This window comes from Phacochoerus africanus, chromosome 2 (genome assembly GCF_016906955.1).
Source record: "Phacochoerus africanus isolate WHEZ1 chromosome 2, ROS_Pafr_v1, whole genome shotgun sequence".
NCBI lineage: Eukaryota > Metazoa > Chordata > Mammalia > Artiodactyla > Suidae > Phacochoerus > Phacochoerus africanus.
In genome coordinates, this window is record NC_062545.1 from 245,098,898 (window position 1) to 245,163,954 (window position 65,057).

The window sequence follows — 65,057 nt, forward strand, 5'->3', positions numbered from 1 at the left end:
TCACATTTTCAGACACTATCAAGTTTTTCCTGAAAATGAAAGCAAACATTCCCCTCTCTGTGCTTAGTGCTATCACTAAGCCCTCAGTCCTGGTGCAGTTCTGGTAGACAAAGAAGTTCTACTTACAGTTTGGGAAAGGAGAGTCCTCCTAGATCTCAGAAGCTGTGGATAAGGCAGCAGCTGCCAAATAGGATGAAGCTTGGGCAACACGCAGTTTTTATAGGCTACTCATCAGAGCTAAAAAAAAAAAAAAAAAAAAAAAAAAAAACCTTTACCTTCCCCTTCTCACCTTAGTCTGGTAGGGAGGTGTTTAACTAATAACTCTGATTGGCTCATAAACCGCCAATCCTTCCAATCGTGCTCACACATTGTTTGTACTCACAGAATGTTAAAGCTGTAAGGGACGTGTGTAGACCTTGTAGTTCTTAATCCAGACTCTTCATGGCACAAGAGAGGACACAGAGACCAAGAGGACTGGGGGATTCCCTTCAGTCAGGCAGTGAATGAATGACCAGGCTCTGGAGTCCACCAAGGAAGACTGGGAAGCGTGTCAGCTTAGCTCCAGCACCTACTACATATATGACCTTGGTCAGGGATTTGTTACTTCTTTAAGCCTTAATTTCCTCCTCTATAAAGTGGGGTCTGAACGTCAACAGAGCACCAAATGATTCTGTAAAGTGGGGTCTGAACGTCAACAGAGCACCAAATGATTCTGAAAAGTGGGGTCTGAACATCAACAGAGCACCAAATGATTCTGTAAAGTGCCTACATACAGCAGGCATTCAAAGGTCCTGCCCAGTCCCCCGAAACCATGTTGGGTTCCCTGATATTTTTAATGCCAGAACACGCTGTCTTTTAATCTAGTCTCATTCTCTCTCAATCTGTACCTTTTTGTCTTTAAAGGTGATGAAAACTAGAAAAAACCTCAAAGTGATTGATGTAAGCAATCAGCTCCCATAGTTACAGCACTGTCTGGGTACAAGTTCATTCTACAGGTTTTGTTTTGTTTTTTGTTTTTTGTTTTTTTTCCTCTCTGAGAATTAAACAAAAATCTAATTCAAGGGAAGGCAAAAAAAAAAATTGTGTATGTTTCCCAAGGCAAATAACGAAAGAGGCAAATACAATTTATAGGAAAATCTAAAAATAATGGAATATCTATGATTACAGGAAAGCATACATTCTCAGGAACATATTCCTTTGGAATAACATAAAATATGAGCAAAAAACCTAAAAAATCAAAGTGCTCTATGGTACAGAGTGTAACACTATAATGAATGAAATATCAATAAAAATGAAGGAAAACACAGTGGTCAACTGAGTTGTCTAAGAATTTAGGCTCAGGAGTTCCTGTCGTGGCGCAGTGGTTAACGAATCCGACTAGGAACCATGAGGTTGTGGGTTCGGTCCCTGCCCTTGCTCAGTGGTTAAGGATCCGGCGTTGCCGTGAGCTGTGGTGTAGGTTGCAGACGCGGCTCGGATCCCACGTTGCTGTGGCTCTGGCGTAGGCCGGTGGCTCCAGCTCCGATTGGACCCCTAGCCTGGGAACCTCCATATGCCGCGGGAGTGGCCCAAGAAATAGCAACAACAACAACAACAACAAAAAAGACAAAAGACAAAAGACAAAAAAAAAAAAGAATTTAGGCTCAGACGGCTTCTAAAAGTGAAGAATGTTGGAAATTGAATGTGATATTGAAGGAGACTGAAATATTTAAAACACAAAATTGAGGCTCAGTTGTCTAGGGAAGTTTGGCCACGCCTGTCCTAAGGATAACTGAGGGCCAGACCAAGTTCCCATCAGCTTTCTTGACTCCGTCTCCCTCCCAAGGCACACTTTCTGGTTTTGCATCTGGTGCTCATTCAAGCACCTGGCACGCGAATCATAAGATCAAGATGATGTGATCTGAGGACATGTGAGGTTTCATCCAATCTGATTTTAGTCAAAGGATAAAGGAAGAAGAAGAGGTGGATGGTGATAGAAGAATGGGGTTATTGACAATTGTTCAGAGTCAGGGCTGGGGTGGTCAGAACCATGACTGAAACATTCCACCTGTTGAAAATGCATGGTTGAGATAATTTTACTTAGGCTCCTGGTACTGATTTTTACTATAAGAATAACAATAATCATAGCTCTTTTTTGAAGTTCTTTGGTGCATCTGGTTCTTTGTATAAATGATTTCCAATCTCAGCACCTCTCCAAGGAAAGGTTTATTAGCCCATTTTCTGGATAAGGGAACTCTGGTTCAGAGAGGTTAAGTATCTTGCCTAGATTCACAGGAAAGGTACAGGAAGAGCCTGTCTCACTCCAAGTCAGGGCTCAAAAGCAGAGCTGCTTACGTTTTTGGTGACCTCAAACTGCAGAGATTTGCTCTTTCCCTCTCCAGCTCTCAGCAGTTTATAACCTTGGACATTAAACCTGCATTAACCAGGGAAGAATGACTTGTGTTGGCAGACCTAGATGGCCCTGATCTTGCCAAGCATCGTTTCACGTGAACAGCAGATTGGCCAGGCATGTCAGAGGAGCTTGAGTATGCCTGCTCCCTGAATGATGCCACCTGCTGCTGCTCCCGTGGCATCAGCATTTGGCCACCTCCAAGGTCTGATGTGCACCTGAAACTCAAAGTTCAGAAAAGCAAGGGTAGGGCTTATTGGACCTTAGAAAAACAGCAACTCCTGAGCAACACAGACTGCTTGCAGTTTTTTAAAAGTTTCTTACCTCAGTAAAATGTTCAAAATTGAGATCATGACACGCAGACCTGGAGGCTGTGAAACATTGTGGAATTCCCCAACCTCTTTAGGTCTCAGTTTCACCATCATTAAAATGGACAGTAATGCCTCCATCAGAAACTGATTATGAAGATAAATGAAATAGCATATGACAAAGGATTTACTACAGAGTAAGTTTTCATTAAATAGCTGGACCTGAATGTATAATTCTGATTTAGAGGCCTCCAGTTGTAGACTCTTCTCATAGGCAATAATAAGATGGTATCATTCATGACCATTACTGTCAAAACCTCCAATAAACCTCATTTATTCTCCACTCCCTGCCCCACTCTAGATACTTCCAGTCTGAATATGATATTTACATGAGTTAAAAGTATGCATGTATAGTATGAGAACTGATTCCACAAACTTGTACCTGCAAATAAATCTCATGTATCATAAAGTTATACTCGCTGTAGGATTAATAATCCATAGAGAAAGAACTTTCATAAAAAGGGGCCACATCTACACAATGCAAGTAAGAACTATGGATGGGTAAACATGACTTTAAAAACATCTTTTAAATTTGTGGGACAGATATTTCCCTATTGTACCGAAACAGGCTTTCATGGCTGGGATGGCACCATTTGTCATTATGACACCAATTGTCATTATTTTGGTCACAGAGACAGGGCCAGAGTTATCTCAGCATAGTTCACAACATTGTTGTTGAGATTCATGTGTAGGGTACTTTGGTAGCTACAGGGAGATTTTGTAGAGGATATGCTTTTACAGACAATACCAGATAAACTGGCCTCTTCTCAAGAAACTTATAATCTAAGAGGTGGGAGGAGAGAGTTGACATCAGAACCAAATCAAAATATGAAAATGGATACAAAAGTGCCAAGAGAGAATTGTGGTGGTGGCTTTTATTGCAGTGTTCATGAAGATTCTATGAAACACATGAGTGAAAAGGCTATATATTCTGGATGTTTATATGTCCAGGTCAAATTCCATACCAATTGGTTCAGCCCATCGGACTGGAGAATCTATGCCCTATGTGTGTCGAGGCAGCGACACTGCACCGCTGTCTCCCCAGCACCATGCCTAAAGCACTGTAGGCATAGAATCCATTTTTGTGAATAAATGAATCAATAAATGTATGAATGCTTTTCCATCAATATCACAAGAGCCTGGAGTAACTGCCCTATAATTCTTATTCCTGAGAACTTTGAAATTATTAAGAGATAGAATATGACCACTACTTTCTTCTACAATTACACAAAGTTCTGAAAACTCTTCTGTATTTGTTCATTTGGAATTTCACAGGAATTCAGGCTGCAGCTGCCCTGAAATACTACACATGAACCACAGTCCCCCTTCCCCTTTCAATAAATTGTGGTAAAATACACATTACATAAAATGTATAATTTTAAATATTTTTAAGTGTACCATTCTGTAATGTTTATTACAGTCATGTTGTTGAGCCACCAACCTCCAGAATTCCTTTTATCTTGCAAAGTGAATCCTTTATGTCTGTTAGACAACAACTCTCCACTTGACCCTCCACCAGCCCCTAGCAACTGTATTTCTACTTTGTGTCTCTGAATTTGACTACTCTAAGTGTCTCATATAAGTGCTATCATACAGTACTTGTATTTTTGTAACTGGCTTAGCATAATGCCCTCAAGTTTCATCCATATTCTTTTTAAAGGCTGCATAATATTTCAATGTGTGGATATACACATCAGATATATTATATACATACACACACATATATATATACACATATACACACATTGTATACATTTTGTGTATCCATTCATCGGTCTATGGACACCTGGGTTGCTTCCACCTTTTGGCTACTGTGAATAATGCCGCTATAAACAAGGGTGAATACACAGCTCTTCAAGACTGTGCTTTTCCTTCCTTTATGGCCCTTTATTAATGTAACAGCCTTATTGAAATTGAATTCACATACCACACAATTCACTGATTTAAAGCATGCAATCCAATGATATTTGGTATATTCACAGAGCCAGAGTATTAAATGTCAGTTTGTGACAGACATATGATAGGTTTTTTAAAAAGTTCAGAATTGGAGGGTGTAAATCATTTTTAGAATGAAGCTGGGGGCAAGAGCCACTTGGGTGCTGCAGGTGTGGGAATGGAAGAGTCAGGGCTCACCTTCCACCTCCTTGTGGTGATGTTTTTTCTATATCACTAAGTCTGAATTCTGGGTATTCTAGGAAGAGTCCCTCGTATGTTCATGTATCCAGGGCAAGTAAATTTAAGGATACCCAAATTCTAGGGTTTAGAATGCCACCCCCTTAACGCTAGAGAGTAAAATTGAAGCTTTAAATGTGATAATGAACTTGAGGTTTTTCTTGTTTGAGGAAATGTGTGTGTGCAGGTAGGATGCTGCAGAGGCAGAGTGAACTGGGAAGAATGGGCTGGAGAATTTCAGAATTGCTGAGTGGTCAGTACTTATCTGACAGGAAAGAGTACAATGTAGTCAGCAGTGACCACCACCCCCATTTTCCCCTAGTCCCTCATGGGGGGTTGTTTACTGTTTTGTCAGTGTTTTCTCTTGGCCTTTTGCTCAATCATCTCAAAGTCCAATTTTTCTCTCACTATCTAATCAGGTTTGTTGGTTACTTATGTCATTTATGACCTCAAGCATAATATTTCTCTTTCTCTCTTCCTTATCTCTTTGGCAACCCCATTTAGCCTTTAGGTGTGAAGGTTTTTGTGCCAATAGACAGAGCCCTAGACGAGGAGATATGAGGTCTGCCTGGTGGTCTAGTTGTGCCCCTGGCTAGCCATGGGAGTGAAGGAAATCAATTTCTCCCACATTCTACCTTTACACATTCCCTGATGTGTGAAGTGGACCTAGTGATACCACTCCAGTCTTAATCTACCATGTTGTTGCAATGTTTGAATGATATGATCTAAACGAGTGCTTGGAAAACTCTAAAGCCCTATAGAATTATGAAATATAATAAAATATTGTTACTTCATGGAAGCAGACATTATACTGCTCCTGCAGCATATACACGCACATGCATGCACCCACAAACACACACACATGTATAAGAATCAGAAAACAAGGTTCTGGCCTTAGCCTCTGAAGAGTTGGATGGCATGGCCCAAGGGAGGGCACTGCCATCTACTGAGCACTTCTTACAGGGCCTTTTCTGGGCTTTTCGGGTAGAACAATTCATTTAATCCCGACTACATCCATTACAGAGCAGTCATTGTTTTGGATAGATGGGAGTTGATCCTGTCGTTAGCTAAAGAGGTATTATACCACTAGTAAGCAATAGCGCAGGGACTTAAATACGGGTCTGTGACTCTAAAGCCTTCCTGGGACCTTGAATTTATCATCTGCATGGTGAAGGAGCAGTCCCTTCTAGCTGTGATATTCTGCAACCTTTTCCCTTGAAATTCGTGTTTTTGACATACACAGTTGTCCTAAAACAAAATAAATGGTTTTAAATACTAATTTAAGAAATGTAAATTAGACTACAAAAAATTTTTCTTTGGTGGTGTATTGGTGAAATGGATTACTTATTGACTAGAGATTCTCAACATACTGGAGTGTATGAAAGAAACTGGTTGGTTCTAAAACCCTGTTTCTAGAATGGGAGAAAATAGTTTCAAATGATGCAACTGACAAGGGCTTACTCTCTAGAATATATAAACAACTTATACAATCCAACAGCAAAAAAGCCAATCACTCAATGGAAAAATGGGCAAAAGACCTGAATAGACATTTCTCCAAAGAAGATATACAGATGGCCAACAAACACATGAAAAAATGCTCAACATCGCTGGTTATAAGAGAAATGCAAATCAAAACTACCATGAGATATCACCTCACACCAGTCAGAATGGCCATCATTAATAAATCCACAAACAAGTGCTGGTAGGGGTGTGGAGAAAAGGGAACCCTCCTACACTGCTGGTGGGAATGTAAACTGGTACAGCCACTATGGAGAACAGTTTGGAGATACCTTAGAAATCTATACATAGATCTTCCATATGACCCCGCAATCCCACTCTTGGGCATCTCTCCGGACAAAACTCTGCTTAAAAGAGACACGTGCACCCGCATGTTCATGGCAGCACTATTCACAATAGCCAAGACATGGAAACAACCCAAATGTCCATCGACAGATGATTGGATTCGGAAGAGGTGGTATATATACACAATGGAATACTACTCAGCCATAAAAAAGAATGACATAATGCCATTTGCAGCAACATGGATGGAGCTAGAGACTCTCATACTGAGTGAAATGAGCCAGAAAGACAAAGACAAATACCATATGATATCACTTATAACTGGAATCTAATATCCAGCACAAATGAACATCTCCTCAGAAAAGAAAATCATGGACTTGGAGAAAAGACTTGTGGCTGCCTGATGGGAGGGGGAGGGAGTGGGAGGGATCTGGAGCTTGGGCTTATCAGACACAACTTAGAATAGATTTTCAAGGAGATCCTGCTGAATAGCATTGAGAACTTTGTCTAGATACTCATGTTGCAACAGAAGAAAGGCTGGGGGGAAAATGTAATTGTAATGTATACATGTAAGGATAACCTGACCCCCTTGCTGTACAGTGAGAAAATAAAAATAAAAATAAAAATAAAATAAAACCCTGTTTCTTATTCCTGTGCTCTTTGGGTTTGTTTCAGCCCACTTCAGCACACTTTAGGAATGAAGAGTACCAGGCTAACCAGATCCAGAATTCACTTTCCTGGAAAGCTAGACAAAGGGCTCGGACACTGAGGGGCAGGCAGCCAATGACTATGCAGATGGCAGACCAGTCAACTGCTTAGTGACCACCTCAGTGTCACCTGTCCTCTCACAAAACGAGGAACGGGGTCACTCAGCCTCCCAGGTAATAATCCAATCACCTACAAACTCAACCTTCTGCCTTTCCTGAAGGTCCAGCCATAAATAGAGGATAGGACTGAATAATGAACATTAAGAGTTAAGTATGATGCCTGGCAAAAATTAAGTTCAGAATAAATAGAAAGTATTGCTATCAGCATCATCCCTTTTTTCTCCCAAATTCACTTCTTTCTCTGTCACCAAAGAGAAGTCATTTTCAATTTTTTGCTTCCACAGCACCCCACCACATCGTCTTCTGTGTCCTTCATCCTGAATCCTTCCACCTCACACCTACTCTCAAAAGCTTTCTCCATTTAATATTCAGGAAAAAATGGAGCTGGATGCCAAGCCATTCTCAAAAGTTTCTTACCTACACCCAAGAAAAGGTACCCTCCTCCTTAGAGGGTGGTGGAGAGCTGCAGATGAAGCATTACTTTTCTCACCCATTATGTAAACCAAAGAAGAATATGACTTAACCACTCAAAGATACAGTGAGAGGTTGAAGTAGGTTTGAGGACATTGAAGAAAATGTCAATATTATTTGTGGAAAGCATAGAGGGGAATAAAGGAGATGAGATGAATATAGAGAGAAGGCCGTGCACCCAGGCTTCCAGAGCTAGAAGTAGACTAAATAAATGGCTGGAAGCTGACTTCATTAGCACGCCTGTGCCACACCATTCAAGATGCACAACTAGCCTGCCCCACGGCCACTGCACGCCTGTCTTCTGTGACACAGCTGACTTCTAGGCATGCCAGGCCCTGCTGGGCTGCCAGATGGAGGTGTAAATAATAGGCTGGAACAAGTTATCTCTGTGGCAGGGATCCCAGAGAGGTCTCCACCCAATCACTGGCACCTGGCAGAGGAGGATGCATGCCGAATGATCGTGACCAGGCAGCAGATGCCCTCACTCCCCTGGAGGTGGGGAAAAGAGGACCATTCACTCTCTTTTAATCTGCTGCCTGTCCCAGGCCTACATTCTTTAGCAGCTAATTTTATTTTATTTTTTTTGGCTCGCCTTTGGCTGCTTGCCAAGGGAGACTATAGATATTTGATCCCAGGAAGGAATGTAAAATTTTCAATTAAAAAATTGGGAGAAAAAAGGCAGTAACTTATTAAAAATAATTATGTTCTAGAATGTCATGGTCAGAGAAAAACCTTTTGCTAGAACTCTTGCTCACATATGTGCAGGTAAACTTGCCAGTCCTTTTTCCAGTGTCCTTCCCCCCACCCCCCAAACCCCAAAGGCACTGATCTAGGACCTTTCCCCTTATACCTTCTCCCACGTTCATTTCAGACTTAGGAGGTTAGCTGCCTGTAGTGGTTCTGCAAATGTGAAAGTCCCTTTTGGGTCTTGTCGGAAAAAGAAGGCAAGATCACAAATAGGTGTACATATAACTCAGATCTCAGCTCTGCTCTCCTTGCCTTTTTAGATCTGGTATGACTGGCTCAAACTTCCATTCTATAACCTCCAGATAGCCCGATGCCTCCCCTTTGGGGTGGGGATGGGGGGGGTAGACTCTAATTAAGGTCACTCTGACTCCTATCTTCTCTTTCTACTGAATCAGTTCAGTCAAGCACACGTGTTATCCCTCCAGCCCCAGGGCACTAGCCCTGTCCAAACCTTGGTGACCTAGATGGGACACTCCACTCCCTCACTAGACTTCCGCAAAAAAGCAAAAACAGACAAACAAGTCACTTGTGCAGTCTTTTGGTAGTGTTAAAAAAAACCTGAGGATTACTAAAAATTTAAGAATTTGAGTAATACCAAGTTTTTAGATGCGTTCTGTAAAAGGGAGCTGGGAAAAAATTTTACAGAGAAAAGGTGGAAGCCAATTAAGGAAATTGTTGACTGGCTACCACAGAAAGCCTAGTTGGCTGTTTGTGGTTGGTTGTCCTTAGCTTTCCATTTCCTAACCTTGAAGCACTTACAGGCTTAGAGTTTGGTTGCTCACACAGGTGTCAAGGAATTAGAGCCAGCTGTGTCTCATGTCCTCCCTGTTTAATTAAGTTAACAGCAGACACAACTAAAGGATTTCAGAGATGAAGAGGAATTACAGGGCAGCCATAGAACAATTTAAAATTGAGCATTAGTCATCCCTATTCCTAAGAGTCATCTGAAACACGCATGAGATGTTGGGTGCTGCAGGTTCTAATCCTCTCCTCTCCCATTTCTCCTCTCACAGATTGCCCTTTCAAGCCTGCATCTTTTTTTTTTTTTTTTAACTTTACCAGTTGAGGCAGTACCCCCCAACTCACCTTGAAACCTCTGTGCCTCCAAACAAATCAGCTTCCTTATCTTATTGACAGGGTCCTGTACTGAGCTAGTGATAGCTCAGAAACCCTGAGGCTTCCTCTGCCTTGTTCCACTTGCCTATAAAGGCACTTTTGGTGCTACGTCACAATTTTGGTTTCTCATTTAAGTATATTCTGAGGTTGTGTGGTGTGAGCCACAAGAGTGGTAAGCACCCTCCTTCCGAGGTTGTGTGATGCGGGCCATGAGAGTGGTAAGCCTCCTCGTCTCTCTCTGGGACTGTCGGGGACGAACGGAAAAGCGGATGAACTTACCTGAGTTGGTCTTCAGAGTTTCCTGCTCAACAGGGAACTTCCGGTGCCTGTTTTAGGTATGGAGCCGAGGACCAAGGTGGGTGCCAAGCTGTGATGATGAGCAGCCCTCCCGTGGACCTGTCCCCCCACCCCACCTCGCCCCGCCCTTCTGCTCTGCGACTGTGGGAGTGAAACAGAACCAGAAAACATCAAAGAAGAATTAACAAAAGACAAATATTCCTTCATACTCAGATGATGTAATTTCATTTTCTTGAGCTAGGCATGACCAGGACAGATGCTGGCCCTGTTAGCTGGTCATGCTAAGAAGAAAGGCAAGGGAAGATAAGGACAATTCTGAACCTTACCTTATATATATATTTTTAATAACCCTTCCACCTCCTTTAAACTGGGATGTAAAAAATCAACCCACACCGGAATGACCTCCCTTCCTCCATGTTTGCTTGTTAAATCCAGAGATAGTATTGTTTTAAATTAGGTATGTATCAAGGAGATTTTTATCTTGGCCAAGGAGTGGGTCTAGCCAAGTTTTAAAACTATATAGCCATTAACATACAGACTGCATGTTTTTAGCATTTCAGGCATCCTTTTAAAATGAATAAAACATTTTCTTAATTGGCTTGCACACCTGTGGTCCTCTGCTGAGTAAAGGCTAATCTTCTAAACAGGCCCATCTCTAAAACTTTCACCAGGACCAATGCCAGAGGCTAGGAGGGGCTGAGTTTTACATTCAAAAAAGACCTCAAGCTCCCCTTAGATGTTATCACCAAATGAGTTAGACACACCATGATTCTTTGTGTGTGTTCAAAACACTGATTTGCTAAATGTATGCATTCAGGATATATCAGAGAGTTGGTAACTCTGGTTTTGCCATTTCTTTACTTTCAGTATATTTTCTGGAAGTAGCCTGGATCTCTTTTGGCCTCTGAGAGGCTATGTCTCACACCTACCTTGATGGTTAATATTCAGGGAGAACTTGGGCTCAGGTCCCATAATTATTTATCAAAATATCACCTGAATGAAACATAAGGAAAAGATTCTTTGAGGAATACACAGTCCATCCAGTTTGCCGATATCAGAGGAACAGAGAACCAGCACTGTATATACCCAGTCCTACACCTTTGCTGCTGCAACTGTTCTGGGTAAATAGCGTTAGTGTAATTTTTGTGTAATGCCATCTGACTTGCCTGGGGGTCGTCATCAAACTTAGTTCTGTGTAACTCACTCTGTAGCCATTGCACATCACAGACTGTGCTCCTTATGAAGGGCTCAGATAGAAATTCTTGTCTGATCTAGGAAATCAGAAGATTTAGTTCTTCTCCTGAGTAGTCAGTTTAATTTCATCTTATAATTTTTTCGAAATTGCTTAACTAGCCAGGTTTCCATTTCTCATTGCCTCCTAGTTCATTCAGAGACATTTTTGATCTGCCCATACCAAGGAGTGGACCATTGTGGTTATTTAGTTAATCGTAATTAATTTGGCTGCTTCTTCTCAGGTTTATCTTTGGGCTTTTGTTTTTGGTGTTTTAATGTATATTTGTTTTTTATTTTGGTTTTTAGTATTTTAGTCTTTAATCCAGATGTATTTTATTTTTCTGAATGATATGAGGCAGGAATTTAAATGTATTTTTCCCAAAACAGTAAATTGTGAGTGTGCACAATCTTAAATTGCAAATAACAAACTCTACTTGCCTTAGCTTCGGTTACTATAACACAAATAGCATAGATTAAGTGGCTTAAATAACAACAAGCATTTATTTTTCTCACAGTTCTGGAGGCTGGGAAGTCCAAGATCAAAGTAGATCCAGGTGGATCCAAGGTCAGATGAGGACCCACTTCCTGGTTTTCAGATGAATATCTTCTCATTGCATTGTCACATGGCAGGCAGCATAAAAGAAGCAAACTCTCTCCTGTCTCTTCCTGTAAGGGCACTAATCCTATTCATGAAAGCCTTACTCTTATGACCTAATCACCTTCCAGAGTCCCCCCCATCCTAAGACCATCACATTGAGGGTTAGGATTTCAACATAGGGATTTTGGGTAACACACAGACCTCTGAGAAAAACAGAGCACTTGGCTTTGCAGGCTATAGAACCAAGAACAAGACAGGCATGGGCAGCATATCCAGAATAAATACCTGACCACACCTCAGGATAGTTCCAGCAAGGGAGGGAGGGAGGACATAAAAAACTGACTTAATGGGACACCTGCAACTCTGACATAGTGCTCCAAAGGAACAAACACTTTCAACATCACACTTGCCAGACAGACCTCTCCGAATATGCATCCTATGTGGCTCCCTTCCACATTAGATGACAATGGTGGGGAGGAGGTATAGAATTTAAGTCATATGCCTGATTCATGAATTCTCTTGGGAAAGCAGGACTTACTACATAGTGAGACAAAGTTAAAATGTTAGAAGGGTATTCAGAAGTTGTTGGATATAATGCAGAGTTCCACTACATTAATTAGTTATCTCAATAATGATTGAGCAATTCAGCATTCTTTTGAAATGCTGCCCATAAAATATTGAATAATACATAAACTGTAGATGCATGCACACCATGAACACACACACACACAAATGTATTGCTTTCTGTTTTTGCATCAATGCATTTTTGTTTATCCTTGTACCATTCAACACCATTTTAATTATTGTAGCTTTATGATACATTTGAACATCTAAGAGAATAGATCCCTATCATCTTCAAATATTTCTGGGCTCTTCTTACCTTTTAATTTTCCAAACAAATTCTATTTTTTTACATTTTTTTATTGCTCAATGAATTTTATTACATTTTTAGTTGTATAATGATCATCACAACACAGTTATAGCCTTTCCATCCAAACCTCCTGCCCATCCCCCCACCCCCCAAGCTCTCTCCTTTGGAAACTGTAAGTTTTTCAAAGTCTGTGAGTCAGTATCTGTTCTGCAAAGAAGTTCATTGTGTCCTTTTATTTTAGATTCCACATGTAAGTGATAGCATATGATGTCAGTGTCTCGCTGTTTGACTAACTTCACTTAGCATGATAATTTCTAGGTCCATCCATGTTGCTGCAAATGCTGTTATTTCTTTCCTTGAAAACAAATTTTAAATTGGCTTCATGAAATAATCAATTTGGCATTCTGATGGAAACTACACTAAACTTACAAACAAATAAGGAAATAACTGATGTGTTATTAAAATTCATCATAAAAAAGCCACTCTAGTCATACCTTAATTTTTGAAATTCACTGAATTTCTGTAGTTCTTTTGATAATTGATTCTATGCAGTTCTTAACTTTGTCCTAAGAACTTTTATTGTTGTTTGTATAAGTGGGAGATTTTTTTCATTATATTTTTAACTTACTAATGCTATTAGAAAATCTATATATTTTATTATAGAAAAGTTTTCTTTAATAACTCATCTCCTTTTTGACATCCACTACTAATTTTAATTGTTTTCTGTTGATTTTCTTCTGTTGAAAAAATTCTACTCTAAGAGAAATGATATAGTTTACCAGTAATGAGACGTTGTTATAGTTCTTTTCAATAGCTTCTTATATGTTGGTTATTACACAAAAAGGCTAAAATTTTGCTACATGTTTTATTAAGTGCAATACTGCTTTTTAGTTTGAAATATGAGAAATTCATTCTTTTAGAAAATTATCTTAATTCACATTTAAAAATAAAAATAAAGTACATTGAAGCAGATGATTTGACCGGCCAGAAGCTGCCTCGCCAGGCGCCTGCAGGAGATGCTGGCGGGGCGGGTTGGCAGAGGCGCCTCTGCCGGCAGAGCGTAGGATACACTGTTCAGGACAGAGAGGTCGAGTGGGGAGTCTTTGTCCAGGCCGGGTGTGGGATGAGTCAGGGACCCTGTCTGGGTCAGGTCGCGATCTTTTGGGGAGAGAGGCTGCCGCTCTACCTACTGGGGCGCCTCGGCAGTCAGGAGGAGACAAGCGCGCAGAGCCCAGGCATTCTATAGCGAGCTGTGCCTTCTCTTCATGGTCCCCAAGCCAGGCCAAGTGGCCACTAGGCGGCGCATGAGGACGCGCTGGCGTTGGCGCAGGCAGAGACCCAGAACGTGGAGTTAGATTTTAGAGGTGGGTGGGCTGTGGTGTAGGTTTGCAGCAGCGGCTACGATCTGGCGATCTGGCGTTGCTGTGGCTGTGGTGTAGGGGGGCAGCTGTAGCTCCAATTCGACCCCTAGCCTGGAAACCTCCATATGCCGCAGGTGCGGTCCTAAAAAGACAAAACAAAACAAACAAAAAAGAGATGGAGTCCTTCATTGCTTTACTCAAAGTTCATTTCAGTTGTAAGTTATAATGAAAGGAAAGAAAGAAAGAAAGAAAGAAAGAAAGAAAGAAAGAAAGAAAGAAAGAAAGAAAGAAAGAAAGAAAGAAAGAAAGAAAGAAAGAAAGAAAGAAAGAAAGAAAGAAAGGGAAAATTCTAGAGGAAGCAGGTGCCACCACTTTCAGGACCTCAGCAATTGGAGCCATCTGATAATTTTGCCTTAGAATCAAATGTATATGACCTTACCCAGAGCAGGTACTGTTTTTCTGAGCAAATCCCAGACGGATGTACAAGAAAAGAGGAAATATAAACCATGTGTTTCAGGCAGCTTATCAAACAGTAGAGTTAACCATAATTCTAGATGTCAGCACAGTCAGTGGAAATAACCTTAGATGTATAATAAAATGTGTGACCATAGCAATATATTACAGGTCAAGAACAGAGCTGAGACAGAGCCCTGAAGATAGATATAATATAGAGATATGTATCATCTTCTCATACTTCCAAAAACAAACTGAAACTGAAGATATTGCAAGCTCTTCAGAGTAATATGAGAATAAGGGTATGTGGATGAGATCAATTATTTAATGACATTAAAAAAAGAAATGGAAAAGTTCTTTGTACAAGATATAACTTTGAGGTGCTTCTGCACCCCCCCCCCCATCTGATAGAAGGAAATTAAAAATCCTTTACTGGAAGAAGATTATTTTAGTCCTCCAATTTTTTCTATATGTGAGCTTTCAAATAGAGCATCTAGCACACCTTAAAAAATAAGAAGACAAGTGAACCAAAAAACGTAACTGAGGAGTTCCCGTTGTGGCGCAGTGGTTAACGAATCCAACTAAGAACCATGAGGTTGCGGGTTCGATCCCTGGCCTTGCTCAGTGGGTTAAGGATCCGGCGTTGCCATGAGCTGTGGTGTAGGATGCAGACGCGGCTTGGATTCCGTGTTGCTGTGGCTCTGGCGTAGGTCAGTGGCTACAGCTCTGATTCAACCCCTAGCCTAGGAACCTCCATATGCTGCGGGAGCGGCCCAAGAAATGGCAAAAAGACAAAACAAACAAACAAACAAAAAATCACTGAAATCAAGAACTAGATAGGTAATTTTAATAGCAGATTAGGCATAGATGAAGAGAGAATGAGGATTAGGAAACTGGAATTAATGGTCAGGAGAAATACCCAGCATAATGCAGAGAGAGAAAAAGAATAAAAATACAGAAAAGCATGTTAGAGACATAGGGGAATCAGTGTGAAGTTCTACCCTACATATAAGCAAATTAGCATAAGAAGAGAAAAAATGAGGCAGAAGAAATATTTGAAAAGAGCTTGGGGAGTTCCTGTCATGGCACAGCAGAAACGAATCACACTAGGAACCCTGAGGTTGTGGGTTCGATCCCTGACCTCACTCAGTGGGTTACAGATCTGGCGTTGCCATGAGCTGTGACGTAGGTCATAGATGAGGCTCGGATCTGGTGTTGCTATGGCTCTGGCGTAGGCCGGCAGCAACAGCTCTAATTAGACCCCTAGCCTGGGAATTTCCATATGCCATGGTGCGGCCCTAGAAAGGACAAAAGACAAAAAAAAAAAAAAAAAAAAGAGCTTGGCTGAAAGCATTGACTCACAGGTTTAAAAAACCCAGTTAATGTCAAGCAGGACAAATAGTTTTCAAAACATACATATGAATACTTTATAAAACTGTGTAACAACAACAAAGAAAAAAATCTTTAAGGCAACCACAGAAAACACAATCAAACCTATAACTGACCTCTCACGGCAACAGCAGAAACCAGAACAAAGTGAAATGTTACCAATGTGGTGAAAGAAAATAACTGCTAATACTCAGTGAAAATATGCTTCAAACTTGAAGAAAAGATATATTCCATCCAAATGAAGGTAAGAAAGGTATAAATGATAAACTATGGTACCTCTAAAGAATGTAATATCACATACTCAATAAAAGTAAGCAAACTCAGGGAGAGACCAAGATGGCAACTGATCTTCCCTCCTTCCATGATATATTATTTATCTTATGATGGTTAAAATGTCCATTCTGAAAAACAAATCTGTTCTGTGTCTGTAAACAAAATCCAGTTTCTGATCCTGCAGGACCATAGTCCAAACATATGCTGTGAGAAATTTACTCTGTGAGGTCTAAGCTCTTATTCCCTGATCCTTGTGATAAACTGAAGACATACCTAACTGGTTGAAAGAGTGCATCTAAATCATATGTAGAGTTTTGCATTCTGCTTTTACCATGTACCATCTTCAGTATTTTCCTATACCCCTGAATAGACTTTGAGAACATAATTTTATGGGCCTGTAATTTTCTAGAACATAGATATGCCTTTATTTATTTAACCAATTGCTGTTCTAGAAAAGTGGGTTGTTTCTAATTTCTTAGGTGTAACTATAAGGAGATACATTGCATACTCTCATACTTAAAATATTTCCTTAGGATAATTTCCTAGAACTAGAACTATTAGGTCAAATTGAATGAATATTGTAGCCAACTGAAAGTTGTTCCCTAATACCCATTTTCCTCTTCTCTAAAGTAATAGAGTTTTAAATGGGTATATAGCTGCTTGGCCAAAGATATCGCTCAGCCAGACTCACAGCTAGATATGGCTGATGGCATCTGAGTTTAGTGATGAGGGCCCATAAAAGAACTGTTCTTCAATTCCCTGGCCTTGCTCCAGCTCTTCACTGGCTGAAATATGACAAAAGCTGCAGCACGTTGAACCCACAAGTGGAAGCCACATGTTGAAGATAGCATCAGGACTGGCTGCAATTTGTGGGGCCAATGCAAAATGAAAGTGTGAGGCTTCTTATTCAAAATGGAAGGGAAAGTTGCCATTAAAGGTAGTAAATTGTAATGTTTTCTCTTCTTTCCATGCTCTTTTGTTTGATTCTCATGATATGTTTCATAGTTATTTTGTGTTGTTCTAAGTGAACTTAAAAATTTAGATCATTTACAGGAATTTTACCCTTCATTATATTGTTCAATGCCACTTTATACATGCATTTATCTCATGTGCAACATCACCAAATTAATTTTTCTGCTTGTAGTTCATATATGCATATATATTCCATTCTTATTGAAGGAGTATAAATACTGCACAAAACTAAGATGTTTTTGTTTCACTTCTTGATAACACACGTATTCTATCAACATTCTCTACCTTCATTTACTGATGAGTAAGAAAATATTGAAAGGATAAAAGATGATAGGTTTCCCTTTCTACATCCTCATTTTCAAAGTAAATGGCTTGTTAATACAAGTAGCACAAGTAGAAAGGATGCGATGAGGGTCCTTGGTTGTTCATGTTTCTTAGAGTATCACTGTATTTTTTCTGGATGAGAACTTGTGAGAAGCAAGTTCTAGTTCAAATGGAGAATGTGGCCTCCCCGGACTAACAGTGCCCTCCCCCAGTTTCTTACTCTGTCATCAACATAACACACTTAACCTGTACTCACTCGCAGTTTCTCTGAACTCCCATGCATTGCGGGTCCACTGGAATTCTGGGCTCATGGAGCACTGCCAACATGATATGCAGGTGGATATGCATGCACTGTGTACTCCTCTGCTCACATGAATGTTCCTTTGGACTTTACTTTTAAAACACAAGTTCAAAGATAAAATTATTAAGAATTTCAAACTGGCAACAGCAGCACATTAAACCAAGCTCTGGGCCCTTCTGAGCATGGAGCTTTATTGGACTGCACAGGTCAAACGCCCATTAATTCAGACCTGGACTGCCTGCCTGTTGGGTGTTAAGTGAGATTGAAACACACTTCCAGCCAATTTAAGCTGTTGTATTTTGGGATCTTTTGTTACACTTTGTACTGTAAGGCAAACACTTTTAGTTTTCAAAACATCCCTTTCTATCGCCTGGGGACTACATGCTACAATGAATACTCCAAATCATTCTTTTAATATTTTTGAAAATACAGTGAATCTTATAATAAGTGTACTTTTAATAGACTGCTTTTACTCGGCCCCCCCCCCCAACAAAAAGCTGCTAAAGCTAGAGATATGGTATGTCTTTCATAATTAAGGGCACTTTAGAGTCATAAAATGTTACAGCTAGTGGGCATTAAAGATCAAATGATCTAGCAGATTTTAAAGACTTTTTATTTCTTAATATTTTTTTGAAAGCTGGCCTTTTTAAAAATAAATCTTTAGAGAAACTATATACAGTCCATTAGATAAAAGCACAGTGGTGTGATGGGTAACCCAGAACACCCACCCCTCCTCTCTGCTGACCTACACTCTAAAAGGAGCTTTTATTTATTTTATTTATTTTTTTTAGTCTTTTATTTTTTTGCCTTTTTAGGCCACACCTGCGGCATATGGAGGTTCCCAGCCTAGGAGTCTAATCAGAGCTGTTGCTGCCAGCCTACGCCATAGCCACAGCAACGCCAGATCTGAGCTGCATCTGCACCACAGCTCACAGCAATGCCGGATCCCTAACCCACTGAGCAAGGCCAGGGATCGAACCGGCAACCTCATGGTTCCTAGTCGGATTTGTCTCTGCTGCGCCATGATGGGAACTCTTAAAAGGAGCTTTTAGAGAACAGCTTGAAACATGGTGGAAAGACACAAGCCAGTTCTTTCATCTTTGTGCAAACCACAGAGATGTGTAAATCTTTTTTTTTTTTTTTTTGATAGGCAAGAAATAGATTTATTAAGACATTTGCAAGAGATAAAAGTGGGTAGGCAAGAAGGCCTTGCCTAAATCTTTTAAAAATAACAGCTTTATTGAGATTCAACTGACTTATAATAATCTGCACATTCGTAAAGTATAACATTTAATGTTTTGACATATGTATACACCCATGAAGCCATTACTGCAGTTAAGATACTGAGAGTGCTCTTGCAGCACAGCTGGTTAAGGATCCGGCCTTGTCACTGCAACGGCTTGGGTCTCTGCTGTAATGTAGTTTCTGATCCCTGGCCCAGGAAATTTCACATGCTATGGGTCCAGCCAAAAAGAAAAGATATTGAGTGTTCCCGTAACCCCTAGAATTTTATTTATCTATCTTTATAAATCCTTCTTCCCTATCTCACCTCACCCCATCTCCAGGAAACACTGATTTGCTTCCCGTTGCATTTTCTAGAATTTTACAGAAATGGTATACAGTACATATTCTTTTTTGGTCTGGCTTCTTTCATTCAGCATAATTATTTTGAGATTCATCCATATTAATCCTTTTCATTGCTGAGTACTGTTCCACAATATGAATATTCTTCACTCTATCCATTTGCTGCTGATGGACATTTGAGTGGTTTCCCATTTTTAATGATTTACAAATAAAGCTCTATAAATATTTCTGTACAGATCTTCATGTAGATGTACATTTTCATTTTCTGGGGGACAAAGATCTAGGAGTGGAATGGCTGGATCTGATCAAGTGGTATGTCTATGTTTAACTTTTCAAGAAACTACCCACTTTTTTTTTCAAAATGGCTTTACCATTTTATATTCCTGACAGTACTATATGAGAGTCTACTTGCTCTGCATCCTCATCGACATTTGATATAGTCAGTTTTTTAAAAAATCCTCATTGACATTTGCTATAGTCAGTTTTTTAAAAAAATTTTATCACACACCTAAAACTACTAGGTGTGTGATAGTATCTCATTGTGGTTTTAATTTGCTTTTCCCTAATGACTAATAATATTTTCATGTGCTTATTAGCCATCTTCTGTGGTGGTAGAGTGACTGTACCACTACTTATAAGTCTTTTAACTGTTTCAATATTTGTCAAGTTTCTGTAGTAATGAGAATGCCCTAAGGCATTTCACGTTCTATTTGCCTATTCTAAAATTGTGTTGACAGAACTGTTAGATGAATAGCACTATTAGTTGGAAATGAAGGATACCTGTGTTAACAGAGAACTATCCAAATAAGTTGATATTTATGCCGTAAACATAGACTATTCACATGTATTCAAGCTGGCAGTAGGGAAGGTGAGTGGGGGAAATAATGATATAGAATTGGGAGACAGAGGGAGAGGTTGAGAAAGGAGCTATGCAGGGGAATATTGATTTTGCCCCATTCAGTCTCCCCTCCCACACTATCTATATCATGGCCAACACTACAGTTTTTGTTTTGCCAAATTAGCTTTTTTTCATTATTATGGATGAGTTTTTTGTTTTTTTATAGCAAGTATACTAAGGAGATGGTTTCCCTAGTTCAGCAGCAGAAACCAGCTATAGGCTAGCCTTTGGGCTAAGGTTGGCAAAAATTTTCAATAGTGAGCCACTTGATCAGAAAGCTATGTGTAAGCAACAGAAAGTTTATCCGTATGCTTGTGTTAGCATACAGCAAATTTTGTATTCTGAAAAAAATCACTTTATACAAATGTGCAATAATAAGCCTAGAGTTTGAACTTTTCTCTCTAGCAAGCAGGTACAGTAGCGTGAGAACACTGTCCTAGACTGGAGTTCTGGAGACGGTGTGTCTCCAGACATACTGGAGTTGAATGGGTGTGACCAGGGCAAAGGACAGAAAGGCCTGAGCAAAGCAGAAGGGAGAGCAACATCCATGGTGAAGGGGAGAGAAAAGCTAGTCATGTAAGAGAGGAAGAGGAGACAGACCACTCTCAGCCAGCTCTCCTCCCATTTCCACCTTGGCTGTAGGAGAAAGGGCATTTCTTCCACCCCCACACCCTCTGTCTAGCAGCTTCTCACTAGCTTCTTTCTGAGGAGAGAGGGCATTTCTTCTATAGCCACACCCTCTGTCTAGCAGCTTCTTACTAGCTTCTTTCTGAGGCAGGAAGAATTACTCAAAGCACAAGGAAATTACCAAACCACATTTAACTGGAGGATGGAGTCTCTAAGCTGGGATTTCCTCTTTTGCAGCCACAGTGCCCTATTGCAGTACTGGATCAGGGCCTGACCATTCTCTTCTACGTATGTGCCTCTGCATAAATTGCATCTGGCGTCTTCCAGACCTTTCCAATCACCCCTGAGTGATGGAAGCTTCTTTAAGATTCCAGGCCTAAACAGCATAATCTGATTTGGCTTAACAAATCACTGGGAGACAACTGAGTCCTTATCAATTAATAAAAAGTTATTTTTATTTTCCATTTGGTTATTGTTCTCATATGCACATTCCTCAATTAGAAATCCCTTAAGAGGTTTAGTGGTAGGAATTCAACCCCTAAACTGAATCTCTGACATTTCCATAATTAATACTAAACAAGATCCCAATCCAAATGGAGCCCCCCCACCCCCCGCAAAAAAAGAAGGCAAAAATAGTATCTAAGATAGAAGGAATACAACTAGGGTCAAGATGACAGAAGTTCAGAGGAGTAAATAGAAACTGGAAAAAGTCTCCCTTTGAGCTTCATCTGTGGGTCGAGAGGAAACCATCATTCATTTATCCATCCACCCACGCATCCACGCATCCATCCATCCATCCATCCATCCATTCTTCCATCCACTCATCAACACACTTCTGGGTTCCAGGCACTGGGCTGTGATTTTATAATACAAGTTTCTCACTGTCTGAAGGAGGACTGGAAAAAAAAAGGGGGAGTGTATGTGAAGCTGTCATGAGGAAAATAAAGTCAGAGGATGAGCAAGATGGCACAGCATTTTCCCCCAATCTTGGACTTGTTGAAGCTCCTATAGAAAGAGAAATTAGGAATAAATGATGCAGCTTACTCATGAGCAAGATTTTAGGAGTCTAGGCATAAGCACTACTGATCTGAGGGACAGGTGACAAAACAGAACACAAAAGTTGGAGAAAGCATCTGTTTCCATTTTTCTTAGAACCCAGCACTAAACTGTAAAGTAGGTATCAGTATTCATCAAAATCTGTTTTCTTCCCCTTTCATGTATATGGAAGACCTCTCTGTCCTTTATGGCCCTCTTGCATTGAGTGGGGCCATGGCAACGCCATGTGCTGTCTGAAGCAGAGATGGGCTGGTGAGTAACCATTAAGCCCTTTATCTGATAGGTATCCCTGCTTGGTTGTCCAGGGAGGTTTTCTGCTCCTGGTGGGGCAACTAAAAGTCTGTGAAGTCCTCAACCTTAATTACTGAATTGCTACATGGAAAACAGGTTGCTCAGACCTTATTAGATTGTGTGGCAGTGAGAAATAAACCTTTGTCATGACAAGTCACTGACCAAGACATTGGCATTCTTGCTATGCCTGAGTCTAGCCTAGCTTGGAGAACTCAAGAGTTTGCTGAGCATTAAAAAACAGTAACCTTGGCACAGGCACTAATGTTACCAAATTGGTTACCATGAGCAGGAGCAAGAGAGAAGCCCTTTAGAGTTACTCTGCAGCAATGTGGAGCTAGAGTAGGAAAGACAAGACAGATGCTATGTGATGGTTGTGGCTAGCAAACTGCTATGAGGGCACATAGAAATAAGATTCCCAGAGGTGTTCCCATTGTGGCTCAGTGGTTAACAAATCCGAACCACGAAGTTGCGGGTTTGATCCCTGGCCTCGCTCAGTGGGTTAAGGATCTGGCATTGCCGTGAGCTGTGGTGTTGGTCGCAGACACAGATCGGATCTGGTGTTGCTGTGGCTGTGGCTAGGCTGACGGCTACAGCTCCCGATTCGACCCCTAGCTTGGGAACCTCCATGTGCTGCGGGTGTGGCCTTAGAAAAAAAAAAAAAAGAAAAGATGAAGATTACCAGAAAAAACTGAGACTTTGTGGGGGGTGGAGGTGGAGTGGATAGGGAGAGTGTGTCAACAAGGACACTATGCATTATTTGATATTGTGATTTCATTTGTATTCACAGGCAGGTGACATGGTGACATTGTGTCTTTAGATTTTTTTTTTTTAATGATGTGAGCTACTACCCAAGTAATTCTCTCTCTCTCTCTCTCTTTTTTTTTTTTGTCTTTTTTAGGGCCACACCTCAGGCATATGGAATTTCCCAGGCTAGGGGTCTAATTGGAGATATAGGTGCCGGCTTACAAGCAACACGGGATCTGAGCCTCATCTGCAACCTACGCCACAGCTTACTGCAATGTTGGATCCTTAACCCACTGAGCAAGGCCAGGGATCGAACCTGAATCCTCATGGATACTAGTCAAGTTCATTTCCACTGGGCCACGATGGGAATTCCTCTAGGTTTTAATTGTCTGAGTTATATGATATCTTTTGTGAGGGAGAGCTTGAAATTCCAATTCTAGTTAGCAGAACTGATTGTAATTCTTATTTTCATCCTTATTCTTTTCTTGAAGAAGAAACTGTCAAATATTATTCATGTCACTGGAAATTGCAGGATCTCCCTAGGATTCATGTCAAACTCACCTCTAAATTTCCAGGGATAATGAGTTTTCTATGTGAATATAATCTAAATTCAATTTCATAGTTGTCTCTTGAAACTAAATAGACAGGAAAATAGTTTCTAATCCAGACATGTTAAGGTTTGCCTGCCAAAGAGAGTTTTAGAAATTTACACCACAGCAGTTTCCTTGTGGTGCGGTAGATTAAGGATTTGGCATTGTCACTGCAGCATCCTGAGTCACGGCAGTGGCCTGGGTTTGATCCCTGACATGTAAACTTCCACATGTTGTGGGCATGGCCAAAATAAAAAGAAAAGAAAAAAATTTACAGCACACTTCATGCTGTACATCAAAATTCATGCGACCACCTGCCAGAATTGTGGATTTGGGGAAAAAAAATCGAAAGCTCTTCATGTGGCCCAAATCAGTAATTAAGGACAGTTTAACAATAGGAAAAGCATAACTTTCAGTTATCAACTGGTCAATCCTCATATCCAATTGACATTTGAATATCTGTGCTTCCTTGAAACTAGCAACAATGATCTCAATTGTTTCCATGCTGTCTTATGTTCAGTTGCTCAGATGTCCTGTCATATCAGAAAGAAAATGCAATCATATAGGCCTTCAGGAATCTGAGAAGCTAAGCTTCTCAAAGCCCTTGGATACTCCAAAATAATTAATCTCGTGGCAGTGTCTTTTCAAAAAGCTCCTATGACTAACATGCTACTATATAGTTACCTTTTTTTTTTTTTTTCCGCTTTTTACAGCCACACTTGTGACATATGGAAGTTCCTAGGCTAGGGGTCAAGTCCAAGCCACAGCTGCCGGCCTACACCACAGCCACAGCAATGCAAGATCTGAGTCCCGTCTGCGACCTGCACCACAGTTCACGGCAAGACCAGATCCTTAACCCACTGAGCAGGGCCAGGAATCAAACCAACATCCTCATGGATACTAGTTGGGTTTGTTAACCTCTGAGCCACAAAGGGAACTCCCTAGTTATATAAATTTAATCTCAATAAAATAAATGCTTATGTTGCTTTAATTTCTAAATATCACATAAAGTGGCAAGAACAGGAAGAATATTAAAAATCTTGACAATTTCTCCCCAGCAAAAGGGAGTCAATGTTAAGTTTGAGCTATCCACATACATCTTCCTCCTTGCTGGAAAAAAAAAAAAAAAAAAAAGCCCCATCTTGTTTGAATGGTGGGTAGAGAGCCCTTGAGGTCAAGAAATGTCCCCACACAAGGGAATAAATTGTGGTTGGGCGTGTCCCAGTTCCTTTTGCCACTGACTGGCCTAGGAATGGGCCTGGGGCCATATTTGGCAAATGAGACAAAAGGACAGGTCTGGTGGGAGATATCTTGAAATTGTTCTTCTTGGGAAAAAAACTATAGAAGCTCACAAAGAGAAAGCATTTTACTCTAGCTCCTTCTTCCTTGCTTTGAATGAAGCTCTGTGAGGAATTGATAACTGAAGCTGCAATAGCCAGGAAATGGCAAAAGATGAGTGTGTTTCTGCAGATGGGGGTATTTCAGCTAATAGTGCAGCTGGGTCCTTGATAACCACTGACTGCACTACTGAGATTGCCTTCTCCAAACTTCTTGATAGGTGAGAAAATTAAACATTAATTGCTTAAGGTCCTGGGAGACTGGATTCTGCTATTTGCAGCTAAATACATCCTCCTGACACAACCACCACCTTCACTGCAACCAACCTGCAAAATTCATCACACACTTTCCTGGTGTATGTAAAAAAGCACTCCAAACATCTCCTTCAGAGAAATTGACTGATAATGGCATTTTTTCCTTTTTCATTTGAGCTGTCTGATCTTTGGCAAATGAAGTCAGAATTTCCACATTATAAACCAAACTTACTGGTAAATGGTTAGGAACCATTAGTGAATGCTTTCTAGTTAAGAATTACATTTGCTAAAAATTCAAGTCTTTCTCTTATTGTTTTGGGTTATTCTGCTTAGTTCATTCATATGGGGGAATCTTTGAAGGTAAGGATTAGAGTAGTTGAAGACTTAGGAACAATAGTTGTGAATTAAGAAATATCCCGCTGTTTGTGGCACAGCAGTTTGATTAGCTAGACTTAGAGCCAGGCTGAACTTTGGCCAATACTATTTCAATGTGAATTGATAAAAAATAATAATTTTAAAAAGGAATGCGTGTCATTGAGTAGATTTCCCTGAGCTATACAGTAAGTTGTTATTAATCATCTGTCTTGTACAGTAGTGTGTGTTTGTCTGAAATAGCTTAGAAGTGTAGGGAAGGGTGAAAGCTGAGGTGCCAATTTGCTACCTCCCGTGACTCCATTTTCTCTCTCCCTCCCCATCCAAGTTGCCAATACACAGGCTTCATTTTAAACTGCTCTTTAAAGCCAAAATTCCACCATAAGGAGCCAGGGGCATCCTGTTTTATGAGTAATGAAAATAAGGTAGCCATTTTAATAAAAAGTAATATTTTTTTAAAAAAAGGAATGGGTATCTTCAGTTTGGGGGATCCATATGGAAACTGATGAGAACAGGTAGAAGAAATATGTGGTCCTCTGTTACACATCCCTCATTGTTCAAAAAAGGCTGCTTACTTACAACTTTGATGCATGAGGAAGTCGGACTGGATCTAACTTGTAGTCAGCTGTGGAGAACACGAGCCTTGGAAAGAAGAGACTTTGCACAAGAAATGCAAAGGCCACAAGCCTTGGGAAGGGAAGTGACCCAGCAAGAAAGTGTTTGTTCTCACCTTGAGGGAGTGAGGACAAGTGTGCCCCTCACAGTCCCCTCTCCACCTGAGGGTCGGCAAACTTCTGTCATCAGGATGAGACGGACAATAAAACATCTGCAGTGAGGTTTTCTGGATTCTTTTCTGAGGTTGTGGCATGTGGTTGCCAACAAGGTGTGTCATCTCTGGCAAGCAAATTCTTGGGAAGTCAATTTTATAGTTTCAGAAAAAGATGTTACATGAATTTGGATTAGAAAACGAAACATTAAGGGGGTTGTTTTTTTGGAAATGCAAGGAAAAGAAATAACCCTTAATAAATCCAACGATAATTTTCTGGATCTTCCTTTTATACCAAAAGATACACATCTTCTCATGTAAATTGATATGTGAGACATAGATGCTTGGTGCCTTTTACAAAACAAAAATTAGGTGTCTAAAGGGCTCCTGAGAAGCAATTCAGAATTTTTGTGTGTGTCTGCCTTATGGCAAAGACTAATGTTTAAGTATGACAATAAGGGGTTAATTTGGCTGAATCACTTTTCTTTCTTTGATGTTAATTGGTAAATGAAAAATAATGTGATTCTAATCTCTTCAAAGCCTTTTCTGTTTCAAATATGAGTGTGTTTCTGCAGATGGGGGTATTTCAGCTAATAGTGCAGCTAGATTAAAAAAAGAAAAAAGCTTGAGTCATCTGAATATTGCTAATATGATTTAGGCATTTATTAAGATGGGGGTCGACTGCTAAATCTAGATTTACTTATGATTAATTTGTTCGATGTAGTTCCTTGCAGAATAATACATGAACTATGATTTCAAATGTGACAGACACATATCTTTTTTTGAAACAACTTTTAAAATGTGGTTACTTTTGCTTTTCTCATTCAAAAAAGGGCAAGTATTCTGTCACATTTAGGGAGGATGTAATTCTACCTCTCCCTTATCATAAACCTCACTGGAAGGGGAGCTTGATGAAAATCAAGGTCTTTTTGCTGAACCCCAGATGGTTATGGATTCTGGGTTTGTATTTGTCAGGGCTGGAAAGGAGTGCAGTTGAGAAGGACAAGAGCAATTACCCAAACATGTTGCTAGAAAGAAATCTACATACTAGTTGACTTGTGTTTTAAAAGTATGGACTGCTGACCTCTGTAAGCAACCATGGTCTCAGGTCCCCAGGTCACAGCAACGCCAGGGTTTACATTTTCGCTGGGTACAAATTGAGATGGGATTCATTCTCTGTCTAACATGTTGCCAGGGCATGAATTTTGCGGAGGACTCAACTTGCTCACATTTAAACAAAGCTACACTAACATAAAGGACACTCAAGTCAGGTACCAGAAAAAATGATCCTTAAAGAGTTTCTGTCCCTCCCATCCTGTTTCTGGGGCGGTTTACCTCTCTATCCTTGGTTTGTGTTAAGTCATATAACGTTTGGCTACAGGTCACCTCTACCACCCAGAGCTACACCGTAAGACTTAAATCATCTCTCCACTTACTGATAGAACTTGAGGTCATTGGTACAAGGGAGTGATCTTTCCTTCATTCTCTTTCCAGCCTCTTGCCTAAAAGTCCCAGATTAGGCTGTGGAGCCACCGTTGGGTGGTGTTCATGTTTAGATGACTCCTATTGGCAAAACCAGGAAGATGCAGCAGTTGAAGTCTGAAGGAGAAAACCCAGCCCTCCACTAAGAATAACACCCATGGACATTGCCCCACCCTTCCCATCACAAACACACATGACTCGAAACACACACACTAAAAACAAAACCCTAAAAACAACAAAGAAAAAAGTAGCTATGTGGTATATAAAAAGTGCCTCTTGAACTTGCCATTCCCTTTGCCTGGAATGCATGCAAAAAAAACTTTTTGGCATCAAAATTGTACATGGTAACCAACCCTCACTACCTGGCTCCGACTTTGTTCCTCTCCTTCTAATTCTCTTCCCTGGTCCTATTTCTCTTCCTCCAGTATTCTTATTTTTTGTAGGCAGTTCCACTGTGGATCCCTTTACTCTTTTTCTCCCTTCCTTCTTTTCTTTCGTCTCCCAGCTACCCCATCTCTCTCTCTCTCATTCATTTCCTACTATGTGTCAGGTATTGTTCTAAGTTCCAGGGGTAGAGCCGTGAATGAAACCTAAAAGACCCCTGTTATTTGGAGCTTATATTCTGTAGCGGTGGGGGAATGGAAGAATGGAGGGGAAAAAAATACCTATTTCAGGTAATAACAAGAGCTTTGAAGGGAATCAAACTAGATTAAAGACTGCTTTAGATCAGTCGGAAAGTCTGTTGGGGGAGGAGAGATTAAAGTTTAATGGAGACCTATACCATAGGAATGATTCAGCTATGAGAAAAACATTCCAGATAGAGAGAATGAAGTACAAAGTCCTTTTGTAGTAAGAACCGGTGTAACAAGTTCAAGGAAGTGAAAGAAAGCAGGTGTGGTTAGAGCTTGGAGAGTGGTTAGAGGTTTTCAAGGGCAGGTCGCATCTGGTCTGGGAAGTAATGTAAGGGGTTGGATTTTATTCTATATGCAATGGGAAGCCAGGTCCTAGCAAAATGATGAATTATTTATCCAGAACAATTGACTATCCATTGTTTAGTTTCTTTGTATTCTCCATAGGCTGGTCCTATAAAGATTTCTTGACTTAGGGCAGATATAAAGGATTTATTGCATAACAGAGTTTGACACACAACTGATGGCAAAGCTGAGACCTTCTGCTTCACTCTACATCCTTATCTTACTTCCCCATCTCTCCGAGCTGCCCCATTCCTACATACTTATGCTAACTGGCCTTTGTTTCTTTTTGATGAATTCATCATTTGTCCTTGGATTTTCATCTGTTTTTACCCCCAAATTGTTAACATAGATGCTTTTTAAAAAATCACTCATCCATGGTTCTGCATAGGTTGTTAGGAAAAGATCAAGAAAATTGTTACACTTTAAGCCAAAAATCATCACTCATTGCAGTGATGACTCACAGCAATGCTGTAATCTAGGTACTGGAATGATCTGGAAAGCCAAGTATATCTCAACTGCAGTTATATTAGGTACTTTAAAATTACATTTCCAATCATCTTTGATGTAGCCCCAAAGGTTTTCCAAACAAACAAACAAAAAAACCAGTGCCAGTTAATGAGCATTTCTCAGCAAATTCATTGTAGTTGGGATAAAAATACCCAAATAGTTCCTGTGACTTAAAATTATCCAATTTTATATCATGTTACTGTATTTCATAATGCATCATAGAGGATATAAAAATCCCACAGTAATCAACTCCAATTAGAATGCCTCTTCACCCAGATTAAGTTACCAATTAAATAAATTCCCCCAAATGAGGAATGTATCCAAGGTAAATTAAATTAATCTTATCATTATATTAATCCTATTTGTATTCTCTAGTTGCACTGTAGTTTTCTCACCATTTAAAAAAATTATTTTCAAAAGCAAAAAAATCAACAGAACACTGTAAACCAGCTATAATAGAAAAAATAAAAATCATTATAAAATGAAAAAAATAAAAAATAAAAAGCAAAGGAATAAAAAAGCACAACTCAAACGCTTCCATTTAAGAAAGACAACAAGGGATTTTCCTTGTGGCTCAGCAGGTTGAGATCCAGCATTGTCACTGTGGAGGTTTGGGTCGTGGGTTCAATCCCTGGCCCAGGAACTTCCATATGCTGCAGGTGTGGCAAAAAAAAAAAAAAAAAAAAGAAAGAAAAAAAAGAAAAGAAAAGAAAAAGGAATACAGTGAAATCAGTTACAAGTTTTTAAGCAAACAACTCATACTTCTGAGAGTTTGTTTGGAGGTTCTTGCAGGGGAGTGCGGCTACTCACATACCCATGATGGAAGAACAGTCCTCCTCCATCAGGGATGGTCTTCCTCTTCTGCTGAGAGCACAGCTTCAGGAGGGAAGCACATGGAGCAGTGAGGGAGGAAGGGGACACCCGCCTAGTCTGCCAGATCAGCCCAATCAACCTTGGCAATCAATGGGGTGACAGCTGTTACAGCCAGATTGCCCTCACATCCACAGCCCATTCTTTTGAATGCCTACCTTCGGGCCCCACTATAGTATAAGTGTGGGGGAGGGTTCAGTATATACTATTTGCCACATCAGAAAAACCCATGCATAGAAAGGAGAGAACAAGTCTTCTCAGGATGCCTCAGTGGAAGGGGTACATTTATTTGAACTGATATGTCTACGCACATACACTAAGTCACAAAAGGGAGCTTCTTAGGCCTCACAATAATTTATATTCTGAAAGGTAAGCAGGACTGTTAGAGACCTTCGCCCTCCTGGTAACCTCTATCGCTCAATATCAGAAGGGGATTTTAGTGCCCTTCTAGCCCCCTTGCATAGGATTAAACAAGATGCTTCAGCTTTGGTGTAAAGCTGTCAGCTGTCCTAAACCAGGACAACATACACAATTTGGACTCTAGGAATAAAGGACAAAAGGGAAGGAGATCTAGAAATGGGTAGGGATATAAGTGGGTAGGATTTCTGCTTTTGCAGAAAATGTCCAAGGATGGCAGACCCTAGTTAAGATCAGTGGGCTAAGATGTCTTAGTGTGTAGGTAGGGAAAGTAGACAAGGCAAAGATGATCTTAGCCACCCAGAATGAGGGAATAAGGGGAAAGGATTTCTGCTTGCAGGTAAGCGACTGAATTGCAGAGAGCAGAAATGGAAACCAGCAATGATTCCAATCTGGAACTTGGCTAGCTTAGATGTCCTGACATTGCACATAAAATTTTCACGAGGAGATTCAACTGTTAATGCAACAAACTCTAATGAGTTGTAGGTTGGAGGTGATTCTATTCTCAAACATGGGGCTGGACTAGTTACTGGGAAAGAGGGATGAAGGGGTGGAATCTGAACATCTCAATAAGTCATCTAGTAGCTCTGATCACGTTGGACATTCCTGGGGGATAAGTAAGAGCTCACCGTAACAACACAACACATACTGATACCTGTTTGCGCCCCAAGACTAACACCACAGGGAGTTTTACCATTTTAGCTTACAGAGACATTATTTAGTCCAGGTTACAATCAGATTTCACAAAGGAGAATTTGACAACACAGATATTTATAAAATGAATGTGGTTAAGAAAAAAATGCAGGGGCTGCAAGTCAGAAAACCTACTACATTCCAGTCCTCTCTGCTGCTGTTCAGCTGTGTGATCCTGGAGAAGTCCTTTAACATCTCTGGGCCTCAGTTTGTTCATCTATAAAGTGTGGGCATGAGCTCCTGTATGCTCCCTCAGTGTTCTTGAGCAGATCCCAAGATAGTAGTTCACTGTGGAAACTTAAAAGCAAATGGAAAATGTTGGCACTGAAACAAAGTGGACAGCTGCTTGAATTCTAATATAATCACCCATCTTCATAGAGGGACCTGCTTGTCACCCGTTTGGTAAGTATTATCAAATGATGTTTATTTGTAACTTTTGAGAAGAGTTATTTTCTAACATTAGTTTTGGAAAAAGCTCAAGAGGAGTCTCATCATTTCCAGTTTGAGTGAACACATCTTATTTTGGGCTTGGTTGCAGGTGGGGCTAGATGAAACTGAGCTGCACATCCTTCTTAAGTCACAATGAAAAGTCAGCTAGAAAAGTTATTCTAGCAGTGTGTGGTCTGGAACAGCTGCTCCATAGGTATCAGCTCTATGCTCCATCTCATATTTAAACAACATCACTAATACCTTTATCCAAAATACATCTGAGTTCCATATGCTTATTATAGGAGAGAAAAGAACCAATATTTGCCAAGGACCCTTTATGAGCTATGCACTTGCTAGGTGTTTTACATATATTCTGTCATTTAATCCTCAAGCCAACTTTAAATGTTAGGTATCACCATCCCCATTTTACAGGTGAAAAACTTGAGACTCAGAGGGCTTATGACTTGCCCAAGTTCACACTACTAGGACATGACAGAGAGCTGAAATTCAACTCTTCTGACTTCACAGTCCATACTTTTTCTTCTATAACATCATGCTACAATAGAAGAAACAGAAATGAGGGTGAATGATTAGTCAGCAAAGACAGAGTAAAGGATATGCTATTAGCAAAGTGCTCACCCATTCTATATTATCCTGCAATGTCCAACTTTCAAAGAATCAGAACAGAATAGAAATCTTCAATATTAAATCACTACTAAACATAAACAATATAACTTTGATGATCCAGAAGGTACTTCCAGATCTTGCTGTGCTTTAAAGTTCTCACAAACAAAACTGATTATCAGTGCATTACAGATGTGTGGAAAAGAAAACACCAGGTAACAGAAGCCAGGTCACCAGCCTCCAAAATGTTGGGCACTGTGTGGCTTTTATTACACCAGGTCAAGGAAACTAATAGAATCTATCAACATGGTCCTGCTTCTCGGGACATGTATTCTAAACATATACCTATTCTTATTCCCAATGAGAAAGAGATCACTGCAAAAGAATCTCACCTTTCACCAAACTCTACCCTTAAAATCCTAAATTGGTCATATCACTGTGCACAATATTTTTGCCAGTCACAAACTCTATCAAAAAGCAGAGCGAAAGACAATTGGAGAATATAACTGGTATTTAAATGCTCTTCGGCGGGTAGGTCAGACTGCATGAGGCAGTGTGGCTGTGTGCAGGGCAAGACATCTGGACCCACAGTGAACAGTTTGTTCCTGCCAGAGTTACCAAAGCCAAGGCTCTTGATGTGTGTCTTCCTCAGCCATCCCACTGCCTATATCCCTAGCAACCTTAAACAATGAAATATCTGCAAGCAACTATGTCCAAACAAGGAGCTCAAGAGTTGAATCTCCAAGAAGTGGCCAATTTCAGAAAGGCATCTCTTGGCAGGCTAGAGCAGGCTGGGGTGAAAGTTATACCGAAGGCTGGAGAAGAGCCCAATGTGTTTCACGAGATTGGGCTCCACCACATAGGCCCGCTCCCCCTTGGCCCTCAACAGTGAGTACAGTGCCATGTCCTTGCCGAAGCCCTTGTGGCAATACACCTGGGACAGGTAGGTGAGGGTCCGGCGGGCTGCAGGGGCAGGGAAGAGCATGGCAGGGGTGCAACACTGCGAAGCAGGGACCACGCTGTACAGGGAAGGGCTCAGCCGCCTCAGCTCTAGGAAATAGTGCCGGCCCACCAGCTCAACCAGACCCATGCTATACAGGGAGAAGAAGAGCATGACAGGCCAGCTAAACCCTGGCCGGCTGGCAAATCGCATGTATATCCAGGTTAGTAAGGGCCCCAACAACATGCCGACACCAACCCACTCCAGGATCCGCATGGGCTCTGGGTTGATGTAGTGCTGGAGCCTCTCGGGGTGATAGAGCTTTAGATAAAGGGCATCTCTGAGATGTGGCTCAGAGAAGCGAGCCCGCAGAAGGTGCTCCAAGACTGGGAAGATCTGTTCTTCTGGAATGGCATCATCTTCCACCATCAGGACATAGTCTGGGTTGTAGGTCTGCAGGGAGGATTCCAGGCAATAGACATAGTCCTGCTTCTCTTTCTCAAACGAGTTGGTCGAAGGGTCATCGCCATAGTCATCCTCAGTGCCCTCATAGCGGTTGGCCACAGGAACATACTTGGACAGCAGCTTAGCATCAAAATGGCTCACACTCCGCTCCACATTGCACAGGAAGAGTTGGTGGCCCTCGCACTGGGGGCCGCACTGTTGAAGTAGCCGGTGGAACTGGGACACCACCTGCAAGACGTAGTGGAAGCCAGGTTGCCTGTCCACAGTTATGATGGTGATGACCAGCCAGGGGCGGGGTGTGGCCTGCCAGACAATGGGCACTGAGCCGTTGGCAGAGGGCAGCTCCTCAAAGTAGTGGAGGGCAGCTTCACCCTCTTTCAAGCTTTGCTGCAGAAACTCTTGGCTCATTTGGTTCAGATGCCAGTGGCGCAGGTAGAAGTAAGAGTGCAGAAGCCGGTGACAGGCCAGAGGAGCCAGCAGGCCAAATGTCACCACTGTTAAGATGAAGAGCTGAACAGCAGTGCTGCCCCAGGAGAGCCGCCTCAGCCTCCGGAGGAGCATGGCAGCTGGAGAGGTTGAGGTGCTCATGAGGTCAACTTCTGGTCAGGTCTGGTCCCAAGAACAAAGCATCCTGGACCGCAGGCCAAAGTCAGTGCAAATCAAACCTAAAAAGAGAGGAAGTAAAGAATGGTACAGGGCTTTAAAAAATCCAGGGATGGAACTCAGCACAAATCAAACCAGAAAATCTAATTCAAGGCTGTGTTAGCTACTAGAGACTAATATTTTCTCCAGGACACTCTTCTTCAATTGTATCTAAAAGATCTCTGGAATTCTTTAGACATTTCTAGAGTAAAGAAATCTTGGTGCATCCAACTAAGTGTCCACACCTACGGATGCTTAGTTAAGGTTTACAGTGTGCCAGAAAACTACGAGGTAGGCTAGGAAAAGCATTATTTCAATTCAGCAACTACATGGGCACAGGTTCTTAAAATGGATATTTGACAGAAGGGAAAAACACAAAGTAAGCTCCAAGGTAAGTGCACTGTAAGTACCTATGGACTAACCGCACAATTCAGAAAACCTTTTCATATATCCCAAACAAGAAAAGGACTGTTGGAATTCCCACTGTGGTGCAGTGGGTTAAGGGTCTGGTGCTGTCTCTGCAGAGGCTGGGGTCACTGCTGAGGCACTAGTTTGATCCCTGGCCCAGCACAGTGGGTTAAGGATCCAGCATTGCTGCAGCTAGATCACAGCTGTGTCTTGGATTTGATCCCTGATCTGGGAACTTCCATATACCACAGGTGCGGCCAAAAAAGAAAAACAAACAAACAAAAAAAACACACTATTTAAAATTCCTTGGAATATCTTTATCAAGATCTTCCATTCCTATTTCTCTAACTTCATGCAACTATACTTAAAATAGCATATTAATTTAATCCTGATTGTTCTTGTATTATTTTTTACAGAACTACCATGGGAACCAGTGAGATAAAGGATATCCTCCCATTTGCAAGTGAACTCTGGGAGGGGAGGAAATATCTGAAGGAAGATTCATGAGCAGCTTTTCAAGTGAGTGAGGGACAGAACAGGCAGCCATGAAGATGAAAGAGAAAGTTGCCACCAGCTTGGTTCAGAAAGTAATGCAGGAGTTCCCATTGTGGCTCAGTGGAAGTGAAACTGACTGGGAACCATGAGGTTGTGGGTTTGATCCCTGGCCTCGCTCAGTGGGTTAAAGATCCAGCATTGCCATGAGCTGTGGTGTAGGTCGCAGACACGGCTCAGATCTGGTGTTGCCATGGCTCTGGTGTAGGCTGGCAGCTATAGCTCCAACTGGACCCCTAGCCTGGGAACCATATGCCGTGAGTGCAGCCCTGAAAAGACAAAAGACAAAAAAAAAACAAACAAAAGAAAGTAATGCAGCTTGACATGATCTCTCAGAGTTCAGGCCTGAAGTCAGGCATGTGCTGGTATGAATCTCAGCTCATCCACTCCCTTGGCGGAAGGTCATTTCACCTCTCTACATCGTGGATTCCTTACCTCTAAAGTGGAGGTAACAATAATACCTATCTCATAGGGTTACTGTGAAGATTAAATGTGTTACAGAGTGAAATAATACAGAATAAAAATGCCATTAAAAGATGTCCATATGTACAAACTTAAGTAATAGCTTAGGAGTAAGTAGGTCTAATGATCTGAAGGAAAAAGACTTGCACCCAAAAAGAGAATTAAAATGACAAAGCCTGTATAACAACAGTAATGTCAATGCAAAACTAAATGGTGTCTAGAAGAAAAGGTAAAACTCTTATTTCAGAAGCATAATAAAGTTTGCACATTTTGCAAGAAAGCTGTCCAGCTTGCAAGTTGTCTTGAAGGAGGGCTGTTCAAGTACCAAATGAGGTTGTTGAGGTGCAGTTTCTAATACTGTCATATCATGTTCTCCCCTTCTTGGGCACACACAAAAAACTGTATTTTCTAGCCCATCTTCTTCCATGTGGAGTCATGTGACCAGGGCTTGCCACTAAAATGTGAGCAAAGTGACAGGTATGACTTCTGGACTGTAGTGGTTGAGAGCAGATGTGCCTTCTTGACTTTCTCTTCCTCCATCTGCTAGATGAATGGACAGCCTTGGTGGATCTAGAAGGAGGAGCCACCAGATGGCAGAAGCCTGGGTCCTCCTTGAATGACTGCATGGAACAGAGGTCCCTCCCAGCACCTACCCAACCTAGAGTGGGCTGTGTTGTAAATAATACATAAACTGTTGTTTCTAGCCACTAATGATTTTTTTACTTGTCTATTACAACAGTTAGCCTACCCTGTACATTACCGTTGTTTAGAATACCAAACCTCTCTCTATAGGGTGATAACATAGCAATTCGAGGAAGTAGGGAGAAAACTATCATTTCATTAGCAGATGCAGATTATATTTTGGGGCATCAGAGGTGAGACAGACTATATCAGCACTAGGAAGAGATCTGCATAGTCCTAAAGAGGGAGATAAGCAGGGAGAGGTTTGAGTAGCATGCAGCATCAGGTTTGCTGGAGTGTGGACTTCCAACATCTTACTTACTATAGACTGGTTGCATCTTCCTGTTCAAGTCAATGGAGTTAATAAATCATGTGGTTACACAACCACCTAGTCTTGCCAGTTCCATATCACTACTAGTGCAAGCTAAGGACTAAAATTGGATTGAGCTCATTCTCAGGTATAGTTGGTCTTAGGAATGGCGTCACTCAGGTGGCTTCCTGTTCACACTGTTCTCCCCACCTTTGCTATTACCCAACAGAGCTGCACCCACTTGGAAGAAGAAGAAGATACAGTCAACAAAACAAGGCATGCAGCTCAGAAAATGCCAGGCACATGTTAAGTGCTAAGATGACTATGTGATTATGATTGGAGACTCAGTGTTTGGTATAAAACTGCCATCCACCCTCTTTCAACACCCTCTTTCACTGAGTTTTTGGTAAAGCAAGAATGCGATATTCTAGTCCAGATAAGTCCCAGGGCAGAATGTTCAAGCAGTACATGTGCGTGCATGTGCACAAACACAGACAATTATCATTTGAAAATATAAAGCTGATTATGTCATCCTCTTATTTAAAGCCCTTTTTTCTCTTCCCATTGCTCTTTTAATAAAATCTAAACTTATCACGGTCCCAAAGGCCCTTTTTGGTCTGGACCCTGCCTTCCTCTGTCATTTTGTTCCACTGCCCCATTTTCTCTGTATGTTCTAGACTAGAAGTTGGCAATATTTACCTGTAAATGGCTACATACTGTCTCTGTTGCACATTCCTCATAGACTATTTATTTTTTACAACTCTTTTGGAATGTAAAAACTATTTTTAGTGCACCAGCTAAATCAAAACAAGCTGTAGACCAAATCTGGCCTGCAGCATATTGTTTACTAACCCCCGCTCTAGTCTAGCACTGTCCAATAGAAGCACAATGCAAGCCATGTCCGTAAATTAAAAATTTCAAGCAGCTACAATAAAAGTAAAAAAGAAATAGATACTATTAATTTTAATAATATATTTTATATAGCACATCAAAACTATTATTTCAACCAGGAAGCCAATATAAAAAACTATTAATGAAGTATTTTACATTCTTTTTTACTTACTAAGTCTTTGAAATCCACTGTGTATTTTACATTTACAGTTTATCTCAATTCGGACAATTTGTGTTTTAATAGCCACATGCGGGGCCAGTGAGCAGGGTGCTCTAGACATGCTGATTTCTTTCAGAACATCGATTAGACTATGATTTTGCCCATCTCCTAGACTTTGCTCATACAACTCCCTTACCCTGGAACGTTCCTATTCCCACACCTTCCCTGCCTCTTCACATAGAGAGCTTTTTCTTCATCCTGTAACAAAATCTTCTAGAGGGGCCATCCCTGGCCTGTGTAAACACAGGACCTGCTAAATAGGCACTCCTATATTTTGTATTAGCAAAATGGGAGTATAAATTGGCACAACATCGGTAGAATTTAGAAATATCTAACAAAACACACCAATGACTCAGCCATTCCATTTCTAGCATTCTTTTCCTAGATATACATTTTCATGTGTGAGAAGTGACCTGCAGCACCATTTGTAAGAACAAAATATTGCCAAGAGCCCATCAGTTGAGAGTGAGTCAAATAAACTATACTACATCTAAAGAATGGAATACTGAGTGGAATACCCAGATAAAAGTAAGCAAACTCAGGGAGAGACCAAGATGGCAACTAATCTTCCTTCCTCCCATGACGTATGCATTTATCTTATGATTCTGGTTAAAATGTTCATTCTGAGAGACAAATCTGTTCTGATTTTGTAAACAAAACCCAGTTTCTAATCCTGCAGGGCTATAGTCCAAACGTATGCCATGGGAAATTTATTCTCATGAGGTCTATGGTCTTGTTCCCTTGATCCCTGTGATAAGCCCAAACATACTCAACTAGCTGAAAAAGTCCATCTAAAAGTACTCCAGGAGTTCCCTTGTGGTGCAGTGGATCAAGGATCAGGTATTGTCACTGCAGCAGCTCAGCTCAGTGCTGTGGCTCAGTTTCCATCCCTGGCCCAGGTATTTCCACATGCCATGGGCACGGCCTAAATAAATAAATAAGCAGTTCCTGTCATGGCTCAGTGGTTGACGAATCTGACTAGGAACAATGAGGTTGCAGGTTTGATCCCTGGCCTTGCTCAGTCGGTTAAGGATTCGGGGTTGCTGTGAGCTGTGGTTCCAGATGCGGCTCAGATCCCACATTGCTGTGGCTCTGGCATAGACCAGCGACTATAGCGCTGATTAGACTCCTAGCCTGGGAACCTCCATATGCTGAGGATGCGGCCCTAGAAAAGACAAAAAAATAAAAGAAATAAAAAAATTTTAAATAAATAAATAAATAAATAAATAAATAAATAAATAAAAGTACCCCAAAAGCCAACTGTGATCTCCCTGGTGAAAAATTAATGAAAATTTCAATTATATAGAGTTGGGAGCCCAGAAGAAGGAGCCCTCATGCCCTGTGACAGTAGCAGAACCCAAGAGAAAGAAGAAGAACTCCCCTTTTTTATTGGCAAGGATTCTGCCAATGAAAAGCCATGGACTCTTTGTTCACTGAGCCCTCCCAACTTTTGTCTGCCCTCTAAAAAGTGCTCTCCTTCCCTTGCTATGCAGGGACTTGCATATGGTTCACTATGTTTGCTTATGCTGAATTATATAATTCTCTGCTGAGCCTGAAGAAACCCATCTTTGCTAGAGAAGTAATTGGTATCTATTTGTTCTCAGTCAATATCTGAGTGGCCAGCAGAAGGACCAGAGAAGGTCCCTGATGGCTCCAAGATCTGGTGAACAAACCCATGTGGTACCCACAATTGAGCCCTTTATTGCTCAATGCTTTTCTTGCTGACCGTAGAATTTGAAGGCATGTCTTTCTTCTGGATCCAAACACATGCCTCTTTGCCTCTGAAGCTCTCTAGGATTTATTTGGACTCTATTTTAAGGTTTCATGCTTTCTGAGATGGGATCTCAGTCATCTAAATATTTTGAGGAAACCCCTTCCTCCACAGGAACTCCAGCTGACTTTATGTTTAAAAGTTGCAGTGGGTTGGTTTTCTGGTTGTAAATTCTTTTAGGATTTTCCCAATTAATGGACCAATGCTGGGTCTGGTCTTCACCAGTAAGCATATGATTAATTAGCTGATATGTCAGAAAAACCAGCTTGATAAATATGAATGACTATATTAAATTCCTCAATAAATATGAGAGGATATTTGGTTACTATAGCAAAATTTTTGAATGTGGATTGACATTCAGCTTTAGTCCAGAGAATATAAGAAATTAAGGGTTTAGCCTCTGCCTCCTCAGAAGGCTTAATTTTAAAGGACAGGTTCTGGCAAGTTTAGAGGAAAAAGAAGTGGGGAGAGTTTCAGAGAAAAAAAAGGGAATTTTATTATGTTATCGGGCTTGGGTAATTGCTAGGCAACTTCATCAAGCAATTCTTAGAGTTTTTCCAAAGCTTGTTTATAAACTCGTTTGTGATTATCATAATCAACTTCATATTATTTTAAAGAAAATTCTGGTCTTCCTTCAGATATTTGTTCCACGAGATAGTTGGTTTTTTTGGTTGGTTTTTTTTTTTTTTTTTTTAATGGTTAAATCTGCAGCATATGTAAGTTCCCAGGTTAGGGGTCCAATCGGAGCTGCAGCTGCCGGCCTAGGCCACAGCCACGGCAATCTGAGCCTCATCTGCAACCTACACCACAGCTTGTGGCAACACCAGATCCTTAATCCACTGAGCAAGGCCAGGGATCAAACCCGCATCCTCATGGACACTATGCTGGGTTCTTAACGAACTGAGTTACAATGGGAACTCCCACCATACAGCTTCTGACTCTGTTTACTACTGGGCTGAACCAGGACCTTCCCCTTCAAGTAAAAAGGACCAGGATGGAATGGGAATCTATGTTCCCTCCAGAGTTTAGTTAATCTGGCAAAACCGTCTTTATCACATTCTAGATAAGTCACCTATAAGGAAGACCATCAAAATTCTTAATCTTCAACTTTGGCAAATGAGGTCCTTAAAATGAAACCAAAACCCTCCTAGTTTCTGCCACTGTCACAAAGAGCCAGGACAGCAAAAAAGAGGTTGTTACAAATTTAAGTATTTTAAGCACCTTCTGCCCCCTAAGCAGTCTTTCCAACGCTCTCCCAATTCTCAATAATAGGGCTCTGAGGAATACAGGGGCTATTCCCAATTCTCCCTCATATTGGTCTGGAGAAACAATTCTCCAAGTTGGGGATGAATCTCTTCCAGTTCTAATCGACACTGAAGCACCATCTTAGTGCACAACCCACTACTATAAAATACGCCCTGCCTTAGAGTACTAAAACAGTTCAAATAGTGGGATCTCTAATGACCCCCAAGAGCTTCCTGTCTCTGAACCTCTTCCCTTTTGCTTAGGCCCTCTGAGAGATACATACCCTTTAATCCTTCATTCCTCTGCCTTTATCCATTTATTAAGCCAAGACTGCTTAGAGAAGTATCCGTGCCCAGAATATCTTCCTCCCAAAAGGAGAAAATAATTCTAGTCAGTAGTCATCAAAGTAACAAATTGTATAAATTAAATGACCCTTTGACATCTTCTAATTGTTTCGTCTCTGACAATACTAGAAATGATTATGAAAAGACTGATCACTTATCCCTATTGAATAAGCTACCACCTTCCTTATGGATAAAATCGCCAACTGATAGTGATGAAATTTACAGCACACCTCTCACCACAACTCTGATAGGTCCCTCAAAACCTGAATTAACCAATACCCTATAAATAAAGAAGCCCTTCAAGGCATGAAGGCTGTAATAGAATATTACAAGTCTCAAGACCTCATTATCCCTTGTAGTAGTCTTTCTAAAACTTCCATTTTACCTGTGAGAAAAATCTAAGGACCGAGAATGGAGGTTCATCCAGGACCTCCAAATAATAAACAATACTGTTACCCCTCAATGCCCTGCTTTCCTAACCCTCATATGTTACTAACATCCATTCTCACTGAAAGTAAATACTTTACTATAATTGATTTATGCAGGGCATTCTTTAGTATTCCCGTTTTTGAAGAAAAGTCATTAACTTTTGCCTTCACTTGGGAAGGAAAACAATGCACCTGGACAGTAATGCCTCAAGTTTTACTGAGAGTCCTTATTTCTCAAATCCTGAAGGCTGATCTGGATGGTATAAAGTATCCTACAGGTTCTGTTTTGTTGCAATATGTGGATGATTTGCTTCTTTGCTCTCTTTCTCAAGTCTCCTCATAGGAAGACAACATGCACTTACTAAAGCTTTTAGCCTCAAAGGGACATACGGCCATCAAAGAAAAACTGCAGTTTGGCCAAGCTCGGTTTTGATATTTAGGGTATCTGCTCAGAACAAGAGCTACATCTAGATCCGCATAGACCTTACGGTGTTCTAAGTTTACCAAAACCCAAAACTAAGTACCCACTGTGAATTTTGTTCAGGTGAGTTGGTTATTGCCAAAATTGGATTCCAAATTTCAATCTTATGGTCAATCCTCTGTATGTTTTACCCAAGAATAACAACCCTGACCCAATTTAATGGGAAAAACCAGATGACATAGCTTTTAAGGCCTTAAAGGAGAATTGGCAGAACCCGCCTGCCCTTGGTTATCGGATTCCCTTTAACCTTTTTTATATGAAACAGAAGGAAATGCCCTTGGGGTACTAACCCCAAAATACAGGGACCACCGTTAAACAATAGTGTCAATATCCAGCAACTAGACCCTGTGGCACAGGGAAATCCCTCTTGCTTTAGAGTCTTCACAATCTCTGCTCTTTTGGTTAAGACAACTGAGAAAATCATTGTAGGATCCCTTTTAATCATTTTTGTACTTCATGCATTAGAAGCTTCTCATCACTCAATATCTGTCCTTAAACCACCTCACCTCCTATGGGTCCTTCTGTTAACTGATCCTCATGTAACTCTTTTACATTGTAAAAACCTTAACCTTGCTGCTTTTCTCTCCTCTATCAATGATGAAGTCCCTCACAATGGCTTAACACTGACAAATCACCTCCTGGCCCCTCATGGTGATCTGCAGGAAACTCCTTTGGGTAACACTGACTTCTCATAGCTCACTAATGGTTTTTATTTAAAAGATGACAATGATGAATATTATGCCATGTATGCTATTACAACTCCTTTTGATGTTATTGAGGCAGCATCTTTACATATGGTTACTTCAGCCCAAAAGGCTGAATTATATACTCTTCTAATCTTTCTTTTACTTTAGGCAAGGACAAAGCCACCAATTATTTATACTAATGGCAGATATGCTTTCAGAATAGTTCATAATTATGCAATGTTGTAGAAGCAACATGGCTTACTTACTTCAAGCAAAATAAAATTTCAAATGGCCCCTATGTTCAGAAATTACCAGATGTAATACCTTTACCTGCCACTTTAGCTATTACGATACTGGGGCATTCTAAACTTAACTTTCTGGAGGCTAAGGGGAATCACCTTGCTGATATTTCTGCAAAAAAAAGCTACTGTTAAAGAAACCAGCAGCAGCCTGTCTGATTCAAAGACTCCCCAAATGGTAACTTAGAAAAACTGGCTGAAAAAGCCCAATAACTGGCCTCAGGAGTGAAAAACAAACTTAGAAATTCAATACTTGTTGGTTTGATAAAAAGAGAAAGCTCTGATTAGGATCAAATAACAACCCAATCCTATTGGAGACACTAAAATTCCTACTCCTCACCACTGTACATGCCTTAAACCATTGGTTTCCTGACAAAATGATAACGTTCATGAATTAGGATTGGTGGGGAAACATTAACAAGGCCACAAAAAGTGCCTACATCTCACTGTCTCACTTGCTGAAGTACCTAGGGAATCCAGTTCATAATGCTCCTGGACATTTTAAACTGCTTAATGGACCATTAGAGGTATGGCAAATGGATTCATACAATTTCCACCATTTTATGGATATAAATATGTTTTAGACATGGTCTATATGTGTTCACACTGAATTGAAGCCTTCCTTTGCAGGCAGGCTGCTGCTTTGTCTATGGCTAAGATTTTTTTGGAAAAGATTATCCCTACTTAGGGAATTCCTCTTGAACCTCATAATGATTGAGAAAACTGTTTTGCTGGTCAGGTACTTGACAATTCTGCACTGGTTGGCCAGTTTTACACTTTCACTGTGCTTACCACCCTCAATCCTCTGGTTTAGTCTAAACGTACTAATGGAAACTCAGTTGGAAAATTTGTTGAGTCTTTCCAAATACCTTGGCCAAAAAGCACTGCTGTTGGCCCTTCTAAGTCTCAGATCCACTTCTTTTAGAACTCATAAACTCTTACTCTTTGAGATAGTCATAGGACGAACCTGGCTCCTGCTTCTTTTGATACACAGACAAGAGGAGAGATCCCTCAAAGGTCTGATTGCTTCTGCTAAAAATATCCATGTACAGTCGCAGTGCACTCTTGAGAGATGAAGACCTTAGCATCACATCTTGCAACCTGGCAATTCTGTCTGTTGAAAAAGTCACCTCCAGAAAGATTCTCTTCAACCTCACTGGAAATGCTCCTATCAGGTACTGCCAACCAACCCCTGTACTGCCAAATTCTAAGGAACAGACTCTTGGATACATAGGACACACCTAAAGAGAGCACAAAACTCTGACTGGACGTGTACTTCATCTGGTGACTTGAAAGATTTCCCAAAATTGAAGCAGACAATGTCTGATAAGACAGCTTTCCCAAGATATCTAACCAGGCCTATTGGAAGTTTGTTACCAACTCACTGGTAACGATGTAACACTTCAGATGATCTCTAATATCCATGATCTTGATAACACATGGGCTTTAGATGAAAAGTGCCTGAGAGTTCTCCCTCCTACTTCTCCTTGTTACTCTCATATGACCTCAACAGATGTCTAGTCTATTCTCTCCAACATGAGACACTACACCCAGGAAAGGTCCTTCCTGACATTAAAGGACAAAATACTTCTGAAAATAGAAAACATAGTATTTATCAGCAAATCCTTCAGAGAAAGATCTTCATTAAAAGGGGGAAGAGAAAAAATTAATAAAGAGAAACTCAATTAAATAGGGTTTGCAGACCAGACTGGGGAGTTGTCAGGCCCTGTGGGGACAGCAGAAGAAAAGACTCCTTTATTGGCAAGGGCTCAGTCAATGAAAAGCCATGGACTCTTTGTTTACTGTAACTCTTCCAACTTCCTTTTCCCCTCCATAAAAGTGCTGGCCTTCCCTTGCCATGCAGGGACTTGCACATGGCTTGCTATAGTTGCAGACCCTAAATTGAAATTCTCTGTGGATCTCAAATAAACCAATCTTTGTTGGAGAAATAACTGGCAGTCTACTTGTTTAGGTAAACACCCTCAACTAGAAATAATCTCTGTTTTTCCTCTAATGCTGGGGCCCTTTACATGAACTTTCATACCAGGACATTCATGTGTTGCTTCTACTTTAGACTGTATCTATTTATAGCTACCACTTATTAAGCTCCTATTACATATCCAAGTTCTATACTAGACTATTTCTTCTAACCAAAAGATCCAATTCTGAAATAGTAATGGAATTAATCTATTTTAAATGGGAAAAAAAAAAAAAAAAAGCTACCAAGTTGAAAGCAGGAAATTTAAACACAGGAAAAATTTCAAAGCCCATGTTTTTTCCATGATGGCTGCTGCCTTCCATGGCTTGATTTACAACCTAGCTGCACTTATAAGTCTCTCATTAGTGGATTCAGTCTGATTTATCTTTGATATGCCTCACAGACCCAGTATAGCACTCTATGCATTGGAAAGGATTAATGTTTGTTAAGCAGATAAATGACGTCTATGGGCCTCAATTCCTCAGCTATAAAATGCGGAGTATCAAAGAGCCTGGGCATATAATGTGCAGAGATCAACTTAATTGTAAGTGCTTGCTGAGCACTTATTATGTGCTGGGCACTGTTCTAACATCTCATTGATCTGCACAAGAAACCTATGAAAAGAACTATTATTAAGTCATTTTTAGGCCTGAAAAAAAAAAAAAAAAAAACTAAGGCACAACTAACTTGTACCCAAAGTTAAGAAAGCTTTAAATGAGTGGCAAAACTTGAAATCCAGGCAGACTGGTTCCAGAAATCGCACAGATCACCTGAAATGCCATTAGAAATGGCAATAGATTTGCAGAATGTGTTTGGTAACAGAATTAATATGCAAAAATAATATTAATATTATATATACACATAATCAGACAATTATTTAATTAATGGGATAAAAGATCTCAGTCAAAATGAGGGAAAAAGGAACCAAAAATACCTAGAATAAATTTAAGAAATATACAGAATATATACAAACAAATTCTACTGAAAGATATTTAAAAGTCTTATAAACAGATAAAAGTAACATTTCTTACTGTGGCCCAGTGGGTAAGAATCTGACTGCAGCAGCTTGGGTTGCTGCAGAGGCTTGGATTTGATCCCTGGCCCACTGCAATGGGTTAAAGGATCCAGCATTGTAGCAGCTACCATGTAGGTCACAGCTGTGGCTCAGATTTAATCCCTGGCCCAGGAACTTCCATATGCCACAAGTGTGGCCATAAAAACAAAACAAAACATTTTCCCAGCTAAAAAGCCTCACTAACGATATAGGAGAGATCTCTTTCTCTAAAATTTATCTCTATATTTAACAGAATGTCAATTTAACTTACTTCGAGAGAGTGGGCCAGTACAATAAATGGGCACTTTCATATAAATTGGTGCAACCTTAGGAGGGAAAGTTGGGATAGTTATCTATACAAGTTTTGTTTGTGCATTTCCCTTTGACATAGAAATTCTACTTTTAGGAATCTACTCTGCAGAAATGCCAACCCATGCTACCAAACATGGACAATAAGTGTTCATGGCAGTTTTGTTTGTAAGTAAGAAAGCGAGACAGACAAACTACAGGGAAAGGAAATGGCCAGCAACAGGAAACAGATGTTTAGATAATTATACAAAGGGATGGTATGGAGACATTAAAAAGAAAAATAAAGGTTTAAATATACTGAAATTTTTAAAAGTCTTAGCTTGATATCTCTGCTATGAACTGAATGTCCATGTTCTCTCCAAACTCATATACCAAAAAAAAACCTCCCCAATGTGATGATATTTGGAGATGGGGTCTTTAGGCGATATTTAGGTCATGCTAGTGGAACTTTCAAGCTGGGATTAGTGCCCTTATAAGAAGGGAAAGAAGAGATCTCGCTTCCTCTCTCTCCTCTCTCCCAGGGAGAGCATTTCAAGAAGGCAGCCATCTATTAATCAAGAAGAGGGCCCCTTATCAGAAACCCACATATTCTGACAACCCTGATCTAAAACTTCCAGCTTCCATATCTGTTAGAAATAAATGTTTCTGCTGCTTAAGTCACCCACAGCAACATGGGATCCTAGCTGCATTTGCAACCTCCACCACAGCTCACAGCAATGCCAGATCCTAGACCCACTGACTGAGGTCAAGGATCAAACCCACATGCTCATGGATACTAGTCGGATTCGTTTCTGCTGTGCCACGATGGGAATGCCTCATCATTTTATTTTTAATGTGGAGTATAATTTAGTGAAGGAGAGATGAAGGTATGGGGGATGGAGGTTTCCTGTTTTGCTTTCTATACTTCTCAAAGGGCATGTATTAATTTTATGATCAGTGTTAAAAGTTCAATTCAACAAATACTGCATCTCGTGCCAGGCACTGGGATAGTGAACATGGCACTCAGGGTTCCTATTCTTAGAACACTAATTATCAAAAATCCAAACATGACTTATTTGTTTCTTTTGGTGAAGCAGGCAGATGTTGGTTAATTTGACTAAAGTATTCTAAAGATCATTTGGAATTAGCACTAATAAAAACTGCTCACTTTGCTGGGACATAACACTAAAAAAGGAAGGATATATTGAAGAAAGCATGGCCCCTGTGCAATGATGATGTTAAGTTTATGTAGTGCTCCAAAGTTTTTTATTGTGAGGGTGGTTACTTTTGACAAAATTCATTTAAGTGGTGCATTTTATTGCATGCAAACTATACAGCAATAAAACTGATTTTTTAAAAAAAGTCAGGATGATGATACTGGGTAATGAGATACTAAACTTGTTATAAAACTTCAGTGATTAAATAACATGGCATTGGCACCAAAATATACTGATAGATGCAAAAATCCACAAATATATAATAACTATATATATTATACATATCATAATTGCAGCAGTCTAAATCAGGGGTAAAAAATGGACTTCATAGCTGACTAACCATTTAGAAAAATTAGCTCTCCACTTTACAACTTAAACTAGAATAAATTCCACATTAAAGTTTTTAAACAAAAGCTTAGAAGTACCTAAAGAAAACAAAGAAGAATATTTATACAAACAAACGTGGGTTAGGAAAGACCTTTCTCAGAAAGATCCTCAAACAGAAACTATAAAGATTAGATTTGAATAGCCAACGATGATAAATTGACAAAAATATTAAGCAAACTGGGAAAGACTGCAACATAGATGACAATTACTACTTTAATGTGTAATATATAAAGAGCGCATAAAAATCAGGAACAGAAAGACACTCCAACTGAAAAAGGGGCAAAAATTAATAGTCAATTCATCTACATAAATGCAAAAAGCCAAAACACAGAGGAAATATTGTTGACTCCCCTTGGGTAATTAGACATACAAATTAAAACAAGCTACTATTTTTGTCCACGTTATTGGTTTAAATGTGTGCACGGAGAGAAATTTTAAAGATATCCAGAAAATCTCAACAATCTAGAAGACGAAGTTTTAAATTATCTTTATTTTCTCCGTTACATTTTTGTTTCCTGAATGTTCTGTAAGAAGCTTATCCTTTAAAAAATTCTAATTTTAATAATGTTAGACAAACAAAATTTTCTTTTCTCACATACTAAAGTATCTGGTACAGGACACTCTAGAAATGCATCTCTAAAAAAAGCCAATCCCATTAACAAGGTTTCATTCTCTAAGGGAAATGCGCGCAAGCACGCTCGCGCACACACACCTGCAGGTTTTGCACATGGTCCGCATAGTGAGATCATCATCGAAACCGCCCTTGTGTCCCCTTACGCCCGGGGGGATCAAGGGATGCCCAGGTCACACCCACCCTGCGCCCGGAATATTGTGGGCGCAGTGCGGCATTGGCAACGGGCCCAGAGGCCAGGAAGAGGGCAAGGCTAGCCAGAGTGGTCCTAATCCCTTATGGAAAGTGAATGGCAGCGGATGAAGAGTCCCAGATCCAGTGTCTACACACTGACCTTGGGTAGTTCCCGCTGCTCTCAGGTCTGTTTCCTCACGCGTAGGCGGAAGCTAACAGTCTGGATCGCCGCGTTGCCTCCCTTCGGCTACTCTTCCCAGGAACTGGGAGGGACACCCCGGGCTGAGAGGTCGCCCGCAGAAACCCAACCCCGCAGCAGCGAACTGTCCGCGCGCCCGGCGGGCTCGAGGGGCGGATGCGCGTCAGATCCTTGCCGCAAATTGGCGGCCATTAGGCGACCCACCCTTGGGCTGGTGGGCCCAGCAAGACTGGGCTGGAGCGGGTGTCTTACCTGGACTCGGATACGCCTGGCTCGCGACTTTCCGTCGGCCTCGCGAAGCCACAGAATAGGGCGAGGGGTAGGGAGGCTCCCCCGCTGCGACACTCAGTCATCCCTGTGCGGATGCCGGCCCAGCCCCTCGAGAGGCGCCCTTTTGGGGTCCCCGCAGTTTTCAGGCGAACCGCAGCCAGCGCCACAAGCGGGGCCGCGCGGGAGCCTGCCTGCCCAGAGGGCACCGCGGTGGGAGCAGGCCTTCCCTGGCGGCGCCAGCTTCTGCGGCTGCTCTCTGCGTGCCCGCCGCGGGAACCCTAATCTTTTTACCCTTGCTCTGAAGGAGTCATCTCCGAGGTGGGCGCTCGGGTCGTGATACCAATGGGGCTGGGCAGATCTTGCGCAGCGGAAACCTACCCGGTGGGAGCGATTAGCACCGTCCCCTGCGCAAGCGGAAAGCGGCTGCTGGTATCTCCTAGGCTTGTCTAGCTCATCCCCACGGAGGAGCCATCTCCCGACCCTGAAGCCTCGGAAGAGGGGTTTGGGTGCAAGCACTGGTTTGGGTGCATGCCGAAGCCTCACCTCTTCCCGAGGCGCGGCTCGCTCACGGAGTACCCAGGCTCTGGCAGGCCATGTGACCCGCGAGCTGTGGAGCGTTCGCAGCCCCCAAAGCCAGCTGTGGGGGAAAAAGCGTGGCAAAAGGCGCCAACTGATGGACAGAAAGGGAAAAGCAGGTTCAAAGCAAAAAAAGTTCAAAAGCTGGAAGGACTATGTATGTCTCTGCTCTGTTCACAGCCCCAGTTGGCCATAAAGCGCGTTATTGGCTGGAGAGGTTTGTTTTTGCCAGTAATAAAAGCGGACATCACTTCTACCCTTAATCCTCACCTTACCCTGCATTATGCCAGGCGCATTATGAACATTCATCTCTCACTTCACTCCTGTACATTAGAGATTGTCATTCAAAATTTGCAAATGACGAAAGAATATTTGAGAAGGTAATTTGCTGAGTGCAAAACTCCAAAAGCCAGAAATGTAATCATTAAAAAAAAGAAGTTTACTCTAATTAAATCACCTTGCCAGGCATGGGATTTAAAATGGTCTATGGTTCTTTCCACTTACCTGTCAATCTCTTTCAGCAATGGCTTTGTGAGTTCAAAACACCCCCAACCCTTAATTTTGGCAGATAGATATCATACTCGTATCCCTGTTCCCATTCTAGCACTCCCATCCCTGTGCTCCTCCCTTTATTCTTCTCCACAGTAAATGAGGAATGATTACCAACTCCTGGTTCTACCCTATAATTCCAACACATCCCACAGAACATCTAGGAGAGAAAAATGGACAAAAGCAGAAAAGAATCATGAAGTAAATATCTGTAGTTATTAATGAAGGGCTTTCATGCATTGAGAGAGATCATTGCTAGCTTCACCTCTCAGAAATTATTTAGTTCAAAGGCCATGGAGGTCTAATAAAAAATCCTATACAAAACTGATACCTGAACAAGATAACTTAGTGCTTATTGTGAAGGTGCTAATATTCATTAAGTACATTATAAATGCTAACTTAGATGATATTTGAAGATGTGATGTCATAATTTGCAACTTTATTTCATTCATATATCATGAATGAAATGACCTAAAATCTAGGCACTTTTTAAAAGAAGAGTGAGGTCTCAAGTCAATTCAGTCTCCAAATAAACACTGTAGAATACTCCCTCACCTCAGTTAGCTCTTTACTACCCATTCAAGCATATATGTGTGTGAATCTGTTCTTGCCTTCTGGGCTGCCCCAAGTCGTTCAAATGGGAAGTTTGTATCTTTTGCAAAGGGGGTAGAAGCCAGCATTATAGTTCATAAGGGAGGCACACAGAGATTTACCCGCATTAATGAAATGCTATCTCTCAATGAATAAAAGCCTTCATTAGAGAACAATTACTTTGAGTCTCAAATGTTTTTCAGTCTTCCAGAAACCTTTTTAAACACAAATGGTCTTAAGCGAAATAACAGGAATTATGAGAAAAAGTACATGTTGATTGAAAACCATTCCTGAGGAATAGGAGCACAGGAAAAAAATGTGGAATGACTTTTTGAAATGAAAAGAAAAAGATGGGGACAAAAGGAAAGTGAAAGCTAACTCTATTCCACCTTGACCTTTCCTTTCTTCCTAGGATTTTTACCACACAGTTTTACTGCCTATCTTGGCTTCTAATTCTAGTCAGTTTACCTTTCTAGGCCAGGGGTTAGCAAACCACCACTCTCTGCCCATTTTTGTGTAGCCCACAAGATGAGAATGGTTTTTATAATATTAAATGATTACAAATTCAAAGGAGGAGAATATTTCAAGATATGTGAAAATCATAAAATATTCAAATGCCAGTGTTATTGACATATGGTCTTCATTGACATATTGTCTGTGGTTACTATCATGCAACAACAGAAGAATTGAATGGTTGTGAAAGAGACCTTATAACCCATCAAGACTAAAAAATTTACTATCTGGTGAGTTCCCGTCGTGGCTCAGAAGTAACAAACCTGACAAGTGTCATGAAGACGTGAGTTCGATCCCTGGCCTCGTTCAGTGGGTTAAGGATCCAGAGTTGCTATGAGCTGTGGTATAGGTCATAGATGCAACTTGGATCCTGCATTGCTGCTGCTGCAGCTCCAACTGACCCCTAGCCTGGGAACTTCCCTATGCTTCATGTGTGTCCCTAAAAAGCAAAAAAAAAAAAAAAATTCACTATCTGGTTTGCCAATGCCTGCTCTACAAGGTCTGTTCAGTGGTTAAAAGGTAAAGCAATAAAGCCAATGAATGCTCACATGATTTCTTGTGTGTGTCAGCATAGTTGACACTAGATACTAAGTTCCCTTAGAACCTTAAATCCATCTACTTTGGCATCCATCTATCCTCTATTCTTATAACCAATATTTATTGAAAAATTGTTCTGACATAGTGCCAAAACTATAAATGAGAAAAAGATGAAAATTAGATGCATGAGGAATGCTGGGAAGTTGATGTAAGACTGCTTGGGCTGAGAGCTGAATCTAGCACAGGAAGGTAGCTTGGGAAGGTATTCCTATCTCCTGGACCGAGCCCAAACCTCAACCTTCTAGACTTCTTTTATATAAAAAGGTTAAACAAATTTTTTAAAGTTATTGTTATTTTGGAGTTTTTAATTAAATGTCATTAAACTTAATTCAATATAGGTTATGAAGAGGATTACACAATTACTTAAGGTTATTTCATACTCATTTTTTAAAAAATCATATGGTAAGGTTCTAAACATGAAAGGTTGGTGGTAGTTTCAAATGATTATTGTTATGCATAGATAATAATATTAACTACATTCTCTATCATAGGAGTAACAGAGAACAATCATCAAGGTCTTTTATGAAAGAAAATAAACTGAGTCCTAGAGGTAGATAAGAGGGATACCTAGGAAAGGGAAAACTCCTGGAAAGTTAAGTTTCCAGGATTCTGGCTCTCAAATGGTAAGCCACCTTTTATATTCCACCCTAGCTACCTCCCCTCCCTTGTGGTGGGGAGAGTTCTTATCTTTTATTTTCTTCTTTTTTCAAAACTGTGACTTTGAGGGCACAGAAAGAATCATAATCATAATTCTTAATTCATGATATCCTTATCAGGTGTTTATGTAAGGACTTCTATCTATATAACAACAACAACAAAACCACCCAACCTGGAAACCAGAACCCAGACAGCAACTTCCATCTATCTAGATGGTTCTTACTTATTCTATTCATTTGGATGTGTTTTTAAAAAATTATTCAACAATACCTGTCAGTAAGGCAGATTTTATTCAAAAGGGGGCATGACAATAAGTATAGGGACACTGCAATCAGGCCTGGCAGAAGGGTACTGTATTCAAATCTGAACATAGCGTAGGCAAGAGGACAAGTGGGAATTTACGGCCAAAGAGTAGGATGAAGATTGGTGGATGGCAAATCAATAAGAGGAAACATTGGTTATAGAGGGGAATTCTGGACAAAGAGACTTAAAATTCTTACTAAAGAAGGGGAAGGATGCTCAGACGTTGAGGGTGGGGGTGGTTATTGCTAAAATGACTTAGCAGAATTTTTGATAAAACTTGATTTTACAAGGAAGAGCACATACAGGCTTAGAAGAAGATTTAGGAGCCTGACTAAATTTTTATAAGCAAAGAATTTTTGTTAGTGTTGTCTGAGAAAAGAGGCAGATCATAAAACAAATAAACATGTTTTTCCAGGGTTTCAGGATTACAATTTTGGAAGCACAGATTCTGGCAGCAGCCAGAAAAAATGTTCCGTCTGGGGAACAAAAGGCAACAGTTTTAAAAGGAAAATGGAAAAGTATATTTAGTCTACATAAGTCATTTGACAAGGTCTATAACTGGAAGGTATATATGTTTGTTTGTTTTTCCTGTTACAATTCATTGGCTTGTCAAGGATGTCTCACTTATTATTAGTTAAGGCATGTTTTTGCGTAATTCTCAGAGATTCCTTTCTGACAAATATATTCTTTTTTTCCCAGTGAGCAGGTTCAGCATAGTTCACAACTTAACAAGATGGAGTCTAAAGTACAAAGTGGGGTTGCTATAGACACCTTCCACATTTTCCCCTTTTGCTCATGATTCTTCCTGGCAAAAACATCAACAGAGCACCATCAGTCCCTCATTGCCAGAATGGTTTGATTACCTGCTCCAGGTCCACCTAGTCCCTCAGTTGGGGTAGGGGGGTGGGGGGTTTGGGGTCCTGTGAAGGTATCATCAATAATTTCTTTCAAATCTTCTGATCCATAAAGTCTCTTTCAGTGAAGAACATCTAACATGGCCATCTGTGCAAACGTAAGTTGGGTAGCTGACTGAGTTACAGCAGAGGTTACAATTTTTAGCAAGCATTTGGTTAATATAACAATGCATGTGGAAGTTCCCTTGTGGTACAGCTGGTTAAGGATCTGGTGTTGCTGCAGCTGTGCTGCAGGTTTCAGTGGCAGCCTGGATTTGATCCCTGGCCTAGGAACTTCTACATGCAATAGGTGTGGTCAAAAAAAAAAAGAAAAGAAAAAGAAAACAGTGCATATCATTAGGATTAGCAATAGTAATCCAGTTTGGAATACTGTTCTTAACCGTGACCTTATTCCTGATGAAAGGCAACTGAAGAGATGGAAACAATCCCCAAGTTTTGATGTGTGTCCTATTTCAGCCAATAGATTGATATTATCTTTCATTACCTTCAATTCTTGTGTTACCTCACTAGACTGATATTAAAGACTATTCTTCTCCAAATACTGTCCAGATGCCTCCTTATTGGACTGTCAAGATATCTTGACTTTCTGTTTTGTAGGACAAGTTCTGCCAGGCTATCAATTTCAGTTTTATAATATTCAAATGCTCAGAGAGGCACTGAAGGTGTTGGCCATAACTTTGGATAAGTTTCATATTGCTTTTTCTACTCCAAACCAAGAGAAGAAGGTCTTGGCAAAACCATGACAGAACACTTTCTGTCTATAATTAGGTTATTAGTTGACATCTATTCAAAATTATAACCTTCTCAGCTTACCAAGATATTTTTAACTGATATGAGAAATACCTTACGTTTGGTACATGAGCAGTAGAGGGAAGGGTCTTTCTAATAGCAACAGAGGTAAGGGAAACAATTCTGAAATACCCTTTCCATCTAGTAGAAGAAGCTGAATAAATGTTTTTGCCACACACATAGAATAACCAGAACTTTCTAGGGACATGGCATAAGTAAGTCCTTTAGCTTAAATTCTTTCAGCAGTTTCAAAATAAGAAATTTTATTATCAAAAACAAAATCATCTTCAGTGAGTACATGATAATTGGATTTGCTGGAATTGTGTAAGTCATTATAAGAACATCTTATATTTCTATATATCTGAAGTAATAAATGAATTTGATTGTTATGATCAAAATTTTGCCTAAGACATGGAGTCTCCAGAGAAGAGGTAGGCGAAGTTAAATTCCCACCATTCTCTGGGTTTCTGATCAATTCCCCAAATTGTCCCATTACAGGGGAATACCTTAATTTTCCAATGTCCAGCTCTGTTATAGGATTCATTGTGAGAAGTTATGTTAGTCAAGTAAACTCCAAGAAGGAGTGAACTCATGATCATTTGAATAATATAAGGGTGTATAACTACTCACATGCAATGTTAAGTAACCTAATGTTTCATCAGTACCATTTATATTTTCAAAACAAAGGGAAACATTATGAGTCAACATTCAGATATGAGTAAGAGATATTCCTTTATGAACAGGAGAAACCCTATGGGAAAGTAGTAATATCCAGAGGGAATATGATGAGTGCTTTCAAAGATACCTAAATAGAAGCTTACATTTTTGCTTTTAAGGGTCTTCCATCATGTCTGAGGACAGAGGTCAAACCACTAATTCAGGAGCATCATGAGTGTGGTTTGCTCTAGCACAAATCTGACAGTAGGTAAGATCTGTGAAATCAGAAAGTTTCTCTAGGTTAGTAACAAAAGGGTGTAATAAGGCATGATTATCAGCAATGAGGGTGACAAGAAGATATAAAATCCCTAACCAAGAGTTAAAATTATTCCTAATAACAAAACTCATTGTAAGGAGAATTTAAAGAGGGATGGTTCACTATGTTGGCCAGTATATGAGTCCCAGGAAGAAAGAGTCAACAAGCAAGGGATTCAAACCACAAGGCAATACAAAGGCAACAAGTTCCTCTGATTTCATGGGGTCTTACCACCAATTAAGAATTCTTACTATGTGTAGTAAGGCAAAAACTATTAGAATGCCTATTAAGATAAATAGCAGTCAAAATACTTTAATCCAACAATTCTTCATGTCAGATTTCCAAAGAATTTGTGGGCTACTCTTTTAAGTACCAAACATAAACCTTCACTATGTGTGAAAAGCTCCATAAGAAACAATACAAGAATACAAGTTATAAATGGAAACATGTCTTTCTAATACACAGAATATTCTCCTAGTAGAATAATTAGAAAGGCAAGAGCAAATCAACAAACTATTCTGTGGAAGAAAGCATAAGAGTGTACAGGCCTGGACCAATTTTGGAAAAGCTGTTCATTCAGATGTCATCTTCAATTACAGGTCAACTGGAGTTTAAAATTTCCAGTTGTTCTGTTGTCCCCTGGGAGATAGGAATCTTCTTTAAATGAGAAGTGTGAATCCGTAAGTCAGTACCCTGTTGTTTAGCAGCACATGGACTGGTTAGTAAAACCTAATATAGTCCTTCCACCTAGGGTATTAAATCATCTTTGTGTAGGTATCTTTCCCAATAAATATAATCTCCTGGTTGTTATGATAGTGAATCAGATCTTCATTTCCTGAGAGTGCACTGTGAAATACTGTCCAACTAACCATTTTTCTGTAAAGCCTTAACTCACCCCTTAACAGTAAGATAGCATATCTCCCTTGACAAAGAGGGGGTCACAGCCCCTTAGTCCATCATCATTGAATACCCAGTAATTATTTGAAAGCTTGTGTTTGCCAAAGGATATAGATGTCAAATTAATTAATAAAATGGGCAGAAACTGTGACCAACAGAGGCTAAAAATTTCTAGAAATTTAGCATTGTCTTTTTATACCACTTGCCCTCCCAACCAAACCAGAAATCTGAGAGTGATAAGCACAATGGAAATGTTGTGGAATAGACCAAATATCACAGACTGCACTAAGAATTTGACCAGTGAAATGGGTTCCTCTACCACTATGTAATCCCAATGGAATTCCTCAAGTGGGAATTGTTTCTTTACAACAGAATTTTGGCCACAGAAAGAGCAATATCCCTTTGACAAGAAAATCTTCCAATGAGAATACACACAAACCATCACCAAAACATAGTTACAACCTTATGAAGGAGGCAACTGAATAAAATCTATTGTCATACCTTGAAAAGACCTTTGAGTAAAAGGAAATGGCCCATTGATGTGTGTATAAGCTTACCTGGATTATGTTTTGGGCAAAACAAAACCCCTTTGAAATACCTCAGAGGTAACTCTGGGAGAGGTTTCCAAAAATAGTCATCCTCAATCTAACATTTGTGTACACCAATGTGTCATCTCATGAGTCAATTTTAATATTATTTGTTTCCTGTGTGACATCTGATAGGGCCTATACCATAGCTTAAACTCAGAAATACAGCTTTATTTAGCATCCTTCCATTTTTGCTTTTCTTTAGCAGTGGCATACTGTTCCCATATCTAATTACCTCCTTCAAATCTCTAGCGTCATTCACAGTGAGGGAAATGATAAGTAAACATGAAGAGTTCTGGAGACCAGCTCTTTTAGCGTCTCGTAGGCCAGATGGTTTCCTTGAGTTTCATCAGTGTCAGTTTTTGAACGACCAGGCACCTTAACAGTTGCTAATTGTTTTGGCAGTAAGATAGCATCTTACATGGCAGTAACATAGGAACTACTTTTTTTTTTTTTTTTGCTTTTCAGGGCCGCACCTGTGGCATATGGAAGTTCCTGGGGTAGGGGTTGAATCGGAGCTACAGCTACCAGCCTAAGCCATAGCCACAGCAGCACAGGATCAAGCTGCATTCGCAACCTACAACACAGTTTACCGCAACACCAGATCCTTAACCCACTGAATGAGGCCAGGGATTGAACCCGAATCCTCATGGACTAATCAGGTTCATAACCAGCTAAGTCACAACAGGAACTCCAGGAAATATTTTTAGTTGTTGTTTCCCCCATGTTAAAAACCCAGGTTGTTTCCAGAGTATACCCAAGGAAGAAGTAATATCAGAAGTGCAGCAACTATTGATAAAAAGTTTAGCAGTTTTATCTTTAAATAATATGCAAGCACCAAGGAGCATGAAAATTTCTGCTTCTTGAGTGGAGGAGGCCTGTGGAAGAGGCCTTGATTAGACAATATTAAAAGGGATAGTTATTGCATATACTGCATTAAGTTTGCCTACATCATTACATAAATAGGAGAAGTCAGTAAATTAAGGAACATCAGGATTATAAAGAAGAGCCTCTCATCGATTGGGTCAGTAGTTAGTACACAGTACACAGTCATGTGGGGTTTAAATGTTGGTAGACGGAGAAGAGTTTCGGGGTTTAAAGCATTACAACAAGAAATGATTACATAAGGTGAGGAGAACAAAATTGTCATCAGCAAAGCTCATTAAGAATCCCCAGGAAGTAAAAATAGAATCTAGGTAATTAAATAAAGTCTAACCCTTTTTTTCTTTTCCTTTGCCCTTAGTCTAGTTTCCTTGCTCATAAAGTACCACAAGCAGAGGCCTCATATCAGGCACTTCAGACCAGAGTTCCTAGTGTGAAATGGGTGCAGTGACACTTCAGCTCAAGCTGTGCATGATACTTAAGATGATGGTGGTGGGCCATGTGCAGAGATGCTGCACCTGACACTGCAGTGTAGAGCATGAGCATCACAGCTGTGTCTGAACCACAAGAACTCCAACCCACCCTGCTGACAAGAACTTTATAAAGCAGCCCCACTGATGTGCCCTAGAACTTGAGCTCATAGCACTTTTCTGATCTTTAATCAAAGAATAAAGCTTTCCTTTGCTCCTGAACCGAATTATGTCTCATTCTATCAGCTTGAATGACAGCAGACAGGAGGACCCTTACCGGGTGCAAAGGGTTGGTAACAAATTTTGGCACCTGAGATGGGACAGACCATGGCCTTTTCACCTGAATCTACTTACTAGGATTTGGGCTCACCCTGGCTCCAGCAGGAAGACAGTGGAGGCTTTGGAAACTTTAAGCAAAAATGATTGACTCTGGTTCTTGAGTTCAACTCTGATAGGGTAGAAAGGTAAAAGACTTAAGCCAAGCAACCTTAAGCCAGGTATAGTGCACCCACAGGGTAGCACCCAGAGTCATCCAGACTGTGCCCCCTTGAGGAGGTCATTGTTCAGGATTTGAGACTGAAACTCAGGACTTTCTGCCCATTGCCTCTGGCTTGTCTTCCTGTAGTAGCAGATGCCCAGGTGAAATGAATCAGTACCCTGTGGGGCCTTCCTGGGACAGACCTCTTCCTGTCAGTACCCTGTGGGGCCTTCCTGGGACAGACCTCTTCCTGGGAAAGCTCTGTGAATCAGTACCCTGTGGGGCCTTCCTGGGACAGACCTCTTCCTGGGAAAGCTCTCTCCCAGGCCTTCCCTGAGTGGAAAAAGCCTGGCTCAAAAAGTAATGACTGAAAGGATGTGAACATGTAATGACAAAAACAGCAGCTGGGCCAGGAGAGCTGGTGAGAATTTAAACAGTAAATCCACCACATAGCAGTCTTTAGATCCTCCCTGTAGAACCTAGTATTATCTAGTATTGGGTGCCCATTTTCTGAGTTGATTAATAGATGTTAAAACCCCCACCAAATGGAAGAAGTACTACTTGATGACCATGAGCACATAGCCCCCAGTCCTATTTGAGCTGATAATGTTGACTCCTGTGACACTGCCTTGTTACTTCACCATCAACCAGTCAGAGAATTATGCATGAGTTGATCACACACCAAGCTACTCCCCTCCCTCACCTTGCCTTTAAATACGCTTTCCTGAAAACCATCAGAGATTTCAGGTTTTAGCATTAACTCCCCCAGACTCCTTGTATGGTGTCTACAATAAACACTGCACTTTCCTTCACCGCAACCTGATGGCAGCAGATTGGCTGTACTATGTGAGGATAAGCAGACCTGTTTGGTTTGATAAGAGGGATGGTGGGGACCTGTGGACAAGAGGGAGCCTCCCCAGTCTTGCACTACTGTCATGCCAGTAGTGCTGTTCTCTTGCCTCCTGCACAAGGCAGAAGTGGCTGCACTGGGACTTTCTGCCTTCCTTGTCGACCTCCAGGGGTCAACAGGAGCATTTTCCATTGTCACTTTCGGTTTGGTAATAGAAAGTGGCCAGCCCCATGTACCAAGAGGTGAGACAGGGAAAAGGCCTAGGTAATGAGGACCACCTGACAAAATAGAATGGGAATGCTCAATACAAGTTCAGGAAAGGATACCAGGAACACTCAACTGTGAAAGGGCACTAAGGGAGGTATGTAACCAGTGACTTGACCTCTTTCAGTCAGTTCTAGTTTCTTTAAAATGGGGTGGGAAGCTCTGAGCTGCTCAAAAGAAAACCCATTGCCCCCAACCTCTCCTCCCCCATGACTTGCAGGGTGAACCTTGGGTGATTCCTTATTAATTGAGGCTCCCAGCCTCTCCTCTTGTTATCAGCACTGAATACCAACTGCCCCAGCGACCTGGTGATTACTCTGTGGGAATCCCTCCTGCTTTTAGCTCTTACTCAGAAGACCCCAATCTCATCCTTTTTTGGCCAAAAGGAGGAAAGAGAAGATCCCTGCCTCAGTTATCTGTGCCACTCCCTAGAAGACCAAGTTGGTCAGGAACTAAGGTGGCTAAGCTGCTCTGGCCCGGAGGCAGTCCTGTCTTACCTCCTGTGGGACGTTCTGACTGAGGAGGGACTTAGTAGTTCAAGCACCAGTCATTATAAATTCAATTGGTTATATCAGAGTCCATGCCATTTGGATGCCTCCTATTTTGGTCTTTTGAGGAATTCATTAACAGTTTAGTGCTGGTTCCAAGTTTCCCAAACCAAAATTTTTATCTGGTTCAAATCTTGTGGCATTTGTGTGCCAACAAATGACTCCAATTGCCCCCGCGGCCCCAGTAGTTGTAAATAAATCCAAAACAGAACATCTAAGGTATGGGAACATCCACCATACCAAAGGATAGCCCATTAGGGTGCACCCTGCAGAAATGGAAGCTTTTTGGGTCTCACACCCCGACTCCAAAACATTCAATCTTTCTGTATAATACAGTTTGCCCCCAATATTGGCTGGGAGATGGGGGAAACTTGGCATGTCAATGGGTCTCTAAATTATAACACCATTTTATAATTGGACCTGCTATGCCAGAGACAAAAGAAACAGGAATAAAATTCCCTATGTCCAGTTTTTTAATAGCCTTGTATCAGAACAAAGGCCTTCAAAAGGCTCCACTGAGGTAATTCCAGTCTTTGACCTGAGGACCTAATTGATCTCCTCCCTAACTCTCTTCCAGTATGCAGACAACATTCTCATCAGCAGCTCTACCAAGGAGGTCTCTGACAAAAATGCTGTACCCATTCTGAACCACCGAGGTGATAAAGGATATGTGCACCCCCTCCCTCCACTGCCAAAGGCTCAAATATCACAAACTAGAGCGACTTTCCTAGGCTTCATTCTCACAGAAAGTCAGAGAAGCCTACCCAAGGAACGGAAAAAATACTTCTACAGCTCTGATCCTCCTAAAACTAGAAGACAGCTTCGAGGTTCCCTGGGAATGGTCAGGTTTTGCCACATATGGATCCCTAATTATGGTCCAATAGCTAGGCCTCTATATGAAAAGTTGAAAGGAAAAAATGATGATCCTTTTTAATGGAATTAAGAATGTGAAGAAGTCTTTCAAGAATTAAAAAAGTGATTAGCTCAGGCCCCTGCCCTGGCCCTCCAAGATTTAGCTAAACCCTTAGACTTTTACATTCATGAAGAGAATAGGAGCCACTCTTAGGGTATCAGCTCAAAAACTGGGACACTCAGGCAGTAGCTTATTTCTCTAAACAATTAGATCAAAATGCTAAGGGATGAACTGCCTTGCCTACATGCAGTAGCAAGTACAACCCTGCTAAAGAAGGTTGAAAAGTTAATGTCTGGTTAGCCAATTACTATATGGACCTTACACCAGGTTCAGGCTTTACTAAATTCCAAGGGACTAGAAGAGCCATCCCCTGAAGGTTGATTCAAGGAAGTTCTGACTGCTCATAGACAACCCAGTGGCTACCATAAAAATCTCTCACATGCTAAATCCTACTACTATGCTACACACAGAAACGGGACCCCTGGAGCATGATTGTATGGAACTCATAGACACAATCTATTCCAACCTAGGAAGGGAGTCACTCCCAAACACCAAAGAGGAATGGTTCACAGACCAGACCAGTTTTATGAGAAAGGGAAAAGGGGTGGCAGGATATGCAGTGACCCCTCAAACCCAAGTCATAAAGTCACGAAGCAGACTCCCAGGGACTTCATCCCAAAACGCAGAGGCGACAGCCCTCACCCAAGCCTTAAAGCTCTGGACAGGGAAAATTTCAAATGTTAACACAGACTCTTGGTATGTGTATCACATCCTACATGCACATGGGGCTATTTGGAAGGAAAGAATTAGGCTTCCTGTGGAGAATAAGCAGGTGAAACATGACAAAAACATATTGAGACTCCTAGCAACAGTGCAGCTTCCAAAAAAATGGCAGTGACTCACTGCAGGTATCATCAAAAAGGGAATGTGGAGGTAATAAAAGGAAACAACAGGTGGACACAACTATCAAAAGGGCAAGCCCTATAACCACTAATTTGGCAATTACCCCTCACACCTAAGAGGCCAGATTCATCCAATTATGCTCCACTCTACCCAAAGGGTGAATTAGATAAAGCCCAAAAACGTGGCTTCCAGAGAGACCTAGGAGCTCATGGGTGGCTAGTTAATAAACAGGGGCAATACTTATTTCCCCAAACTGCTGTTTGTCAAGCCATCAGGGAGGCGTATCAAGGAACTCACTATGGGAGAGAAGTGCTATATAATCGATTAGTTGAGGCCATGATAATTTCTGACATGAAAAGTATAATCAGTCGGATAGTTGAGCCATGCCTCATTTGCACAATGAACAATCCCAGCACCAGACCCCCAGAGACCCCTAGATAAAGTCCATTCAGACCAAAGGGATATGTCCTGGATAAAACTAGAAGATTGATTTCACTGTCCTGCCAAGAGTATAGGGCAATTTCACATATCTTTATGTGCTAATAGATGCATTTTCTGGGTGGAAAGAAGCATTCCCTGCTAAACCTGAAACCACACCTGAGGTAGCAAAGGCATTACTAAAAGAACTAATCCCAGGTTTGCGCTCCCAGGATCCCTATGTGAATGAAAAATGTTGCCTGCCATATCAGTGGATGGCTGCAGGCATCAAGCCACTATACCTACCCCTGACGGTGATCCCTGAGGTAATTTAGGATGGAGACAAACCGGTTGCCCCTGCCAAGCCCTCTGCCACTGCAGCCACCCCCAAGGGTGCACCCTGAGGGGACTCAGGATGGGAATACAACCCCTAGATATTCAAGGTGCACATCAAGGGATAATTTCAATGAGCCCAGACTCTTGCATCTTTCCATACATAGAAAAGTGCTGAATTCATTAATTTGAGAGATCTATTTTTCTTCATTTAACAGGAATCTTTTGATGTTCTGACTACCTGGTTTTATTGCAAAAAAACTCCTATATATCCTGGCTCCTCCCTTACCTCTTTGGAGCAATCCATCAGAACTATCGGAGAGGCTGCACCCTGGTCTTAAGTCCTCAGTTCTGTCCACCAAATTAGATATAATTCTCTACTTTTAGGTTGTGCATTTTTTTTTCACTTGACACCTATACAGTGATAATGATCCAGCATTTCTGTCTCAGTGACAAAGGGGATAGTGAGTGCCCTGGGCATAAAATGGACCTTGCACTCAGCCTGGATACTCCAATCATCAGGGAAAGTACAGAGATCCAAACAGACCTTGAAAAAGGCTTTAGTCAAGCCATGTTAGGAAATTCAATAATATTGGATTAAGCTGCTTCTGATTGCCCTGCTCCATAAGCAGTTAGCTCCGAGGGGTAATTTAAAGTTAAGTACATTTGAACTTGCGTATGGTAAACCCATTTCCCAAGACTGGGAGAAGCATCACCTTAACTTTCTTGAAATGGAACAACTCAAGATTGCCCTACAGCTAGGAAAAACCATGTAATGGGAGAAAGCTCTCATGTAGTATGGTAACTGGGTACTAACTGCACCCACTGGGTACCAACTGTACCCACTGACCTAGCTTTCCACCCCTTCCATTCAGGAGACTCAGTGGAAAACTGGCAACTTGCAAGATCAGCTCACTCCTAAGAGGAATGGACCCCCCCCCCCCCGGTGATCTTACATACTTACTCTTCCCTGAGTTGCAGGGGATCACTCCATGGGTACATCATCCTCAAGTGAAGAGGTCCCCAAGCCCCGGCCTCCAGGGAGACAACCTGGGACAACAGACCCCCTTGACTACTCTTGGTAATCTCTCTCTGACCCAAAGCTTCTCTTTCAGAAAACCACAAAAGTGTGACCAGGGATATTCAGGCCGTGGCAGTGAGTTTCCACATTAGGGCATACCTTTTGTCTACAGGCAAAAACCAAGATGCCTTTATTTTTAAGAAAAATTTGACATGTGGCCATTATTTCTTTTAATACTTGGGCCATTTGTCTTAAATTGTCTTGCGTCCTTTATCTCCAAAAGGTTAGACAAATGGGGTTCACTTAGGGCTAAGGTGTGCTGACAAACACATCAAAAGGCGGCCGAGGAGAAGTAGTGTTCCTTTACCCAGCATTATGATGATGCCAAAACTCAGAAGGGAAGTAATGACAGAAAGACAGACCTTCACCTCTCAGTGACCCTCGGCATCCCTCAAGAATGAGGAGCAGCAGAGTTCCGTCATGGCTCAATGGTTAGCAAGTCTGACTAGCATCCACGAAGATGCGGGTTCA

At 40.9% G+C, this 65,057-nt stretch overlaps 2 protein-coding genes across 5 annotated transcripts in view; both read right to left on the reverse strand.

Moving 5' to 3' along the window:
- ALDOB (aldolase, fructose-bisphosphate B) overlaps positions 1 to 746 on the reverse strand; it is a 14,050-nt gene extending 13,304 nt beyond the window's left edge. The window contains exons 1-2 of the mRNA XM_047768064.1: positions 383 to 746; positions 127 to 237 (exon numbers count right to left, since the gene is read on the reverse strand). The gene's annotated coding sequence lies outside the window, so the exon portion shown is untranslated. The remainder of the gene's footprint in view (positions 1 to 126; positions 238 to 382) is intronic.
- Positions 747 to 30,578: 29,832 nt separating this feature from the next.
- PGAP4 (post-GPI attachment to proteins GalNAc transferase 4) lies at positions 30,579 to 50,180 on the reverse strand. Of its 4 annotated transcripts, none has more exons than XM_047768066.1 (2): positions 49,880 to 50,180; positions 30,579 to 34,548 (listed from the first exon to the last, which is right to left on the reverse strand). In XM_047768066.1, exon 2 carries the CDS (start codon positions 34,469 to 34,471, stop codon positions 33,260 to 33,262), a length of 1,212 nt encoding a protein of 403 aa, XP_047624022.1. In that variant the 5' UTR covers positions 34,472 to 34,548; positions 49,880 to 50,180; the 3' UTR covers positions 30,579 to 33,259. The 4 variants fall into 4 exon arrangements, with proteins under 4 accessions (XP_047624022.1, XP_047624021.1, XP_047624023.1 ...); XM_047768065.1 differs by having other exon boundaries at positions 49,484 to 50,180; XM_047768067.1 differs by having other exon boundaries at positions 50,045 to 50,171.
- Positions 50,181 to 65,057: the final 14,877 nt, after the last annotated feature.

What these genes read in the sequence shown, in the direction of transcription:
- PGAP4 (XM_047768066.1), bottom strand. Translation starts at nt 34,471, where the DNA reads ATGAGCACCTCAACCTCTCCAGCTGCCATGCTCCTCCGGAGGCTGAGG.